General features: G+C 36.0%; 2 protein-coding genes and 1 pseudogene across 3 annotated transcripts in view; 2 read left to right on the top strand and 1 right to left on the bottom strand.

Annotated features, from left to right (window-relative positions):
• The first annotated feature begins 22,670 nt into the window (after positions 1–22,670).
• Positions 22,671–28,434, top strand: LOC143632977 (MLO-like protein 4). The gene is made up of 15 exons (XM_077101370.1): positions 22,671–22,793; positions 22,943–23,000; positions 23,101–23,309; positions 24,449–24,565; positions 24,730–24,790; positions 25,013–25,089; positions 25,219–25,293; positions 25,647–25,732; positions 26,843–26,892; positions 26,989–27,029; positions 27,124–27,288; positions 27,355–27,390; positions 27,732–27,799; positions 27,885–27,945; positions 28,069–28,434. The coding sequence occupies exons 1-15, from the start codon at positions 22,671–22,673 to the stop codon at positions 28,414–28,416; spliced, it is 1,575 nt and encodes a 524-aa protein (XP_076957485.1). The 3' UTR covers positions 28,417–28,434.
• Positions 28,435–32,047: 3,613 nt separating this feature from the next.
• LOC143632985 (alpha-mannosidase-like) lies at positions 32,048–65,477 on the top strand (annotated as a pseudogene). Its single transcript, XR_013153606.1, has 27 exons — positions 32,048–32,242; positions 32,321–32,403; positions 33,002–33,090; positions 33,168–33,342; positions 33,426–33,629; positions 33,919–33,990; positions 34,193–34,306; positions 34,389–34,489; positions 35,301–35,394; positions 35,839–36,006; positions 36,077–36,145; positions 36,254–36,316; positions 36,396–36,452; positions 36,520–36,739; positions 37,211–37,335; positions 37,408–37,464; positions 37,557–37,616; positions 57,869–57,940; positions 58,022–58,069; positions 62,001–62,120; positions 62,200–62,265; positions 62,823–62,935; positions 63,015–63,099; positions 63,167–63,277; positions 64,826–64,921; positions 64,983–65,099; positions 65,180–65,477. The product of XR_013153606.1 is annotated as an alpha-mannosidase-like (transcript).
• Positions 65,478–70,121: 4,644 nt separating this feature from the next.
• Positions 70,122–72,089, bottom strand: part of LOC143632984 (cell cycle checkpoint protein RAD17-like) — a 5,267-nt gene continuing 3,299 nt past the window's right edge. The window contains exons 9-12 of the mRNA XM_077101376.1: positions 72,008–72,089; positions 71,693–71,891; positions 71,041–71,101; positions 70,122–70,310 (exon numbers count right to left, since the gene is read on the bottom strand). The exon at positions 72,008–72,089 is cut by the window's right edge and continues 44 nt beyond it. Of these exons, the coding sequence (XP_076957491.1) occupies positions 70,122–70,310; positions 71,041–71,101; positions 71,693–71,891; positions 72,008–72,089 (531 nt within the window). The remainder of the gene's footprint in view (positions 70,311–71,040; positions 71,102–71,692; positions 71,892–72,007) is intronic.

The raw sequence follows: 72,089 nt of genomic DNA, 5'->3' as shown, positions 1-72,089 counted from the left end.
ACCGAACTTGGCTCAGTTTCTCCGTTTTCCTAGCGGGGCCAAGTTGTTCGTTTATGCTTTCAGAAAACAGTTATGGGGATGTAAGCTTGGGTAAATGTGTTGGTCGATAAATGATTAAGTTATAAAGAAAGACCACACATTAGGGTTCTGGATTCGCTACGGGGCTCGTTTCCGTTTATTCAGTTTGATTTTAGAAAAACGCGCACAATCTATCCAAATTGTCCAGGTTTCTCATAAAAAGTTCGTTTTTACTTAATTAATCCAAAAATATGATTTTTGATCACTCTTGGTGTTCTGATATTCCAACAGATTCGTTAATCGCGAACTTGTCGGTTTTTATTAGAATTTAAATTGTTTAATCTTTGAATTAGCGTAATTAATAATCCGTTTATCATTAAATTATGAAAATTTTGTCAGTTATCAATTAAAATATGTATATTTTTATAAAAATATTTCTGAAATTATTTAATGATATATTAATTTAAAAACAATTCAATTTATCTGCTATATTTAGCCCGAAAATCGTCCGTTTATACTAAACGATCTCAAAAACTTCCACCAAAATTTCTGAGTAATTATAATCTATCCTAAAACAACTTGGAAAAATATCAAACTCTAACAATCTTGCCAAATATCATTTCCGAGCCAAAACCGACAATGAAAATTCAAATAAACGCAAACGAACAAAACCTACTTAGGCTTCTCCAAATGCTCCCAAATTTCATATGTGATCAAAATATGACAAATCTGAGTTCCCCAAAAAATTTCATAATTTTTTAAGAATCTTAACTATTTTTCCCAAATAAACGTCCTAATTCGGTAATAAATTCGTCAAATATTCTCGGATGGTCAAACAATTCAATGATATGGTCCCTGATGTCCCTGAAAATTTTCAAGACCTAAAAATATGCACATCACAATCGAATCCTAAACAGCCGTAAACGAGTGATTCGGCATTACCTTAGCGGTTTTGGTTCCTTTTCACCCTTCTAATCGAGTTTTCGGGTTCTTGTGCTTCTATGCAAGCTAGATACAGGTCCTATGTCACAAACCAAGAAATTTTCATAAATATAACTGCCCCTTAACTTAGGGTTTCGGTTAGGGTATAAAACCGAACTTTTGAACCGTAAAAACACCGTTTAAACCCAATAATCCGTGTTTATGGCCAAAAAAACTATAAAACCAAGTTCCTAACCAACATGTTTTTGGGCCACTTTTAGGATTTTTGCATGGTTAGGAATGATTTTTGGCAATTAAACTATGTTTATATGGTATTAAACCTAATTAAAACATGTTAAAAAATAAAAACACCTAAAGTCTCTTGGATTTGGGCTGAAGAACAAGATGGAGATCCAGGTTTTTGCAAAGTTTGATGCACAAAAATATCTAGTGCTTTGTTAATAAAAAAGAAAAAGAAAGAAACCCAGGGGGGTTTACCCCTTTAACGTACGGAAGCCATAAATCCAAATTTATTCTGGGTTCGGTTTTTGGCCCAAAAATATATCGGGCTTGTCAAACAGTGCGAAAACGAGTGTTTTTCGGCTATTTTTGTGTGAATTTATAAAAACATAGTACACGTTTGTAAAATTCGAAAATATTTTCACGAATAGCTTAAAAATTTTCAAATAAGTGTTTGGTAAGTCTTTTCGGCTTAACGGATGATACAATGTTTGGTTTGTAACTATCTTTCGCGTTTAAATCTATAGCGGGTAATCAAACGAGCATGTTTTCGTTTAACTTGTTTGCTATCGAACTAAGTCCATATAACTAATATATTAGCTTATATTAAACGTAAATCACTTATAGACGGGCCCCCCAGGATATCTGGGTCATAACCAGACCCGTTCGGTTAATCGTTCAATCGTTACGTAATAAGCGTTTATTTGTTTAGTCGGTAAATACGTACTGAGGTATACCTAGTTTTGGCTCAAATGTCACAATATATATATATATATATATATATATATATATATATATTTATATATATATATATATTTATATATATATATATAAATATATATATATATATTTATATATATATATATATATATATATATATATATATTTATATATATATATATATTTATATATATATATATTTATATATATATATATAATAGAGGAGAGGAGGGCAAATTAAGACACTTCACATTAAGGGATTTACAAGTAAACTTGCACATGGTACAAACTTGAATGAGGACAAAAGAGTAATAGCCACATTAAAACTCATGCGTTATACAATTTTGTATACTTACAATATTGCCCCCTCAACTATAATTAACAATTGTAAATTTAAAGAATATTTACAACAATTACCCTTAATCTTTTACCTATATTCTATTTTAATTTTCACTTTTAACACAATTACCCCCATGATTTTTTAACATTAATAACTTTTTTCATATTTTAATTATTTTTTTAAAAAATTACACCATAAAACGAGCATATTTTTATCTTTCATTTGAGTATGATATTGTTATAGTTTTTTATTCAGTTAAAAAATTACATTTTACATACGTAGGGGTGTTTGTGGTCTGCTTCTGATGGTTTTAAATTAAATTGTGGGCCAAATCAGTAGTAACGGTTTTCTGTCATCGAAAACCAAAACATAACCTTTGAAAATTGAAAGCAATCAGCCAAAAGTTATAAGAAAAAAAATTAATTGTGAAATCAAACCGAAGACTGGCTTGAACGATTTTACGGTTTCAAACCGAACAATGAACACCCATAAACTTATTACGTGATTATCAAGGTCTACGTTTCACGCTGCATGGCGCGGGCACCCGTCTAGTATATTTATATATACTAGTAAAGTTCCCGCGTGATGCGGCGACGACGGCAATTTACAACACTGTAGTTGTTTATGTTGGTTCATAAGTCAACTCGTGAGATAGTGTTATACTAACACTTTAGTTCGTTAGTTTTGTTATTCGTATAATATTTTACAAAATTTTATTATAGAAAACTATTTTTACTGTTTCAAGTTAGCAATATCAATATGGTATATCATTTTCATAACTGTTACACATGTTAAATAAAAAATAAATTGACATTAAATTATTGTCTAATTCAGTAAACTATAATAATAATATAATAAACTAAAACAAGAATAATAAATTTTAGTCATACTTCTCCCATATCCTAATTGTCTCATCTTAATTTTTCAATCACCATTCATCATCGACGAACATATTATTTAAAGATTCACAAAGAGGTTGATGCCCAGATTTCATTGATACATTTGGTGGGGGCTGAGATTCTTTTTTTGGCTAGCTATTTGCATTGCCACAACTTCTATAGCAGGTTTCGATACTAAAAAAAAGTAAAAGAAAATAATATTTAGTCTCTTATATATGTTTTTAACAAAGTAATAATGTAATATGTAGTTAGTATAAGTACCAATGCTTTAAACTTTTTCTACGCTTCGTCCATTACAAATTCATAGTTTATGTAATACAAAAATGATTAACTTAGTATGATGGAAAACATGAGGAAAAAACAGGTAAAATCAAACACTTGTGCCATTACATAAACTACGTGATGGATCGATATTCCGTATCCACGTCATTGGACATCCAATCTTCAATAGAAGTTTATGAGGTGACAAACCACTAACATTTAGTGAGTTTAGGAACTTGGTTGGATAAAAGTTGTGGTTATCTTCCTCAACTTCGTCGAAACTATATAATAAACCTTTTCCTTACCTTGAAAATTATCGATCGTTTGTTATTAATAAATTTTTTATATATATTAATAATTGGATTATTTTGTGATTCCACAACTAAATAGAAGTTTATGTGTATATTGAGTTGATTTTATTCTAATGGTTTTGTAATTTGAATTGTATAATTGGGAGGGCTGGTTTTATAATTTCATAGTTGATAACGTAAAATAGAATGAGGGGTGTTTATAAACATTTTATAGGTGTTTAGTTGCATATCTATGTAATACTTTAATGCTTTATTGACTTGTACATTATAATTTACAAATCGGTTTTGAATTTTTTTTATATCGAAACGTCGACAAAAATAAGACGTCGTAATGGTTGGTTCAGTTATTTTTAAAGAACAATATATATATAAAAATATAGACAAAAGCAAAAAAAAATGGTAAGTATGTCAATTTTTTTGATAAATATGAGGGGTAAAATGTGTAAACATTTCTAGATATTACAAAAATTAACTAAAGTTTAAGGGTATATATTGTAAGTTTTAATGGGTATATATTGTAAATATAAAATAAGAATTAGAAGATACGGTTAGTGAATTGTGTAAAGTCAAAAATGCCCCTAATTTATTTAAATTTTATGCTTTGAAACTTGTACATGCTGCATTATATATTGGACCTCTTAAAAATTAAGAGGTTCTTGGAATTCTCTTTATATATATATCGATGTATTTTGATATTGAGTTGTAAATAAATAAGTGAAGATGATTTTCTACGTTGTTTATTATACCCATTGAATATAAGGGGCAAATTTCAGTTTAAAAACAGACATCCTAGCACCCCTAAGGTCTTTTAACCTTTGTTTTGTTGAAATGATTACATAGATAGATATAAAGTATTTATAATAATTAATTAATTATTAAACAGGTTTAGCCGGAGATTGAGTTAAAACCTTATAGGGATGGTGGTTTTGTTGCGGTTGAGATCTTTTTTACGCCTCGAGCTAAATGCATTTGGAACTCTTGTTGGAGGAAGCCGGTCTACTTGGTAACTTCTACTTTCTATATAACGTTTTTGGTCAATTTTTCTTTAAAAGCAGTTGTTTAATGTTGTTATTTTGTTAATTACATTTATTAATATGTTATTATTATTTAGTAGGGTTAAGTATACATATTTTAAAAGTGTTTAGATAAAGATATGAAATCCATCATAAACTTCGGTACACTAATGAAGCAGTAGATGCTGCTGCAGAGCTATCTCATTAATATATATAAGGTATTTAATATTTACATCTAAATTTTAAGATTGGTTTTTCAATGTTTTATGAGTTAATAATTTATACGGTGCAGCAATCGGTTTCTACCGGTAAAACAATCGATTTGATTAATAAACTCAGATGTTGTGTTAGACTTTGCCATGCATAGGTACATTTATTTATTTAACATGTCCGTTGTATTATTGAGAATAACAAAATTAATAGTTATTTTATGTGCAGATTTTAAGAGACTTAAACGTGCTTTCTGGACATTGTAACTTGACCAGAGGACAAGTCCATTTCTAAGAGCAGCAGGGTGTCACATATCAAACGCTACTGGTAAGCTTGTTTTAAGAAAATACTACTTTTGTTATTGTTGTTTGTCTATTTTATATTATCTAATTACATTTAGTTTGCAAAAAAGTTAAATTAAATATCAAATAACTACAGTATAATATAAACGTCTAATAAAATACAATCTATCAAACAAAGTGAAACACATAAACAGATATAACTAAAGATCGAACATATAAAACAAAATAATGTAGCTTATTTTACAAAATGTATATAAAAAGTAAGAGCAATTATAAACCAAATAAATTGCATACCTTTGTATGTATTTTGAGAGTTGATGCAAAATTCTTCAAGCTTTCACGGAGAACTTAAACAATCTAAGAATGTAAAGAATTCAATGACGATAAAATTCATTAAGATTTAAATAAGGATTTTTAGGGGATGAAACCAAAGAATTCAATCACGATAAAAAAAACTTAAACCGTAAAAGTATACATCGCATACCTATAAAGAGAAAACGCTTGTTGAAATTGGAGTGATAATTCAACAACTGATAGAAGAAGAATAAAAAGGAGGTTACACTGAGTGAGAAACCAGACACCACTCCCACCTAAAAACAAGGTACCCATGTTACTATTTAATTAGCTGTTTACGAATAATTATATATTTATATTATTAAAATTCAATTAAGAAATACAAGTTTGTTATTTAAATATTTTCATTAATTTATTAACTTATATACTTATATATAAAAAATTATTGGTTTTAGTTAAGTATGTTTAATTAAAACATAAGTTTTAAATAAATTTTAAAGTTGACATATTTTGTAATTAATAAGTACTCTTCGTTCATGCTTGCTTAAAACCTGGATATTAAGTTAAAACACAATGGTCACGTGCTATTCAATTTATCAAATAAAGTTACAATATTGATCTCTAATCTTTACAAAACTTTTGTTAATTTAAAGAAGAATTATCAAGTTAGGGACCTCTAATTTAACCTCATTTTTGTAGAGATAAAAGAAAATTTCAACTGTTGAATTAACTTATCTCACTCCTAACTAATTATCTAAAAAATTTCTATTGCTCATTCTTCTTTTATAAATTCAAAGAACTGCTACTATTTTATTTGCCCAAAGATTTAATTTTATCTATTAATTGCAATTAACTTATTCATCTATAATATCATCACTAATCGAACCATTTAAAAATAATAATAAAAAAACTGAAATATTAGTAATAGGCTTGGTTTTAACTTATAGTCATGCTTACCATTGTAAAAATAATGGTCACGTGTTATTCAACTTATCAAATAAAGTTCAATATTGATCCTTAATCTTTACAAAACTTTTTTTAATTTAAAGAAGAATTATCAACTTTGCCCCTTCTTATTTAACCTCATTTTTGTAGAGACAAAGGAAAATTTCAAAATTGTTGAATTGACTTATCTCACTCCTAACTAATTATCTAAAAACTTATTGACTTATCTCACAATTAACTGAAATCAGAACTAATCAAACCATTTAAAAATAACAATAAAAAAACTAAAATATTAGTAATAGGCTTGGTTTTAACTAAAATTTTATTTTTCTAACAACAAAACCAGCATCATTACAAACATAATCAAAGTACAAAAGTGTGTAGGTGCCAACAGCAAAAAAACAATAAACCTATATCATTAGCTCCTAATTAGAAAGGATGAACCAACCGTAATGCCATAATCTTGTTAAAAAAACATAAGGACACAAAGCAAGGAATAAGATTATATTAGATGGAATCCATTTCGCTCCTGAACAGAGACTCGCGGTATCTTGATCTTAAAGTTTGTCTTTGGGCTAGAATTAGATGTAGCACGCAACTTTTGTTGATCCTCATTTTCATCAGAACTGTAAACCTCAATAATTTCATTCCACTTCCATTCTTCAAGATTTTTTAACCTTTTGGTCTTCATTGCAAACTTATGATCCTTAGCAGCAAATTCACGATCCTTAAAAAAAGTAGATGTTTAATTAAGAAAATAGGTAAAACATATGTAAATAGTATTACCTCATCAGTAAATTCACGTTGAAGTTGCGATTTGTAGGGACTAAATTCAGACCCATACGAAATGATCTCAACACTATCAGAATCATCCTACAAAGGGTGAGAAATTTAATACTTGCATATATATATGATATATTAGTTACAAAATTTTATACTTTAAAACATGTCAACTTTAAAGGAGAATCATTAAAATTTATCTGCTGAAGCACGTGAAATTATCCAAAGGATACATGAAGCATAAGAAAATTTTAAAAAATAACATTAATCAAATAAGTTACCTTACCAGATTAAAGATCTAGCTTGTCTTCAAACTGGTAGTTGGTGTGATGTAAAGAATCATATTTCAACTTATTATGTTTGATGATTTCAGCAGGATGATCCATGAGACTAAGTGAGAACGGAAATCATGTGTAATTTGAACAATTAGTGCTTAATATCTTTATATAGAGGGTTAATTTTGAAAAAAAAAATTGCATTACCCACTTTCTTGTTAATCGATGAAATATAGGAGCAGTTATAGGTGAAATGAAAATTTCAAATTTCCTATCTGAAGGATGTTTATTTGTTTCCTGCAAGTTTTTTTAATGGTATAATAATTAACTATAAAACTTGAAATTATATGTTATATATATTTTGTTAATATATTTTTCTTCCTTTATAAAAATATAAGATATGTAGATATGCCATTGTAAAACAATTTATTAATTTTCATTGTTGGTTTTTTGATTATCCATGCAGCTTAATTTTTGTTATATTGCTAGGAAGTTTGAGACGGTTGTGAGTGTGCTCGTCCGACTAGTCGCTTCTAAACAATTTTGGTACTCGTATCTCCTCATCCGACTTCTCAACCTAATCTTTACCAAATGGCATATACGGATTATGAGGCATGCGCAATTGTTTTCATGTTTGGTATTAGATGTGGTTTACTTTTGTTATGAATATGCATGTTAGTTGAATAATTATTCAAAAGACAGCACACATGTTATGCAATATTTCATGTAAACCGTTCATGCATTCAAAACGGGTTGTGTAAACCAGTCTAGAAATCCCATTTAAAACCCGGTTTTTGGTCGTCTATAACAAAATTGTGAAAACCACTAACCAGTTCTGTAGAACACGTTTCAAAACCCGGATCGATTCTAAAGAAAGCGTTAGATTGATATTAATAATTTTTTTGTATTTACTAATGTGTGGATAATTTTGTGATTTCATATTTGAATAGAAGTTTTAATAAATTTGTTTTATTAAGCACGTGTTGTATTATATTAATTGGTGTATAAAATGTAATTTGAGTTTTTCTAGGGAGGACGTATTTTGTAATTTTAGTTTTTATTAAACTAACAAAGAACATGAAATTTTTACGTGTTTGAACATTTTATAGGTGTATTTACAGTTGCATTTTTTTAGTTGTACCTTCATGCTTCAGTGACTTGTACGCTTTAAAAAACACATCTGTTTTGAATTTTTTTTGTACTAAAACGTCAACAAAAATAATAACAATATTGCAATGGTGTGTTTGATTTTTTTTAGAAATAATATACCTGAAGCTATAAAGAAAATAGTAAGAAAAATAAATTTGAGAAATATGTGCATAAAGATGATGCGCTTGAAATGTAAGTATTAGTAAAATTTATGAAAAAAAAACAAAGATAAAGGGTAATTAATGTAAATATATCATGCTGCTTCATTTTGTTAATATATATTTTCTTCCTTTATAAAAATATAAGATATGTAGACATGCCATTGTAAAACAATTTTTTAATTTAATTGTTTGTTTTTTGATTATCCATGCAGCTTAATTCTGTTATACTGCTAGGCGGTTTGAGACGGTTGTGAATGTTCTCATCCAACTAATCGCTTTTATACAATTTTGGTACTCGTATCTCCTCATCCGACTTCTCAACCTAATCTTTATCTAATGGCAGATACAGATTATGAGGTATGTGCAATTGTTTTCATGTATGGTATTAGATGCGGTAAGTTTTGTTATGAATATGCATGTTAGTTGAATAATGATTCAAAAGACAACACACATGTTATGCAATATTCATATAAACCATTCATGGATTAAAAACGGGCTGTGTAAACCGGTCCAGGAATCCCATTTAAAACCCGGTTTTTGGTCGTCTATAAAAACTCGTGAAAACCGCTAACCCGTCCCATAGAACCCGTTTCAAAACCCGGACCGATTCTAAATAAACCGTTAGATTGATATTAATTAATATGTTTTTTGTATTTATTGATGAGTGGATAATTTTGTGATTTCATAATTAAATAGAAGAAAAATAAGTTTTTTTTATTGAGCTTGTGGTGTATAATATTAATTGGTGTATAAAATGTAATTTGAGTTTTTTAGGGAGGACTTATTTTGTAATTTCAGATTTTAATAAACTAACACTACAGTGAGAATTTTTATGTGTTTGTACATTTTATTGGTTTATTTATAGTTGCATTTTTTAGTTTTACCTTCATGCTTCAGTCACTTGTACGTTTTTAAAAACACATCTATTTTGAAAGGTTTTTATTCTGAAACGTCGACAAAAATAAAAACATTGCAATGGTATATTTGATTTTTTTAGAAATCATAATATACTTGAAGATATAAAGAAAATAGTAAAAATAATAGATTGAGGAATATGTGGATAAAGATGATGGGTTTGAAATGTAAATATTGGTTAAATTTACAAAAAAAAAAGATAAAGGGTAACTAACGTAAATGTATCATACGAAATAATTTCTTTCGTAATATTGATTGATGAAATGACAAATAAAACCCTTGAAATTCAAAAATTAATGTTATATAAGTTGTACTTGAAGCATCAAGTTAGGTATGTCTTAAAATTTAAGAGGTTCTTGACTGTGCTTTATATATATTAGATATATGGAATATGAATGCGAGACTAGCTAAGGGGTTATTGATTTATTAAATTAATAACTACTGGAACATCAAAATATGGATATTAGAATTTTTAACAAAATATTAAACATCTATTTTATAAATTCGATGCACAGAGATTCCAACGTTTTGAAGGAACTGAGTTCCACTGGTCTTTCACCCAATCCTGTAAGTTAGAAATTTCTGGAAACGGGGATATCTATCGGAAAGGTTCGAGATAGCATATGGGAATGTGGTAGTGACAAAGCACGGGTCCTGATGGACTCTCATATGCTTTTATAAAGAAACTATTTGGTAACGTTTGGCTGTGTAGGAAAGATAAGGAGAATGAAATGACTCATCACCATCACCTCCACTTGACCACCGCCACCATGTCCGCCTCCACCACCACCATCACCATTGTCGCCTCCACCACCTCCACCACCACCAGCACCTCCACTTGACCGCCGCCACCACCATTGTCACCACCACTACCATCGCCACCACCAGATGACCATTGGCGCTACCACCTCCGCCACCATCATTGTCGTAGCCACCACAACCATTATCACCCTCACCATCTGATCACCACCGCCACCACAACCGCTTGACCACCGCCACCCAACCCCACCTCCATATCCACCGCAACCACCGCTCCTGCAGCCTAACCGCCACAACCACCACCACCGTCGCCACCGGAGCTACCACTGTTGCCATTGCAATTCTTTTATTTTTGTATAAAAAAATTAATTTGATATTTTAGTATTTTTATCATTTCTATTTCATTTCTACATATTTGTGAAAACCAAACAACATAAAGTAATATTCCATATCATTCACGTAGGTTAACCAAACAAGACAGGCGAATGGTAATGACCCATTTAATTATCTTATCTATTCCCACTTGTACAGAAAATGACCATTTTAAAACGATTATTTAGGGTATTTGAAACGGTCTGAAACCGTTATATAGGTTGTGTCGCAAAAGTTGAAATCTGATATTTAAAACGGTTCAACAACCAGTGTGTTGTATCTAAATGGTAGTTAAAACATAACAGTGGTACTACAATTTTACAACGAGTCTCTAACCGGTGCATATATTTGTAAATTACAACGTTAAAAAAAACCATTGTATAGTAACTAAATAAAACGGAACTGACGTTGGAGAGAAAGATTTAGAACGGGCAACTAACCGGTGTTATAACTTTAACAATGGGCTACAATCGCTCTTAATACCGTTTTACAGCGGGCAACAAAACCGTTGTTTAAAAGTGTTTACAACCTAATGCAACTGGCCCAAAATCGGTGTTTATAATTATTTACACAACAGGTTGTGAGCCGTTTTGTTTTCAATGAACTAAATACAACCGGCTCATTATATACAACGGGTACTTACACTCATAGTATAATAAAAATATTTATTCATCCATTAGAATATACACTTTAATATACATATTCCAGTTACATACAAACCTAATACAATCATATTGATATACACCAACTATAAAGTAGGTTTACAAAATCTTGAATTGATGAAAGGGAATGGGCTTTAAGTTCATCACCTATAATAGATAATAATGAGATAATGTTATAACAAATTCATAAACTATAATACAATCAAAAGAATATAATACTTATCTGATTTCTTAGTGTTTCATATAATAGCGATGATGCTTGTTCACTCATCAAAATCCATCTGTTGAAAAAGAATAATATTTTCTATATCAAAAATAATAATTAAAAACAAACATGTATAAGTAATGAATACATATAGCATATAGAAACTTGTAGAGATGCTTCATCATAATTTAAAACCTATACATAAAAAAAATAATTATATTGGTAAATAAACTAAGTATCTAGTAATTTAGTATATATACCTCAAACTCGTTTGGATGTAACTCTTGTCTTCAAATCATTCCATTGAAACAAGCTAGTCTTCGCAAATCTTTAGATACCTGTAGTTTATAGAAACTCATGAAAATGTTTCATCATCATTTAAAACATGCAATCCTTCTCACTAAGTCTTTACTTTATCAACCCTAAATTTCTTTATCAAACCCTAAATTTATTTGTGATAACCATATCATGAATGCGTAGCATTACTTAATACCCACAAGATGTAGTAAGATTGTAGAACAAGATATCCAAAATCCTCGTTAGTCAGTCATATCCTAATGAGTGAGTTCACTCTCTATAATCTTTCAAATGCGTATAAATCTCGTCTCCATACGGCCTGGCCAATATATTGAAAACATATATTCCTTGGTTATGGTTCACACCCGCAATGAGATCGTTTCAACTATTAAGAGTACCATCTATTGATCGCAATGATTGATTTTATTATGCTATCTTTTCTATGCAATGGATGCCTTATATATTCGCATGAAAATCTATTCGCCTACATATCGTTGAGCTAGGCGATTTGCTAGAAATATCAACTTAAATATAATTTTGTACAAGATAGAGGTTTGAAAGTGGTAGCACACTTCTTTTCAGTACATGACTTACTTTTCCATTATTTGTGCCTTGCCATTCCAAATTATTGTAATCTTGACAACTAATAACCAAAATATGTAATAAAACTCCACTGATAGTCAAATAAAGATTTACTCAATCCTCTAGCAAACTATTTCACCTTATCCTCTTATGACTGGAAAAATCCATTCAACCATATCCTGTAGGATATCCTAGATATGCAAATCATGCATACCATATTACATTAATAAAACCATACTCCATGTAATATGAAAGGAGTTTTGAGTTACCCACAACCACGTATTCAAGTAACACCCTCCATTTACAAAAAAACTCACTCAAACGAACCCGAATCTTAGAGCGTTGTGAGCTAATATTTTCAAATCTATCTTTACATATGTTTATAAAGAGTGTTTATGCTAGCTCAAACACCCAACGATCAACAAACTAACTAATATGTATAACGATGCTAATACTTAGGTTAAAACTTTATAAGTATGAGTTTGGTTAAGGATTTGAAAAGGTTTGCAAAACTTGAGTTAAAAACCTGTTAAAAATGATCAGGGTGCTTATATACTAGTTAAAAGGGTTCTTTTGAATATAAATGATGATTAGGAAATATTAACTTTGTTTTTACAAAGTCCTAATAATATTATACAATCTCATGTTAAAAAGATGAACCTTTGTATAAAATATTTATATGCAAGTAGGTTATTTGAAAGACGGAAAATGAACTTCTAAAAATATATAAAGTTTGGATACTAAAGGATAAACGAGTAAAACACGAGTTATTGGTTTAATAAAGCGGTTATTTGGAAAACTATGTGAAATTTGTGACTTTAAGTACAAATAATAGAAAATATGTTCAAACGTGTGCATGCGACTTTTGATAAAAAAAAAAGAAAAAAAAAAAACATATATATCTTTAAAAGTCAAAACGTGTTTTGAAAATTTGAGTAAACAACACATAAGCTTTTATAGATTTTTATGTTGTGATTGCGATTATATAGCTTTATTAAGCCTAATATGATTTTGAATAAAATGAATTTTATAATTTAAAACGATAAAATATAGACATTATTAGCGACAAAGTAATGAACAAAGAAACTTACGAAAGTACACGTGGAATGGAGAAAAATGACTTTTTGTCTCAGAACGGTGAATTTTACTTAAATATATATTTTGACAAACATATATATAAGTTAGTAGTAAAAATAATAATTTTTACGAGGTAAATGGGCAAAACGGGATATAAAGTTGATTTGGAAAGTTATGAACGAAGATATATTTACACTAAAATATTGGTCGAAACTTAAAGAAATAAATGTATACTTTTAATATACATACATATATATATATATACACACACACTACTCGACCAAACGAATCGGTTATATTTAAATGAAACCGACACTAATGAGTTGCGTTCTTAATAATTATGCAAGCATATAAATATTTATACAAAATTATCACCAACAAGTCATCCAAAACTTAAACGAAACGTTAGGTTGGGGAAAGTAACCTGAACAAACATAATAAATGAAACGTTCGGTTGGTGAAAGCGACCGACACAACTATAATAAACGATACAGCTAGTTGGGTGAAAGCGACTAGCATAAAACGACTTGCGGATCGATAACGAACTAACTGACCTTAAACGTTTAGGACTTGTGAAGGCAGCGGAACCCGGTTTAATCTAAAATTGCTAGCGAACCAACACTGAACTCATGAGGTAAGTTTCACGACCCCTTTTTACTGTTTTTATTGTTTTCTAAGCAGAGGGAGAAACATAAACAACTACTTTTATATAAGTTAATTAGAAACAAAACAATCAATCCTTTTACGAACTTGTTTTGAACTATGTAGTGATAAGTCCCTTGCCTGCATAATATAACTATTATCTAACAGAGTTAGCCACAGGAATATACGAATAATACTATTGACAATGACATTTCCTCATACTGTTAGGTTAGTCACGCTAAGTTTCGATATTGCATCGAACTAGGGTGCGTATATTCCATATTTGAGATTTGAACATGGCAAAAGGATATAAGTCGTGGTTTGGTTATAGGCTCAAGGTTCATCATATTAATTCATAGATTTAGCTAGTCTACAGAGGATCATTATATTTGTTTCAACATATTATCGTATAATTGTTTGCGAACTAATTCAATGATATATGAGTAACATGATTTCATATTGAGTCTCAAAACCTATGAACTCACCAACCATTGTGTTGAATTTTTAAAACGTATGTTTTTCAGGGAATTAACAACGCACATAAGGAATCATGAAGCCCGGACCTCAATGCATAATTAGGATACCTTTTTGGAGGGATTTCGTTTGTATAACCCTATCGATGATTCCGGTCATATACGAGAAATCTCCTTTTTGTCTTTAACTAATTTTTCTTGGAAACATTATGGTCTGTCATCGTTTTCAAAAAAACTATTGGTATCTTAATACATGTATGTTGGCGATAATCATATGCCTACGGTATAAATGACATCATGCGCCCGTGCTTCCGCTTTAGCAAGGGTTGACAGAATGCCCTCTATTCTCTAAACACCCTTAGCGAATGGACAATACTTTAATGAATAAGCTTTTATTCGTTACACTGTAGTAACTAATGCGCCCACTTATGTAATGAATAACCCACATACGCTAATTCTGAGCGTATGTGCTCCTAGGCTAATGTCACACCCCATTAAGCGATTTGCGGAAGCGTAAAACGGTAATGTAACAGACACACCAAGTATCAAATACATTGTTCATAAAAAACATTACTAACTAATTTACAATATATTACATTGTTCTAACAACTTTTACAAACTAAGTGATACAATCAAAACTAGTCTTCAACTACTTCATTTCTAACTCGAATCAGTTTACATGGCCTCGATCACAATCCAAACACGTAGCACATACTCAATCTACTTCACTTTTCTGATTACATGAAAAGCATGTTAAAAACAGGTCAACAACGAATAGTTGATGAGTTTCATAAGTTTTAACGAAATCGATTCTGCATACCACATAACCATAGTTTGTATGTACGCGCGTATGTAAAATTTTATTTACGATTATATATCTGTACATATGCATGTTTGTATGTACATATATATGTGTATATGTTTATGATATAAATTTGAAATAAATATGGAATCGCGACTGTTCGTTCATACTACTTGCCTTCATTTTCCACAAAAATCAACCACTATGGCCCCCCTTCCGCCCACAACGGTTCCGCGTGACATCAACCACTGTAGCCTCCCTTCTGCCCACAACGGTTCCACATAAAATCAAGCATTGCAAAGTGTATATATATATATAGCTAGTATTTCCTATGCTATAGTATTTCCTATGCCTACCACATAGTATGTGTTTGTGTGTGTGTATATATATATGTATATATACACATATAGTATTTCCCATGTACCATCAATCACTGTGGCCCCCTTTCGCCCACAATAACCTCGTGACCTCCACTATCCATGTTGTTCTCATGATCGTCACAGACCACGTTATCCCCATGACCATTACAGACCACGTTATTCCATGGCCATTACAAACCACGTTATTCCCATGGCCTTTATAGACCACGTTATTCCCATGGCCATCACAGACCACGTTATTCCCATGGCCATTACAGACCACGTTATTCCTCAACCTGTTGTGCTTAACATTGCATAGCGTATTTGTATGAACAGGTTGTCATGTATAATTTCATTATGTTTTGGCATTCGTAGTAACTCCATTTAATTTAACAATCAACAGTACTATTCACCTTTCATTAGCACGTATTTGATTATTAAGTTTGTAGGGACTTTTCGTAAATGAGTGTTCAGATAATTTATATCCTGAACCGTTTTCAGATAGGTAACATACATAAACATGCTTCTCACCCCAAAAGTTCGTAAACAGTTTGAAAAGAAGGATTATGAAACTCACGGTTTTGTAGGTACTCAGGGTAATGGCAGCTCAGGGTTCGTTTCCCTTCCTATCTCTTAGTCCCTTAGTAAATATTATAATAATATTAATATTTTAATATTATTATAGTCTTCATATTAGACTGGGCTGTATATCTAGTCTGGGTATAGCTGTCACGCCCAGAAAGTGTCAGTAGGCTTAGATTGTGATGATTTCAATGTATAATATTTAAAATTGTACTTGGCTCAGTTTCCCCGTTTCACCAGCTGAGCCAAGTTGCTCGTTTATACGTTTGGAAAATAGTTATGAGTATGTAAACTTGGGTAATCGTGTTAGTTCATAAAATGATTAAGTTATAAAGAAAGATCACAGTTTAGGGGTCTGGATTCGCTACGGGGCTCATTTCCGTTTATTCAAATTGGTTTGGAGAAAAGCGCGCACAATCTATCCAAACTGTCCGGATTTCCCAAAAAAAGTTAGTTTTTAGTTAATTAACCTGAAAATATGCTTTTTGATCACTCTTGATGTTCTGATATTCTAACAGGTTCATTAATCGCAAACCTGTCGGTTTTTATCAAAATTGAATTTGCTTAACATTCAAATTAGCACAATTAATTATCCATTAATCATTAAACTATGAAAATTTAGCCACTTATCAAATAAAATATTTAGATATTTATAGAAATATTTCTGGAATTATTTACTGGTTTATTAATTTATAAAAATTCATTTTATGTGCTATATTTAGCCCGAAAATTGTTCGTTTATACCAAATGATTTCTGAAAAATCCGGAAAAATTCTTGAGTGATTAAAATACTTCCCAAAATAACCCTTAAATTTTCTAGAAGCTGAAAACCTTTCCAAATTTCCTTTTCGAGCCAAAAACGACTATGAAAATCCAAATAAACGCGAATCCAAAAGCATAGTTACATTTTTCCAAATGACCCCAAATTTCATATATGATTATATTATATTAAATCTGAGTTCCCCACAAAATTTCATAATTTTTCAAGCATTTTTAGTATTTTTCCCAAATAAACGTCTCAATCCGGTATTAAATTCGCCAAATATTCGCGGATGGTCGAAAAATTACCAAATTTGGACAAGGACTCATTCATATGGTCCATGATGTCTCTACAAAATTTTACAATCTAACAATATGCACATCACGATCTAACAATAAGCAGCCCGTAATCAAGTAATTCGGTATTACCTTTGCGGTTTTGGTTCGTTTTCGCTCTCTTAATCAAATTTCCAGGTCCTTGGGCTTCTAAGTAAGGTGGATACAGGTCTTATATCACAAAATCAAGCATGTATCATCAAAACACCAGCCTTGAAAGTTAGGGTTTAGGTTAGGGATTTAAACCGAACTTTTGAACCGTAAAAACACGATTTAAACCCCTTAATCCGTGTTTGTGGCCAAAAAACTTATCAAACCAGGTCTCTAACTATGTGAAGGATCAAAACATGTTTTTGGACCATTTTTAGGGTTTTTGCATGGTTAGAAACAATTTTTAGTAATCAAGATGCAATATTTATGCTAAAACCATGTTTAAACAAGTTTTAAAATGATCAAAAGGTGGTGTTTACCTTAGGGTTTGGCTGGAACTTAAGGAGAAGCAAGCTAGCAGGTGTGAAACTTGAATGAATGTGAAATGGTTGTAAAAGTCTTATGTTTTAACTTATATGTAAAGAAAAAACAAAAGTCCACTTTGGCGAGCTGCATTTTTGGGCTCCATTTGGGCCCATTTTTGGCCCATTAGTGTCGTTTTGCATGCCGAACGTGAAATACCGAGCCCAAGTTTACTTAGGGTTCGGTTTTTGGCGCGAATAATATATCGGGTACGACAAACAGTGCGAAAGCAATCGTTTTTCGGCCATTTTTGTATAAATTTATAAAAACATACTTTTTGTTTGTAAAAATCGAAAATATTTTCAGGATCGCTTAAAACATTTCAAATAAGTGTTGTGTAAGTCATTTTCGGCTTAACGGATGATACAATCCTTGTTTCGGAACTATCTTTCGTGTTTAAATTCATAGCGAGTAGTTAAACGAGCATGTTTTCGTTTAACTGGTTTGCTATCGTATTAAAGCCATAATATCAATATATTGGCTTATAATAGACGTATATCACTTATAGATGGCCCCTCGGGATATCTAGGTCATAACAAGACCCGTTCGGTTAATCGTTTGTTCGTTACGTAATAAGCGGTTAATCGCTTATTCGATACATAGATACTAAGGCATACTCGATTTTGTCATGAATGTCACAGCTAACGAATGAGCTTAGTCTATAATGAATGGGCCTCATTCGCTATACAATCCATAGCAGTGAGCCATTTTACATTAAAGATAAAGACTAAACTACCCCTAGCCTATTCGATCAGCCGCGGACAACAAATCATGCACTAACAAATTTAAGCGAGCTGGTTAGTTCCGTGAGGATTCCTGACTATTTGGCCTTTAATTAAATTTATAAACAATATAAATAACCTAAAGAGTATAAACGAACAAAATAATAAAGAGAAACACGACCTAACGGATTTGAGATCGATAAGGTTTTAATTAAAATGTTAAAGAAGTCCTCGATATTGGTAGAATTCAGTGGAGAAGTCAAGAACATAGTTAAAGAAATCAAGTTACCTTTTTTTTACATAGGAGTGAATTCAATTCAAAAATTTTGTGTCATTGATTCACTATTGTTAGAGCATAACATCTATAGCTCGGGTCATGTATTATTTTTTTTGATGTATTATATTGTATTTTGTAAAGCTATCGCATAAGTACCTAAAGGACCGTCTAAGTTATGCAGAGCATAACTTACACGTGCATAACCTTATGCGCCCCATAGGTTGATAAGCCACGTCTATAAATAGTGTGATCTTATGTGCTGGAGATTATAGATCAGAACTTAGAGAGAGAGTTTGTGAGAGAGTTTAAGCCTTTATATTGTCGTTTTACTTATTCTTTGAAGTTAATGAAATGGAGAGTGTTGAGCCTCATAGATGTTATAACATTTTCAAAGGGGCAAATTAATTTCTTCCCAACTAGTTGTAAAAGGAGAGTGTTGAAGAGCACTGATGGGAAGAGGAAAAATATTGATTAAATATTGAATACATATAACATTATTAATTTGATAAAACATATACAAGAAACTAAACAATAGTTTTTTCAGTATCAAAACCTGCTACAGGAAATGTAGCAATGCAAGAGGCCAGCACAAAAGAAATTGAACCTACACCAAATGTATCAACGAAACCTGAACAACCTCCTTGTGAATCTTTTGATAACATGTTCGCCGATGATGATGGTGGCTGAAAAATCAAAATGAGATAATTAGGATATGCGAGAAATATAACTAAAATTTATTATTCTTGTTTTTGTTTATTGCATTGTAATAATAGTTTACCGAAGTAGACAATAATTTTAATGTCAATTTATTATTTACTTAACATGTTTAACGCTTATGAAAAAGATATATACCATATTGATGCTACTAACTAGAAACGGTAATAACAGTAAAAACAATTATATAATTAAGTTTTGTGAAATATCATACAAACAACCAAACTAACTAACTAACTAAAATACTATTATACAATATCTCACGAGTTGACTTATGAACCAACATAAACGGCTACAACATTGCAAATGTCCGCCTTCACATCGCGCGGGTACCCTATTAGTGTTGTTAGCAGTCGTGATAATTTGATAACTACATCACACAAACAACTATTATATATATTCATGAGATCTATGACAACTTGTGTCAGCGACATTTTTTTTATCAGTCTTACTAGCTTTTGAACCCGTGTATTACATGGACTTTGTCAAATAATAAGAATAAATAAGGTCCATTATTTGAAAGAGACGAACAAAATCAAAGGGTACAAAGAAAATAAAAATATATAGTACAAACAATAAAAAGTTTAGAACCTCAAATTTACAAATTCGAACAAATATCTTTATATACAACATTTGCCATAATTGTTTTGACTCATTACCCATGGATAGCCATGATAAATGAGATGGGAGATTAGAGAATTAGAAAAGAAATTATAACCCATTTGCCAAAATTATTTTGACACATGCCCCATGGATATCTAGGATAAATGACATGAAAGATTAGAGAATCATAAAAGAAATTATAATCCAGTTGTCAAAATAAATATAAGATTGACACATTATCCTTATTATTTTCTTTTATTAGTATAGTTGGATTGGATAGTTGGATTAGATTAGAATTTGAAAATCATGTGAATATTTGTCCGAGATTCTAATTGGAGATCCATATCACCAAGTATATCCAACACTCCTTAAAAGTACCACCATAAATTTTGGATTTGATTGCCTAAATGGTTTTAGAAAGTGGTTATTTATTTATCAAATGTCCAAATATGATTTAACAAAGATAAAATAAAAATAGAACAAACTCACATGGGCAAATCAATATCTGTCCTTTTTTCAGTGTGCAAGGGTAATATAAAAACTATTAATGGGATTACTGGACATTTTCTATATCGATATCTATTTTTGACGATTTTTGGTATTACTATTTTCCGTATCAAAAGTATCGGTATCCATATTGAGCTCACCACTAAAAGAAAATGACCAAGCTAAATTAATTGACAAACTCGTACTGAAATAACCACTCCAAAGTAAATATTGATGATTCGATTAAAATTTTTTATTGTAAACCAAAAGTTATGCTCAATTTTTGTTTTACCTTATTCCAAAACTGAAGCGCACCAAACCTCAAACCCGAACCATAACAAACTTGTTTGAATGTTTGTTATTGAATTTATAGCTTAAATTCATTAGTTTAACTAAAAGTGTTAAAACAAAAGTTCATTAATAAGCCAATAACAAAAATTTTAGGCAAAAAGTTTTAAACACAAATTTATTATCTTGGACCGCTTTTTTCAGCCCCAAACATTTAAAGTTCAAATGCAACACAAAAAACCGACACGTAATAGATTCGAACTCATACATAAAATCAAAAAACTGAAATTGATTAGCTTCATAGAATCAAAAATGCCAAAATTTCGATTGACCCTTTAACACTGAGACAACACCCTATTAGCAAGGTGTCGAGAAATAGTTTATGTATTTTATTTTTAGAAAAATCTAAAACATGAAAAGACAAAATCCATTTCTAACCAACTTCAAACTAAGTTAGTGAAGCTCAGACTTTGGCTGGTTTATTAAATAAACGTATCTTGAGCTTGAGCTTGGGCATGAGTTTGTTTATTTAATCTCGGTTGAGTTTGAGCTTTAGCGTACTAATTTCGAGTATCTTACGAACAGCTTGACTAACTTGTTTACACCTCAATTTAAAACTAACTCTTGTTATTTCAGGAAAATCAAATCAGTTTTTAAAAAAGGTTTTGGATCAACTAACACAAACCATTTAAAAAGGGGCCGGGTCCGAATTGACCCATTTAAAAAAATAGGTTGGATTCGTATTGATCCTTTAACCCATTTAAGTATATTAAAAAAATCTTTACATTAATTTTTTTTCTATTCTTCATTTTTCTAAGATATATCTGTAATTTTCAATCCATTTTAAAATTTTTTAAATATTTTTTAAAAGTGTTATTCAAATTACTCATTTATTCTAGAGACTCTAGATTAGATCCATGTTCTTGTCGAACCAAATTAATGGGTTCAGGCAAAACTTTTAGCATAATAATACAACTAGCATCCCTTAAGTCACAATAAAGATTTCCAACTAACTTCTAACTATCTCCATATTTCAAAAAAAAAAAAAAAGAAGAAAAGAAAAAAAAAAGGTCAATTCTTTACATGGTCCACATCTGCTCTAAATTATTGAACAAAAATTAATGACAAGAAAAACTATCAATATTTGCAACTATCCATAAACCCATGTCTCCCAACGCCCTTAAACTATTTAATTGGTGGCCATCAATGACCCCATTGATTTTAATAGTACATTGAACTACCCAAATATATACATTACACTGAACTACCAAAAGATATACACTAAGATTAAAGTTTAATCCCATCTTGATGCTGCACCATTGATCTCATCAGATAGCAAAACCCATCATCAAAAGCTTGACTAATTTTCACAAGATTGGTTCATAGATTTAATTTGTCAAATTTTGATGAAAATGGAGACAGAAGGAAAATCATTGGTGGAAACACCAACATGGGCTGTTGCTAGTGTTGTATCAGTCATGGTTCTTCTTGGATTCTTCATTAATGCAGCTCTTGGACACACTGAGAAGGTAAAAACATAGCAAACTTTCGAATCTTTTTTGTTGAAAAGTTTCAAATATTTTTGCATAGTCATGTTTTTCCTTGTTAATTATGTATTAGGTGTGTTCAAATCCACAATTTGTTAAACAATTCTGATTTGATTTGGTTTGGCATATAGTGGTTGTATAGAACAAAGAGGAAAGCTCTTAGTGCTGCTCTAGACAAGATCAAAGAAGGTAATGAGCTGTGGTTAGAAACATTTCTTGTTTCTTTACTTTATTAATTAACTTGTAAAAGTTTCTTGTGATTCTATTCGGTTGTGTTGTTTATGAACAGAACTAATGCTATTTGCTGTGCTCTCATTGCTAATGGGTCATTGGATCGTTTATGCTGCGAAGATTTGTGTTAAATCATCTGCGATTAGCAGCCAATTTTATCCTTGTTCAGTTGAGCCACCTAAGCATCATTTATCTTTCAGTAATTATTCCAATTATGCGGTTTCCAGACAGCTTTTGAGCCATAAACACAGTGAAATATGCCCCAAGGTGGAAGGTTCTTCTCTTTATTACTCAAATGTTTTAAGTTTTGTTCAAAGTACGCATGAACTTCAGTCAAATACTAGTTGCAGCATATCCCTTTCACCCACTTGCCTTTACTATAAGTTGGTCCACAAGAAAGGGTTGTTTAGACATTTCATTAAACTATGTGCATCGGAGGCTACAAAATGGGGAGATTTTCGACACGTGGCGTCACGTCAGCAGAGAGACGATTTTTATTTTAGGGGTGTAGTAATTTTGTCGACAAGCCCCCCTTTTTAATTTTTTATTATTATTTTCCAACATCTACCAGTGACAAATATATGGTGCCCCCCCCCCCCCCCTATTGCCTCACATATTGCCACCAGGGGGGGCTGCAGAGTTGTTTTCTTGAATCTTTGGCATCAAGTTGTAGGTAAAGATCAAAACATATGTACTAATTGTGAGGTATCTTTCTTTTCTAGACAATCTTGTTTTCTTGTCCTTAAGGGTTATGGACATAAGATGGTGCTTGCCATCCATAAGAGAGTTAGTTTAGATTCAATGATGCTTGTGGAGTGGGTTGTAAACCCTATAAGAACCCACATAATCTTTAATTACCCAATATGAGTATGATAAGTATTCATAGGGTGTGATTTTGTAACATCAAATCCGACCTTGATCGTACCACCCAATTTTATTTGTTTTGTCTACATATACTAGGAACTTGCGGATTTGTTTTTGGTCGCCACGATTGAAAATTTCCCAATCAAGCATGATCATTAACCGTGAATTTCTCCTTCTATCCATGCCCATGGTGTGTTGGTGATATAATATGGACAAAGCATAATGATGTGGAATATGTATAATGTGTCACATGTGTTTTGTACCGTCCACTCTTTTTTAAACGTTACATAGATGATTTGTGAAAGTCTTTGATGGTATTCCAAAGCTGCAACCTTTATTCCTCGTGAACTTTAGTCCGGGTCAAAACAAGATGGCTTGGGTTGGGTTTGGTACAAACATTTATTTTCTTTATAATTAGATGTTAGATAAAGCACGGCCCTAGTCATGAATAATACAAAAGAAAACTAACCCTGTAATTTATTACTGACCATACACGTGTTCTCTTTTTGGAATTTATTACTGCACCACCGGCCAATTTCCAGGGAAGTTCATCTTTTGTTTCAAAAGAAAGTCTGGAGCAGCTTCATCGCTTCTTGCTTGTTTTGGGTGTTACACATGTCTCTTACAGCTTCTTTGCGATTGCCCTCGCCATGATCAAGGTCTCCGCTATCCATCTTTTTTTGAGAAAAAACAACTATTCCGAATGTTTAATCTATACCTTCAGCTCTCATCTAAAAAATCATTATTTTACGATATATTTATTATTCTTTTAGATTCTTCTTCTTCGGCCTAAAATAACATTCTTTTTCACTATCATGATCAGATCTACAGCTGGAAAATATGGGAAAACCAAGCCAAGTCTCTGGCCCACCCTACACCGCAAGGTATAGGAAAATCACTAAAATGGTCGTCTTGACCTGATGAGTCTCGAATTTTTTAAGTTTTGAATCAAAAAACACTTGCATGCATCCCTCGTCGCAATAGATTCTTGACCACCTTTATGAAATCGACTATATTAATAGTGATTCCTTGTGTTACAATTGTGAAGGCTCTACCATTTAAATTTTGATATTTAATGATTATCATTACATCACCCCTTGTGATAGGAATGACACGGTTGTCGACTTTTATTTATCGCAACGCTGCTCATCCATGGACCCAACATAATATCCTTGTTTGGCTGGTAAGAACTAATAAGGCAGAAGTTTATATTAGTATTTTAAGCTTCATATATAGTTCTGTTAATGGCATATCCAATGCAATGCCTTTTTATAAATAGAAAGTTTTTCTGAGGAATGATTTCTCCATTCAGCTTTGTTTCAGCAGACAGATTTGGAGTTCTATAAATAGAGCAGATTACAAGGCTTTGCGATTGGGGTTTATAACAGTACGTAACTACACTATCCTTCGATTTCTTGATTTACAATTAGCTTGGGCTGGTCAACAAAATGTCAAAACTGATCGAGTTGAGTATACAAGCCGGTTCACTTTGGAACCAATTTTGATTTTGTGATCGGTTTCTTGACTGGTTTGGATGGTAAACTGCCGGTTTTTAACCAGTTCGGTTTCACTGGTTCTGAACCTGTTTTAATGGAGAGGATTACAGACCGGTGCCGAACCTAAGACCTTCCAAACCGACTCGGGATGCTAGTTCAATTTAGAAACTGGTTTTTTGTGCACCTCTACTTACAAGTAACATGTGAATATATAAGTATATTTTTCATGAACTCACTGTTTCAGACTCATAACCTGCCATTATCATATGACTTTCATAACTACATGCTTCGAAGCATGGAAGAAGAGTTTCGAGATATAGTTGGAATAAGGTATAAACTACCAATGTTGCCCTTTACTTTCAAATACCGCTCTCTTTAATCATAAATTTGGACTTTTAGGTGGTTTAGAGATGTCGAAAGTAATTTTAGGAACTTTTTGAGTTATTCTATAAATAAGCAAATTCGCTACACTTTAAGAATGAACTCAAGGGAAATGTGAGAAGTTTTTTTGAGTTTGTTAGGCGTGACTAGCGGATTTGGATAAGGACAAAATCTAGAGTTCATTCCTTTGACCAACAAACTCAAAACAATAGTAACTCTATATGGAAACGAAGTCGGTGTGGAATTCGCTCGTTTGACCAGCAAACTTAAGCCAAGATTGCATGTCACATCAGCAAACTCTTAAAATCTTTGTTAGGGTTTGCATGAATTCAATGTCATAGTGTTCCTATTTTTACAAATTTAGGGTTTGCATAGAAGTACTTACCACATCTATTAATGGCCCATTTTTGTGTAGGAAATGTCCCGCTTTTCAGTAGTGTTCCTATTTGCTAAAATTATTCTGGAATCTTGAAGATGATGGTTATGAACATAGAAAAAAAGGGTTTATAGCTTTTAGGTTGTTCTAAAGATTCACTTTCTTTATAGTTTTTTCTTATTAAAAAAAATTGAATTCTAATTTTGCCTCGGATTGAATGTTATATTAGGTATTTTGGTAAAAGCATATTAATTATTAATTATATATATATATATATATATATATATATATTGTATTAGTGTTTGTTTTATTAGTATATGACCCATGGAACAGATGACTTCCCTATGTGATGTTGTATGTATCATGAAGTGTTAAGTCACTCATCATCAAAGTATAACGGTTATTATGTAAATAGTCAAACTATGTTTATGTTGTATTTAAAGTGTCTAAGCGTATCGTGTCATAAATCAAACTTGGTACGTAACCACCAAGTTTCGATTGTTTAGGGTTATTAACCGTCCGGTGCGACGTTTCAAACACATCAGTTTGTTGTGTATATTTAGTTCGATCAAGTGTCAAGAACGCGTACAATGCTACAACATCAGATTATTTAATAAAGTTCTTGTTGATTTTAATTCTATTTCTACTCAATTCTTATTCAATGAACTGTTCATTGCTTGCAGCATCCCTCTATGGATTTTCGCCATTTCATGCATTCTTCTTGGTTTTCATGGTAATATTTCTGTTTACAAGACACGACACTTTCTTCATGCATAATTTACAACATTTTCATTCAATAGGTGAATCTGCATTGCTATTATATATGCAGGTACAAATATTTACTTCTGGTTGTCATTCCTTCCAGCAATTGTATGTAAATACTCTGTTGTTAAACCTTTCTCATTTTACACTCAAGCATTAAAAATACTAACGTTTTCTCTTCGTTTTAAACTATGAACAAAAGTTCATTGTCCTTGTGGGTACTAAACTGCATCGGATAGTAATAAAACTTGCTGTTGAAACCAAAAATACGAGTCAAAATCAGAGTCAGATTAACTTGAGAGATGAGCTTTTCTGGTTTGGAAGGCCTAGGATTCTGTTACGATTCATACAGTTCATATCATTCCAGGTAATACAAATATAAAGTTCCATACTTCCTGCCCAAATTTGAATTGCTAACTAACACTGTTTGCAGAATGCTTTTGAAATGGCTACCTGTCTTTGGTCCCTGGTAAGACCATTTTCTTAATTTTCCTATTCCATTTTCTGTTTTAAGCTACACATCTCATGCTCATCTAATTGTCGATCTTAAGAAGAATATTAGCAAGAAATCTCTAGATATATTTATGAGTTTTATCTCTATTAGGGTACAACATATAAGTCTTATATTTTTGCTTGTTTTATGAATACTATCTTGTTGTATTATCTCTTATATACGTGCTGAATAGAATTAACACAAAAGCATTTAACATTAATATTGTTTTTTGTTTTCTTCTTTCAATTCTTCCACATGTGATATTGGGTTTCAATTTAAAATAACACATATTAAATCTTGATCTCTCTTATTTATAGTGGGAGGTGAATGAAACTTCTTGTTTTACAAAAAGCCATAGCTTTCTAGTGATTCGCTTGACATTTGGGTAAATTTACAACTAGAAAGCTAGATTTTGGTTATAGTAAGCCTTAAAATAATGTTTTTACACTTCAATCTCGTGGTTTTTTCAGGATTATCTCACAAATTTGGTGTAGTTTCATCACATTTCCTCTCTATGTCATTGTTACTCAGGCATGACCAAACCGCAGTCCTATTTTCTAGTTTGTTTGTTGGTTTGTAGTTAAGAATATCTTTCTTTATACAATATGTGTTTATCCATGCATGGTTTCTTAGAGTTTCTGTTAAGTTTTGCAGATGGGCTCTCGGTTTAAGAAAACCATAGTCTCTGAAAACATAAGAGAATCATTGCATACATGGCGTAGGAGGGTAAAGGCTAAACACAAACATGATTCCACTTTCACCCTTCTTCCAACAACATCATCAACCATGTCTTTGGACTCCATGGTGGATGATGATCACGATGAGGCGATCTCACCTCTACATGCCTTCTTGGACAAAAGCCAAAGTAGTAAAGCTCTCGAAGTTCCAACGGATGATGACAGCATCTATTTAGATCCAGTTAGGCATGAAAATGAAGATTGTGATGAGATATATAGTTCATCTGAATCACAAAGATTTGAACCTGTAACCGAGAGATTATAGATTTCCAGTAGTACCAAGTGATGGCATTAATGTTTGCACGCATTCATGAATCATTTTGAATGTTGATTAGAAATGCATGAATTGGATGAGAAAACACATAAGGATTACGAAACTCAAAAACGTAATAGGCCCGAAACCAACTAATTTTGGTTTGGTTCTTAGCCCTTGATTGTTTAAAACATAGAGCAACTCACACAATAGTATTCAAGATTGTCATCCATTTTTTTCTTCCTTTAAGGTCAATTCATTTTATTTAGATGTAATCTTGTGAACTATTTTATACATTTTAAAATGTATTAAAACTGAATGAGCTAAATGTAACATATGTAAAATAATAGAAGCCAATTAGAGAAGGCTAATATCCCAAGAATTATAGAATAGAGATGATACTTGCAATAGCTTTCTGGTCAATTCATTTCTATCCAAAACTTAGAACTTAGCATAATTCACCTATTTAAACTTAAGTTTTTTTTTCCACAACCGCGACGGGTGTAGATACTAGTTATAAATAAATACCAACTTCTTAAACACACACATTTTTACTGTTTCTTTAGAAGAAATGCTTTAACAATTATATTATGTGTAATAGGATTTGTACTAATTCCATTCAATTCTTTTGCTTGCGCTGTGTAACTCTCTACCTTCCATTATCTGTCCTTTGTGATTTTTTGTTTGTAGAAACTTTCTCTCTCCGTCTTCATGCATACTATTCTCTTCCCAGTTCCGATCACCAATTGTTTCCATCTTCCATTTCGGAATCCTTGGTAACGGCGGTATAACGTCTGCTTTCTCGTCCGATCTCCTCCGTCGTTGCCGGCTTCCATTTTGGAACCCCCCAAGGCGGCGACGGGTTGCCTGTATTTGCATGTGATGTTCTATTATCTGTTTGATTTGGGTTACGATTGTGGCATTTGTTTCACTGAAGTTGAGACGATCATCATTGTCTCTACTTTAGAAGATGATTATAGCCCCCGTTTGGCCGTATGACGGTCTTCTGAGCTCGACTGGCATGTTCTGTTATTATGTTATTATTGACTGAATCTGGGTTGTTTGTGCTTGCATTCAAGGGTCTGTGATCAGATTCTAATTGTGATTTTAAAATGACTTCTTTGTGGCTATGTTCACCGTAACGTTTCTTGGCTATGATGATTAATCGGGGTTTGGCGTGGCAACTTTTGTTGCCGCCATAATACGGTTCCGATCCTTCGTTCAAGTTTGGTTGTCACTCACGTTTGCACTGCTCCTTTACAATGGTGCTTAAACAGTTGTATATATGGAGTGCATTGTACTTTGTACTTATTTCGTTGTATTCTTTGGGTTACATGTGCATTTACACATACAACAACGTTGGTGAGAATGTGATTGTGATGATGATCTTAGTCTGGAATTGTTTGATAAAAGGTTATGATGATGATGTCCTCATCTAAACCTCCATAGCTTCCGTATGTCTTTATTATTTTACATCGTGAATATCAGTTTTATCCTTGAATGTGACTCTGATGATGATCAGCTCTATTTGATAGAGGTTACAATGATGATCCAACATTCCTAACCTCATCTAAACCTCCATAGCTTTCGTATGTTTCGATTGTTTTTTACTCTTGAAAGTCAATAGACTATGATGACAGGTTACTTTATTCTTCTCGAGTTGTCGTTTAAATATCCAATATAGGCTATGATGGCACTGCTAATTGGCGTGGAAACCTATATTGCAGCCATGGCAGAGATCTGAGCCTCGAGTAATTTCTCTACTTACTAAACTTTGATCTTTTTGTGATATGTTGTTTGATTTCTTACTGATCTGTAGGATTTCGGTTTCAGGTAAAGATTTTTGTCCTTCTGTTTGTTTAATAATTAATGTTAAATATGATATGTATTTTGTCATTTTGTCTTTGGTTGTATCTCACAGTATATTTCTCTACTTGAGGAAGCTGTATAAGGCAAGTGTGGAAATGTGGGAATCTGGTCATATGCAAGTACCTTAATTTATGTGTTTTATTATTTGTGTAATGTGCAATTTCTACACTTGAGGAAGCTTGCTTTGAGGTAAATAAATGTCTAATTGTGTGTGTTTAGCACCTAATGGTATTATGATATATAGCTAATAGTTTTCATTTTGAGATAGTGTAATGTAACTTTGCTTTTGTTGTGTTGGTAGAACAACGTTACTGCATAAGCAAGCAAGGGTGAAAAACGAACCAAAAGGAAAGAGACGACTATGGTAATAGGAACTTTTGCTAATGGAAGATCAATATTATGCAAAAGATAAACAACTAAAAAAAGAAACACGTAAGCAATCAAATCAAAACGAAACTAAGAGCAATCAAAATAAAAAAAGAAAAATTGATGAACATATCTTATATTTCAAAATAAAAACAAGAATCTGAAATCCAATAAGAAAAATCTAACGATATATATCTGATCAGATGTGAAACCTTTTTGTTTCTCGCTCCCGTATAACTCGCAGATTTCAAATTTTCAATTTATGATGTGATTAGACAATTAAGCAATTTGGGCTTATTGTTATTTTCAAAACAAAATTAAATTTAGGTTTGGAAAGTTAAGCTCAAAAGTTAGGTTTAGGGCACTAAAAAATGAAAATAAGATGGGACACATGGGTTGTGTTGCTTAATATATTAAAAGTTTATAACGTAAACTAAAAATTTGAGGGGAAGCCTACTCTTTCCGCCCCTGATCCACAACTTACCCATGTGAGTGGTGTTAAAGGGTTTTTCTTTTCTTTCTTTTTTTTTCTTTTCCTTTTTTTAGGGGGGGGGGACTTACTAATTGTAACCAACAAATTGTTACACCTCATACTTTACCAAAAGTACTCGAAAGTTTATCGAATCATAAATGAGTGTGTTCCCAAGTTTACTGATTCACTTTTCTACACCCATCAATATTAACTTTTCACATTTGGGTTTGCATACCCAATTTCCTTCCTTGATTCCTTGGATGAGTTTGCTTAATCATAAGGAGCTGAGTTGAAGAACTACCTTGAACAAAATTGGTTCGTTGATGACGCACTTATAGAAAAAAAATGTCATGATTTAGATTCTTAAAATCCAGATAATTAATAATAACTACACATTATATTGTTTTACCAGTATGCGACCAAGAATAAAATCAAAACAAATATTAGCATTAAAAAACACACACACACACACTGATTGTAAAACAAAAACATGGTCCAACATGATATATATGATAACTTTACCTTAAAATTGACACAATTAGTAACCCCTTTCCACTTCCACCTACGTTTCTCATACAAAGTTACATCACGTGGTCCCATGAAACAAAGCAATGCACATGTTTTTCCCACTTCCGTCTTCACACACACTCACTGTAAATCTTGATAAGATAAAAGCATATATCTGGACAAACGTCAAAATAAGAATACAAACACAAAATCTTTAATATATAACTGGAGTAAATCCGCCGGCTGAGAGAAAACCAATGTGTGTTTTTGTTTGTACCCCACTAAATTAATGCCTTTTAATATTCACATTATTAATAATTTATCTGTATTGCTTTGTACATGTGGATTGCATTTGCATTATATATATATATATATATATGATCATCATCATATAGTAGTTGGGTTCTTTGAATTTGGGTAATTAAGAACATGTCTATTTCTGTTTTGTTGAATTTTTTGTGGGTTTATGTTAATCTTTGTTGTGGATTGATTGGTGGGTATGAAACTGGAGGTGGCGTTGTTGAGGGTAAGTTGAATGTACATTTGGTTCCACATTCACATGATGATGTGGGTTGGTTGAAGACAGTTGATCAGTACTTTGTTGGATCAAATAATAGCATACAGGTTTATTTATTTGTTATTTGATTTAAAGTTTGAATTTCTTTTTTTGCTTCAAGATTTTGATTATTTGTTTGTGTATAGGGTGCTTGTGTTGAAAATGTGCTCGATTCGGTTGTCATGTCCTGCTTCGTGATCCACACAGGAAATTCATATTTGCTGAAATGGTATTATTGATTGCTGACCTTGTTGATCTGTTTTATATTGGTTTTAGTTTTTTATTCAAAATGTGAGTAAAACTTGTTCGGAGTGTTTGGATTTGCGTTATGGAATTGGAATTGACTATTTTAACATCAAGTAATCATGAGGTCATAATCAGAATCCAAACACTAAAACCCACATAAACAAACCCATCCCAGCCTAAATCCGATGGTTTAGTTTTATGCCTTTTCAAAAACCAAATTTGCTGTTCGGTTTTGGTTTTGGTTTTGCTTGTACCGAAAATCCAAAAAACCAAACCGAATACGTAAAAACGACTTTTGTTATTGAATTTATGGTTATAATTTTTATGTTGGAATGTTAAGCAACCAATAAAAGTGTAATAAATGGTTTAGCCAAAATAGTTTAGGCTCAAATGTGTAATAATCACCTTAATCATTAATTAAGAAAAAGTTTGAGGCTCAAGGCCTTCTTTCTCGGCCCAAAATATTCAAGCCTGAATGGGAAAACCGAAACTAAACCGAACCCATTGTGACAACCAAAACTAAAGGGTTTTCAAAAACGGGTCAGCCCGTCTGTCTTACATTTTATTAATGTACACAACAGGCCTTTTTCCGAAGATGGTGGCTAATACAAAGCATGGAGATGCAAGCTCAAGTAAAAAAGCTCGTTTCTTCAGGGCAATTAGAATTCGTGTATGCAAATAAACTCATCTTCTATTTATTATTTTCCCAATTACTAAAAATAATATTTGCAACAATCACAATATCAGAAATGGAGGTTGGTGTATGCATGATGAAGCAGCAACACATTATATAGACATGATTGATCAAACAACTTTGGGCCATACTTTAATAAAGTCTAACTTCAACGTACCTCCTCGGGCTGGATGGCAGATCGACCCGTTCGGGCATTCTGCGGTTCAAGCTTATCTTTTAGGAGCCGAGGTAACATTAGTATTATTGTTGTTATTATCATTATTTTAAGATTCTTGATTACATACGCATGAATGGTTCTGGTGTTGATCTAGCTCGGGTTTGATTCGATACATTTTGCACGGATTGATTATCAAGATAGAGAAAAGAGAAAGGTTGATAAGAGTCTTGAAGTCGTATGGCGTGGGTCCAATACGTTTGGTTCGTCTTCACAAATATTTGCCAATGCATTTCCTAGGCATTATAGTGCCCCAGATGGTTTCAATTTTGAAGTTAGTGGGGATTTTGAGCCCATTCAGGTTCGATTATTATCTGCAAATAACGAAGTGGAACCTTAAGGTTCAATCAGGTTGGGTTAATGGGTTGGCGGGTTGCATTGTTGAAACCGAACATTGTTGAATATTTATTTGTGTGAAAGACATTAACCTCAACATAGACAAGCTTGAATACGTATAACCCGACCATGACCCGTTTATGTAAACAAGTGAAAAGTGACCCGAACACCACTTGTTCATTAAAATACGACAACCCAGAACCTGATTGTTTCTTAAGCGTAATCTTTAATTTTCCTTGATGCTGACATTGCAGGACAACCCTCTTCTCTTTGACATGAATGTTCAGAAACGAGTCAATGATTTCATCGATGCTGCTTTGACTCAAGTAAGCATTTTGTTTCAACAATTTTAGTTTTTAACTTTTGTGCATATATTAAAAAATGAAAATAATGATAAAGATAGAAATAAAAAAAAAACTTGTTAGATTATGTGACCTTTATTAAAATAAAAAGATCTTCAAACACAGAAAAACACAAATTTTATTTTAATTTTACAAACTTCAGTTTGATTTTATTTTGATTTGAAAGGCAAACGTGACAAGGACAAACCATATTATGTGGACAATGGGAGATGACTTCCAATACCAATATGCAGAGTCTTGGTTCAAGCAGATGGACAAACTAATCCACTATGTTAACAAGGTACAAGTCCATTTAATTTCTTTTAATATATCAGTTTTTTTTTTTTTGTCATGTATTGTTTTAAGCATGATTATCATTGCAGGATGGTCGAGTGAAAGCATTGTATTCCTCTCCATCTATTTACACAGATGCCAAATTTGCTTCAAATATGTCTTGGCCAATCAAAACCGATGACTATTTCCCGTGAGAATTTTCTAAAACCTTCACTAAAGTTTGCTTAATATGTTTAGAGTGAATCATACTTTTCATCCTTTATGTTTAAACTTTGTCACAGTCTTCGTCATTTCCACTAACGGGCGTTAAATTTGTCTGTCAAGTCCAGTCATGTGCCTTGCACATGAGGCCGGCCAAATTGTGACAAATTGAAATCACGTTGGTGTAAAGGACGAAAATTGTGGCCAAGCTTAAGTATAAAGAACAGTTCCTGTTGTTGCCTTGGTTTAAGGACAAAACCTGAAATTTGCAATACAGCTAAAGGACAAAGGTAAGTTGTGTCAAGCTAGAGAGCGTTTCACAAGTGATAATCAAACCGGAAACGAGAACACGTAGTAGCAATTCTTTAATCCTTCTTCAGGAACAGAAAGAAAATAAGCAAACTCCTTTGGTTGCAAGCTACTGATTGATTGGCCAAAAAATATAACCCGACACACAAATTCTGTTTTTACGAACAAAATGAACTTTATTAAACTTGAGGAAAAAAACCAATAATAAACAAAAGGGAATTGGGGTTGATATAATACCCATACAAAAGTCTCCTACTCCAATATGTAATAGTGATTTGAAAGACAAACTAACTCAAATTCAAATTAAAACAAATATAAACGATATACTAAATATTTAAAGATAATGATAATAATTATTTTAATTATTATCTTGATCTCCTCCAACCAACCCTGTGAGACCAAAACCGAACCGCCCTTATCCACAAATGTTGAACACGTTTAACAACATGTACTTTAATTTAAAAATTAATTTGATTATTTATTTTGTGCAGATATGCAGATGGTGGTGATTCTTACTGGACGGGTTACTTTACAAGCCGTCCAGCTCTAAAAGGATACATACGTTCATTGAGCGGATATTATTTGGTAAGAATGTAATGGATTGCATTATATAACCACATATACATTATACATGAAGATTTTCTTTATGTTTATTAACCTTTCTGGTAAAACTGTATAAAGTTATTATTATACTTTTGTTATAAATATTTAGACATGTTGGGTGATCTATAAGCGGCTTGATTTAGGTTAAACTTTATTATATTAAGATGTTTAGCTAAAAATAAATCTTCAAAAACTCCCAAAGTGTGCAATTTTAGAAGAATTAGATAATTTATTAATAATCTGGATTCTATAATTATATATAACACATTAACCATTTAAAAATTTGAATTTAAGCTCGAGCTCGGCTCTTTTCATACTTTAAGCAAACTGATCTCAAATACCTGGCTCCCCTCATTTACATCCCTAATTACAACTTCACGGAATAAAACATATAAATTTCATATTACAATTTCCATGACCAATTAGGCATCAAGGCAGCTAGAGTACCTTGCAGGAAGGCAAAGTAAAGGTCCAAGCACCTTTAGTCTTGGAGACGCTTTAGGAATCGCACAACACCACGATGCGGTCACAGGTACCGCCAAACAACACACAACAGACGACTACCAAAAACGGTTAGCAATTGGAGCCCACAAGGTACAACTTTAATACATATTTTTAATTAGTTTCATCAAGTTTTATACTATTCGTTGGTTATTTCTCATAGGCTGAGGCTGTTGTCAATTCAGCTTTATCATTCTTAACCAGCAATACATCCCAATCCACATTTACACAGGTAATGCCTCAAATTTAGACTTACTTTTTACTTTAACATTGTAATATCACTAGTTTATTATTTTGGTTTGTTTAAAGATTCATTTGACGGTAGTATCGCACGTGACAGTGTCCGCTACTAAATATAAGTTTTTGTCCGCCGGCTGAAAACATTACTTCTGGGAAGAGTTTGGTAAATTATCTTCCTGAATGTAGATATTTAAAGTTCGTTGTGTTTATTCTGTTAAGGATATTTTTTTTTCTCTTTTTAGGTTATTGTAGCATATAACCCTCTTGGATGGAACCGCACGGATATTATCAGGATACCGGTGTGTCTATATAACATGATTTAACTAGTTTCACACATTTGTTGTATTTCTTGAACCATTTTTACAGGTGAAAGATGCTAACTTAATTGTCCAAGACAACAAAGGCAATACGATTGAATCACAATTCATAGAATTTGATGAAGTGATAAGCAACCTAAGAAGCTTCTACACGGAGGCTTATTTGGGAATTTCACCGCAAGATGTTCCAAAATATTGGCTTTTGTTTCAAGCGTCGGTGCCGCCTTTGGGTTGGAACACTTACTTCGTTACCCAAACACCCACAAAAGGTGCTTTTATGCCTCTTTTTTTGCCTTGTGTAAATGAGCCCGTGAGGTACCGGAGATCGGCTCGCAAAAACCACGGATCCCGTTGAACTGAAACGCCTTAGAAAATAATTAGCATGTATATTAACGAAATTAGGATGAACAAACTAAATAGTTATATATTTTAGTATACGGGCAAAATCATGATATAAACTTATATAAAAACGGTTATATATCTGTATAAATGCAAATATGCAATAATAAATAATAAACGTGTCGAGCCTGATCGTAGCACGAGTTTGAAAAATTATTAACTAGGCTAGCTCGAGTTTTCTTAAATCAGAAGCTGCACCCCCATCTGCCATAATTATTTTCTAAGCATAAGTATATATTTGTTTTGACCCGGTCAACAATAACTTTTTCCTTACAAATGGGAAAATAGTTTAAACAAGTTTATGATCTATCTTCTAATATACAATTATTTTGAATATTCAGGAGGATATGTTTCCATGGTAGACACTCCACGAAATGATACCGTTGAAATTGGACAGGGAAGCTTGAAGTTGTCGTTTTCACTAAAATCCGGACAACTAAAACGTATTACAAATTCTAGAACCGTGGCAAGTTCGGTTTTTAACCATTAAAATTAATGTACATTTTTTGGTTTTGTAACCAATTTTGTGATTTTGCAGATTGATTTACCAGTACAACAAACCTATCTTTGGTATGGTAGTGGAGATGGTAACCAGGTACAAATACAACAAAGTATCTTGGTTTTCATTTTGTGGGTCCCGCTAAATGTTTAAAATTTTGAACTTATTTATATTATATTTTCTGATAGCCTTCTGGAGCATACATTTTCCACCCCAGTGGATCACCCCCGGTTATTGTTTCAAGATCAGTATGTGTTCTTCTCTTTAAAATAAAATAATAATTTTTTTCTTTGAAAAATTCGAGATGTTACAATCCATTAAAAAACAACCACCGATTTATAACGAAGTGACAGGTAAGCGGGCAACAAGCTGGGCCACAACCCCCCTTTTGGATAGCAAATCCAATTATACTAAAAACAAAGTTTTGGCTCTCATGGGCCGATAAATTACTATGCTCGACTTTTTGAACTCTATTCAGAAGGTCCACGGTGAAGAAACGTGGATCGGCTCACTGGTAGACGATCAACTTTCCTCGGGTATGAGTATGCTATATCACCGATGGTTCTCCGGAGTATGAATTCTTCCACCAACAAAACGAGCAGCACCGTGAACTTACCCCTCAGAAAGGGACAGAGGGGTCCTCTTTGGGGTAACCCTCCGGTGTGAGAATAAGAGATTGTAGGAGAAGATAATAATAATCTGAGAGTGAGTAAGGATTTAGAATGTATTTTTTTGCTTACCTCCCCTTGTGGAGGTGGTGTGGTATTTATAGTGTTAGGGTTTCCAATGATTGGGCTCAGATCCCATTAGGGCCTTTTTGGCCTCCTCCTATTGCTTCGCGCCACTTGTCCTTAGGACACCTGGTGCTTTTTCATTGATTATTCTCTGACCAAGGTATTTCACCTGACCCATGTGCAATCACGTGGTAGCACATGGGTTTTGCTGAGTTGTCCACCTTTCATTGGCAGCTGTCAACATCAGCATATTCTTTATTCCTTAAAGGATACCTTCTGGAAGGTTGTCTGATGAGCACAATCAGGGTTGTCCTTATCCTGATTTGGATAAGGACGAGGTTGATTATGTGCATGTGTGATATGCGCCTATCCTGGGGATGCGCGGGGTCTTCTCTTTATTCTCACGCGCAGATATTTCATTCGCAGATGTGATATGCGCAAGCATATGTAATATGCGTGAGCATATGTGATATGCGCCACGCGCAGATGCGCCACGCGCAGATGTGATATGCGTGAACATATATGATGCGTGAGCATGTGGTATGCGCCACGCGCAGATGCGCCACGCGCAGATGTGATATGCGTGAGCATATATGATGCGTGAGCATATGTGATATGCGTGAGCATATGTGATATGCGCCATGCGCATAGGTTTTGGCTTTGTGTCTTCATGACATCCTGATTTCAAGCCTCTTGTCTATATCTTGTGGGTTGACCCGCCCCGCTCGATGTTAAGGCGGGTGCATACCTCTTCAAGCCCCCCCAGTCTAATGTGTGTCTTGTCTCGCGCGAGCGAGGTAAGATAGATATTAGACTTAATAGTTTGCTCTTTTAATAGGGTTTGTCTTTTCTTTTTTGGTTCTCATATGTGCGTTGTGCGAAATTCTATCCTTTTGGTTGAAATGAATCGTCCATGTACGTGGTTCGTTGGTGCTGACATGCGTCAGAGATGGAGACATGTGTCAGACTTTTCGTGTGCTCGAGGTGCTACAGTTGCCTTTCATGTCTCCTTACACAGTGTCAGGAACACGTGTCGCGCTCATGTTGGCCTGCACCTGCGAGTGGGGGCGCGTGAACTCTGATCAGTACCTGTTTCTTTCTCTCTCCTGGGCCTATAAAAGCAAGCCTTTTGAGTTGTTTTTTCTTCATCTTCATTGTTATTTCAGAGCTTTTTCTTTCCTTCGATTTTCATTCCGATTAAGAGTCTTTATCTTTTGCTTCCAGATTTCCGTGCTTAAAGTAACCGCTCTTTGATTCACCATTGTATGTCTGATAACCCAGACACCACAATCTCCCCCAGCAAACGCCGTGTAAAATCATTAGTTATGTCCACTTTGAAGAAGACCGGCAAGGGAAAACGAGCTGCCGAGGCCTCGTCGGAGGAGGTGGGGAAGAGCAAAACAGTGAAGAGATGGGATGAGATTCCCTGCAAACTGAAACAGTCTGATTTCGACAATCTCATCGCCTCTCAGGGTTTTCTCTCTGAGTACGGCGGTCTGCTCCCGGCGGCCGGGCAAACGGCGGCAGATCCGCCCACCGGCTATATCTCCTTATACTGTCACTTTTTCACTCACTGTAACCTTCGTCTCCCGATGACAAGGTTTATGGGTGCGCTGCTTCAGTTTTATGGGATTCACATATCCCAAGTCCATCCTTGTGGACTAGTGCGCATGACTCATTTTGAGTTCATGTGCAAAGCTCAGCGCGAGGAGCCCACCCCTCGGCGCTTTCAATATTTTTACAAGCCAAAAATCCAAGATTCTTGGTTCTCATTCATACCTCGCAGTCAGAAGGTTAAGTGATGCACTGTTTCCTTCAAAATCCTTCATGACTGGTCTGAGAAATTTTTTTATATTAAGGCTGGTGTGATTCCCATCCGCATGACCATGCGCGCGATCACTTCTGCGCCCGCGGATGAGAATGTTCTTAAGAACCCCACGGGCACGTGGGTTAACAAGTTAATTGCTGAACCATCCCCCGCCAAGAATATTTGCGAGGAGGCGCTGGTGGGGGTTGGTATGAGCAAGAGGTGGACCGACAGCGCGACTGAGCCTGTCATTCAAGTTGATGGCTTAGGTGAGTTATTAGCTCATTGCATTATTTCTGCGCGAATACAATTCGTTTTGCTGATATCATTTGTCTTGTATTATGCAGTAAGCAAGGAGTACGTCCACGCCGCCTATGATGAGCATATGGAGGGTCGCTCTGTCGCGCTGGGCGCTGGAGAAGTTGCTTTCCCCGATCGCTTCGATGATATGTTCATCCCTGCTGATTTGGGATTTTGCTTTGACAGCGATGCGCCAGGTAAGTCTTTGTACTTATGCTTATGCCTTTAGAATACCAAATTTGGTTAACATTTCTGTTGCACGTATTGTAGATGCGCTCGAGAACTATGAGCTGGAGCTCGCAGAAGAAGAGGTGGAGGAAGAAGCTGAGGCGCCACAACTCAAGCGCAAAGCTAAAGGCAAAACTGGCGCAGGGGCCAGTAAAAAACAGAAGAAAAATGATGCCCCTGTTGCTCAGGATCCTCCTACTCAAGCGAAGGGACTTGAGAAAACCAAGGGGTTTACCTTCAAGTTTTCCTCGTCTTCTTTGCCTCGAGGTGTAGGCAGTCCTCCTGTCCACACGAGGTATGGTGCTGCCACCTCATCTCTTCGCGCGGCGGACAAGGGAAGCGGCGCTGCGCCTGCTGTTTCCTCTTCTCCAACAGGTATACTTTGTTTATATTTTGTGGTTTTATGAGCGTGATTCCGATAGAGTTATTAATGAATCTTTGCTCACTCAAATGTTTGTAGAGCCGGCGCCTCTGGTGGCTCAACCTCAGGCGCAGCAAGGTACCGAGGCTGCGCCGAAGGTTGCTTTGAAGTCCCCTGTTTTACCCTCGAAAAGGGGGAAAATGGACTTCATGGCGATGCTCAATTCGCGGACGGCGGTGCGCCAAGGTATATATTGCGCTTTGATTTTCTGACTTTTTCCTTTAGATCAAGTCATGATCATTTCTCTTTGGTTTTTTCATAGGAATTATAGCTGGCACACAAGCTGCTGGCGGCACTGCTGGCGCCGGTGCCGGCGCCGTTAGTTCTGCTCCTGCTCCTACAAGCACTGAATCTCCTCTCATTGGGATTACTAAGGAGCAGGAGACCATTTTACGCGCTGATCTAACGGCGTCGAGACCTCCCTCACCTCCTCCTGCGCGCAGCCCTCCTCGCGAGACTGTTTTTGATTTTTCCAAGTCGCAGGAGAAAAGACATGTTACAGAGGATGATGAGGAGGTCCATTTTGAAGATTCCGATGGCGGCCGCGCAAGCCCTGTAGCGCCACGAGATATCGTGGCGCAGCCTTCTGCTGGTGCTGACTTTTCTGCTGGCTCTCCGCAGGTATAAGTTTGTTTTGCTCCGCTGTATGGACTTCCATATTAGTGTTTCGATGACTAAAATGTTGCTTTTGCGTTGCTTTGTGTTTGTAGGAAGCCGATCACATATACCGCCCGAGATGGAATATTATTGAGGATAGCTCATTTCAATCCATGGGCGTGTGTGAAGACTTCTGGGCTCACTCTGTGCCTCCGGCTGAAAGGAGGTTTCAGGAGGACCGCGCCCGCGTGGACTTGCTCAACGACCATCTTTTTGCTGGGTCTGCGTTCTTTGCTGCCTCCCAAGAGCTTCGCAATGATTATATAAAAGTGTGTGATGCTCTTGTGGAGGCCAAGCAAGAGGCTAAGGTTTCTGCTTGGAATCTTTCTGACGCTCGAGAGAGAGCTGAGAAACTCCAAGCAGAACTTAGCGAGAACCGAGCAAGTGCCAACGCTGCCTTTGTGAAGCGCGGGCATGAGTGTGACATCTGCCCAATCCGACCCGACCCAGGTACCCGTTTTCGAATCCGATTCTTTTTATGATTTAAAATTTGATTATTAATCTTTGTAAATTTAACATTAAATAAATTATATATATATACATATTATTTTTATATTACTTACTAATAATAATAATTTCTTTCCGCCGTCCCGCCTCTTTCTCTCTCTTGTCGCCGTCCCGCCTCTTTCTCTCTTTCGTCGCCGTCCCGCCTCCTTCTCTTTCTTGCCGCCGTCCCGCCCCTCTGCTTAACCCATTAGCCTGAACCCCTTTTTCTCTTAACTCTTTGCTTGTCCTTTGGTTCTTCCCGCCTAAGGATGTCTGCGCAGCTCCACGCGCCAGACTCTTTACAAGGAAGCCTGCGTGAAGACCGACTGTCCCTGCGTTACGCGAGACGAATTCTTCTCGCAGCGCGCTAAGAATTTTAATTCTTCTCGCAGCGCGCTAAGAATTGTAGTTCTTCTCGCAGCGCGCTAAGAATTGTAGTTCTTCTCGCAGCGCGCTAAGAATTGTAGTTCTTCTCGCAGCGCGCTAAGAACGATAGTTCTTCCCGCGACGCGCTAAGAATTGTAGTTCTTCTCGCAGCGCGCTAAGAATGGTAGTTCTTCCCGCGACGCGCTAAGAATTGTAGTTCTTCTCGCAGCGCGCTAAGAATGGTAGTTCTTCCCGCGACGCGCTAAGGATTTTAGTCCTTCCCGCGGCGCGCTAAGGATTGTCCTCTGTCTGCCTTCGCCCTCGCGCGTGCGTTCGAGTCTTCTCGCGCTAGACCTTAAGTCTTTTCTTCTGTTTAGGTCAGCCTGTATTCTTTTGTGATATCTTATCTTCTGTCTGAATAGTCACTTTCGGCGCAGCATGCGCACCAACCCCATTGGTTGGTAGAAAAAGTGACTGACATAATCCTTTAAAATCTGCTTTTCCCATGCCTTGACCAGTACCTTTATCTGACTCCTCCCATGCTTTATTCTGTAACCTGTCAGCCCTTTTTCCTGTTCCCCGGCTGCCATATCTTTTGGTATCTTTTGCTTTTGGAATCTTTTGCCTTTTGATATATTTTGCTTGATTTGATAAGATCTTTCCCTCTTTTTAAGGGATTGTGTTCCCTAGGGTTTCCCTATATATTATACTATTTTCTTGTTATTTAACACTACACACACAAACACTTAAACTCTCCTATGCTCTCTTCTCCTTGCCCACTGCCGTTGTTCCTCAGCCGCCTCCTCTCCCTGCCTTCGTCTTTTCCAGATTTCCGGTAATATATAATATATAATAATTTGTTAAAGATACATATTACTATGCTAAAATATATTCAAGGCATAAAACAAATCATTAAACCAATAATCTCTATTTATAGGTTAACTTCGCTTGTTGAAAGTTTGGTTCTTGCGTTACCTTTCAACGCACCGTTTACATGTGAGTAATCTCGTACCTAATCCCTTTTTATTTTTAATGTTTTGGGATGTTCATGTGTTCGTACAAACTTGAGTCTTAAACTTGTTTATAAACTTTTGTCGCGCAAAACCCCATGTGTTATGGACGTAGACTTGGCTGTTTATTTGTATGTGTGGATCATTAACCGTCTTGTCGGCCTATTCCGCAGTTTTCATGGATCCATTAGATGAACACGGGAGAACTATCGTTTATGATTTCTCTTTTGTTTACACTTGCACAGTTTTCTTGTTTTTGTGCTCAATTGGGAGCACGGGTTGAACTATGAGCTATGATCTATTAGGCCTGATCACAATCTGATTACACCCTTGTTGAACACCAGTTATACACATGATGCGCGCAGATATTGTTATCTATTTATATCTATTAAACTTGATTTCTCACCGACACGCAAGTGTTGACGTTTTATTTTAACACATGTTCAGGTTTGCTGTAGCAGCTTTTGGGAATCTCTTGGACGCGTAGGATGTTTTCTTTTTGTTTGGACCTAGATTAAAATGTAACAAGACATATTATGTTATTTGAATATTTTAAGTTATGATATGATTTATGTTAATTTATGATTCATGTTCTGCGCTCGCGCAATGAAAATGTATTTATTAAATATTGACACCCAATAGTGTCGCGAGTAATGAAACAATACGTGGCGCCCCGATGTATAATCCGCCTTCGGTCGGGGTGTTACAGATTGGTATCAGAGCTCCGTGACTTTAGGATAGGTGGTTAGACGTAACGACCTAGAATACCTAAGAGTCCCTTCTCGCGCATGAGAAATATCTCATGTTTGCGCGCAAATTGTTAATTACTCGATATTTATAAAATATGCTTGCGTATATGCAGCACATGATTTCATGTTTTATTCGCGATCTTTCGATTTTAATGTTAAATTTCAATTTATTACTTACTTACATATTCGTTTGTTGTGGGGATTGAAAATCCGAGAAGTCATGGTGGTACATGAATAGTTGATTTTCAATTACCATTAACTTTATGTTTTAATTTGAAGATTTGAAAAGTCATGGTGATACATGAATTGTCAACCTTCAATGCTCGCTTACTCTATATTTTAAATTGAGAATTCGAAAAGTCATGGTGATACATGAATTGTCGATTTTCAATTCGAATTCTTTACCTGTGTTAAATTTGCATTTAAATTCATATTTTACTCCAAGATTTGATAGCATTTAACTCCGCGAAACAAGCTTTACGACGATATACTTTGCGCTAAAACGATTTCCCATATCAAGATATTAACAAAAATTAAAACTTTTATAGAATGCCTCCGCTATCTCGCCGTCATCAGAGGAGAGAAGCCTCGCGCAGACGTAGGCAGCAACGTTCCCAGGAAATGGCCGCCGCAATAGCCCAAGCCTTAAACCAAACTAATACCACCCCTCCGGATACAATATTAAATCCTTCAATGCGGGTAACCCTCCGAAATTCACCGGACTTGAAGGAGCCACCGTGATGCTCCAGTGGCTCGAGAAAATTGAAAACACTTTCCTCCATACCCAATGCCCTCCAGACAAACGAACCTTATATGCCTCTAGTGTCCTGGAATCAAGGGCGCTTACTTGGTGGAACGGAGTAGCTCATGCGCGTGGCGCAGAGGCTGCTTCTAGCATGCTCTGGGGGGAATTCAAGGAAATCTTGACGCGAGAGTTCTGCCCTCCCAACGAAGTAAAGCGCCTGGAGGAAGAGTTTTGGAACCTGAAACAGTACAGTGGCGAAGCGCGCGAGTACGCGACGCGCTTCCATGAATTAAGCTTGCTTGTCCCGCACCTAGTTACCCCTTCCCGCCGAGCCATCGAGAAGTTCCTTGGGGGTCTCCCCATGGAAATCCAAGATTCTGTATGGGCCAGGAACCCACTAACCCTCTCTGACGCCATCGAGTTGGCCGCTGTGCTCAGCGACAACCATGTCAGGGCAGGAACCCTGTTCCTGCGGGGAGCTGAGAAGACCAAACCCACCAAGACTGTCCCAGAACCAACAGAAACCAAGCCAGAACCCTCAAACCGTAACAACCTCAAGCGCAGGCGCAAAGCCTACGCGCTTACCAACCCGCTTGTTGTCCAGCAACCCGCCTACCAACCTCCAGTACACGCTCCTAACCCACTGTCAACTTACCCAACACCCCCTGTAGTCCATAGCTATGCCTTAACCAATCCCGCACTCCCTGCCCCGCCAACTAAGAAACCCTACACAGGAAACCAACCCTTTTGCCCAACCTGTAGACTTCACCACCCACCTCAAGTCCCGTGCCGACTTTGTCACCGATGTGGCCGCGCTGGTCACAATGCGGAAAACTGTAGAGTCCTTTCCTCCAACCCAATTGCGCAAACACCACCAACCTACCTGCAGAACCCACAACCAACATACCCTAATCCACGACCCAGGTCGTGCTATAACTGCGGTGATCCCAGTCATTTCCGGAACGCGTGCCCGAGACTACAAGTTCAGATTACACAAGCGAACCCAGTTAACCAAATTTCGAACCAAGTGACGTGCGGACTAGCTTTTAATATAACCGCGCACCAAGCGCAAGCGAATAATGACGTGGTTAATGGTACATTTTTACTTAACGGACAATATGCATCCATACTTTTTGATACTGGCGCCGATAGAAGTTTTATTTCTCGCGCATTTGAGCAAAAACTTGCGCGACCGCGAGTAAACTTAAACGAAAACTTTTCAGTTGAATTGGCTAATGGTGAAACTATTTTAATAAACTCCGTAATCAAAGATTGCGCGCTTAACCTTAACGAAAACGATTTTCTAATCGACCTCATTCCTATGCCGCTTGGAAGCTTTGATGTTATTATCGGTATGGACTGGCTCTCGCAAAATCGCGCCGAAGTTATTTGCGCCAAAAAGATGATTCGCATTCCTCGAGAAAATGGTGATCTGCATATCTACGGCGAGAAACCATCTAACGGTCTTAAACTTATGTCATGCTCTGAAGCCCGGAGACTTTTGCGGAAGAATTGTGTCGCGTTCTTAGCTCATGTGGTCAAACCCGATGAAGGAAAGAAGAAACTTCGCGAAATCCCTATCGTGCGTGACTTCCCTGAAGTCTTTCCCGATGATCTTTCTGGTCTACCTCCTGCTCGGGAAGTCGAGTTTCGTATTGATCTGGTCCCTGGTGCTTCCCCCATAGCCAAATCTCCTTATCGTCTTGCGCCCGCTGAAATGCAAGAATTAGCAAGTCAACTCCAAGATTTGACCGCTAAAGGATTCATTCGCCCTAGCTCTTCGCCCTGGGGTGCTCCGGTGTTGTTCGTTAAAAAGAAAGATGGTACGTTTCGCATGTGTATTGATTACCGCGAGCTGAACAAGCTCACCATTAAGAACCGGTATCCCTTACCGCGTATTGACGACCTCTTTGACCAACTCCAAGGTGCCTCTTGTTTCTCCAAAATCGATCTCCGTTCTGGCTATCACCAGTTGCGTATCCGCAAAGAGGATATTCCCAAGACTGCTTTTCGAACCCGCTATGGCCATTTTGAATTCTTGGTCATGTCCTTCGGTTTAACCAACGCACCCGCTGTTTTCATGGATCTAATGAATCGGGTGTGTAGGCCTTTCTTGGACCGATTCGTGATCGTGTTTATCGATGATGTTCTGGTGTATTCTAAAACCAAGGCCGAGCATGAGCAACATCTTCGGTTGGTGTTGCAAAAGCTTCGAACCGAGCAACTCTTTGCCAAACTCTCCAAGTGTGAGTTTTGGTCGGATGAAGTACAGTTTCTTGGTCATGTTGTAAACAAGATGGGTATTCATGTCGACCCATCCAAGATTGAAGCAATCAAGAACTGGATTACGCCATCCACTCCTACCGAAATCCGTTCCTTTTTGGGCTTAGCTGGTTACTACCGGCGATTTATTTCGAACTTCTCAAAGATCGCTTTGCCTTTAACAGCTTTAACGCACAAAGGCAAACCGTATATTTGGGGCTCGAAGCAAGAAGAAGCCTTTCTGAAGCTCAAGCGATTGTTGTGCGAAGCTCCTGTTCTAACTTTACCAGAGGGTAATGATGATTTTGTCGTGTATTGTGATGCCTCCAACCAAGGTCTCTGTTGTGTACTTATGCAACGAGGCAAGGTTATCGCTTACGCGTCAAGGCAACTCAAAATTCACGAAAAGAATTATACGACTCACGATCTCGAACTTGGTGCAGTTGTATTTGCCTTGAAAATCTGGAGACACTACCTCTATGGGACTAAGTGCATCATCTACACCGACCATAAAAGCCTTCAGCATATTTTTGATCAAAAGGAACTTAACATGAGACAACGTCGATGGAACGAACTCATCAGCGATTACGATTGTGAGATCCGATATCACCCTGGAAAGGCTAATGTGGTAGCTGATGCGCTCAGCCGCAAACCCTGCCAGCTTAAATGTATCTTGTCGCGCACGCAGCTTCACTTCGCGCCGATTCAAAGCAATCTTGGATCACGCATTCGTGACGCGCAGCACGCATCCATCAGCAATGGCAACCTTCGCGCCGAGTTAGCGTGTGGCGCGGAAGCGCATTTTGTCCCTAATCTGAGTGGAATTCTCTGCTATCTCAATCGCATCTGGATTCCCAATGATGAGAATCTTCGCACTGTCCTACTATGTGAAGCGCACAAATCTCGGTATTCCGTTCATCCTGGTGCTGACAAAATGTACAAAGATTTGCGCCTTTCTTATTGGTGGCCTGGTATGAAAAAGGATATTGCTGTGTTCGTAGCTAAATGCCTAACTTGTTCTAAGGTAAAAGCTGAACATCAACGCCCATCTGGTTTGCTCGAACAACCTGAAATTCCTACGTGGAAATGGGAAAGTATAGCAATGGACTTTATCACCAAGTTACCCTTGACCGCAAGCAAACATGATAGCATTTGGGTAATAGTGGATCGATTGACCAAGTCTGCCCACTTTCTGCCCATTCGTGAAACCTACCGTGTTGAACAACTTGCGCATCTATATGTCAAGGAAATTGTCTGCCGTCATGGTACTCCTTTGAGCATCATATCCGATCGCGATGGCCGTTTTATATCTCGCTTTTGGAAATCTCTCCAATCTGCGTTAGGAACTCGTTTGGACATGAGTACTGCATATCATCCTCAGACTGACGGACAGTCTGAGCGAACCATCCAAACCCTTGAAGATATGCTTCGATCTTGCGTTCTTGATTTTGGAGGTAATTGGGATTCACACCTACCTCTGATCGAGTTCTCTTATAATAACAGCTATCATTCCAGTATCGGTATGGCCCCATTTGAAGCACTTTACGGTCGAAAGTGCCGTTCACCAATTTGTTGGAACGAAGTGGGTGAAGTTCAAATCACAGGACCCGAATTAGTTCAAGAGACAACCGATAAAATCGCCAAGATCCGTGATCATCTGCTGACTGCCAGAAGCCGACAGAAGAGTTACGCAGATCGCAGGCGGAAGCCTCTCGAATTTCTAGTTGGTGACCTTGTTCTCCTCAAAGTGTCGCCCTGGAAGGGTGTTGTCCGCTTTGGGAAGAAAGGTAAGCTTGCACCTCGTTATGTTGGTCCATTCAAGATTCTTGCGAGGGTGGGAAAAGTTGCCTACAAGCTTGACCTGCCGCCCGCGCTCAGCAATGTGCATCCAACTTTCCATGTATCCAATCTCAAGAAATGTTTAGCTGACAAGAACCTCCACATACCACTTGATGAAGTTCAAGTTGATGAGTCTATGCATTTCGTTGAGAAGCCTGTTGAGATTATGGATCGCGAGGTAAAGCAAACCAAGCGCAGTCGCATCCCTATTGTCAAAGTTCGTTGGCAGTCCAAGCGCGGAGCCGAGTTCACTTGGGAAAGGGAAGATCAGATGAAGATCAAGTACCCGTACCTTTTCTCTGCGCAACCTACTTCGAGATAAATTTCGGGACGAAATTTCTTAAAGTAGGGGAGACTGTGACATCTGCCCAATCCGACCCGACCCAGGTACCCGTTTTCGAATCCAATTCTTTTTATGATTTAAAATTTGATTATTAATCTTTGTAAATTTAACATTAAATAAATTATATATATATACATATTATTTTTATATTACTTACTAATAATAATAATTTCTTTCCGCCGTCCCTCCTCTTTCTCTCTCTTGTCGCCGTCCCGCCTCTTTCTCTCTTTCGTCGCCGTCCCGCCTCCTTCTCTTTCTTGCCGCCGTCCCGCCCCTCTGCTTAACCCTTTAGCCTGAACCCCTTTTTCTTAACTCTTTGCTTGTCCTTTGGTTCTTCCCGCCTAAGGATGTCTGCGCAGCTCCACGCGCCAGACTCTTTACAAGGAAGCCTGCGTGAAGACCGGCTGTCCCTGCGTTACGCGAGACGAATTCTTCTCGCAGCGCGCTAAGAATTGTAGTTCTTCTCGCAGCGCGCTAAGAATTGTAGTTCTTCTCGCAGCGCGCTAAGAATTGTAGTTCTTCTCGCAGCGCGCTAAGAACGGTAGTTCTTCCCGCGACGCGCTAAGAATTGTAGTTCTTCTCGCAGCGCGCTAAGAATGGTAGTTCTTCCCGCGACGCGCTAAGAATTGTAGTTCTTCTCGCAGCGCGCTAAGAATGGTAGTTCTTCCCGCGACGCGCTAAGGATTTTAGTCCTTCCCGCGGCGCGCTAAGGATTGTCCTCTGTCTGCCTTCGCCCTCGCGCGTGCGTTCGAGTCTTCTCGCGCTAGACCTTAAGTCTTTTCTTCTGTTTAGGTCAGCCTGTATTCTTTTGTGATATCTTATCTTCTGTCTGAATAGTCACTTTCGGCGCAGCATGCGCACCAACCCCATTGGTTGGCAGAAAAAGTGACTGACATAATCCTTTGAAATCTGCTTTTCCCATGCCTTGACCAGTACCTTTATCTGACTCCTCCCATGCTTTATTCTGTAACCTGTCAGCCCTTTTTCCTGTTCCCCGGCTGCCATATCTTTTGGTATCTTTTGCTTTTGGAATCTTTTGCCTTTTGATATCTTTTGCTTGATTTGATAAGATCTTTCCCTCTTTTTAAGGGATTGTGTTCCCTAGGGTTTCCCTATATATAATACTATTTTCTTGTTATTTAACACTACACACACAAACACTTAAACTCTCCTCTGCTCTCTTCTCCTTGCCCACTGCCGTTGTTCCTCAGCCGCCTCCTCTCCCTGCCTTCGTCTTTTCCAGATTTCCGGTAATATATAATATATAATAATTTGTTAAAGATACATATTACTATGCTAACATATATTCCAGGCATAAAACAAATCATTAAACCAATAATCTCTATTTATAGGTTAACTTCGCTTGTTGAAAGTTTGGTTCTTGCGTTACCTTTCAACGCACCGTTTACATGTGAGTAATCTCGTACCTAATCCCTTTTTATTTTTAATGTTTTGGGATGTTCATGTGTTCGTACAAACTTGAGTCTTAAACTTGTTTATAAACTTTTGTCGCGCAAAACCCCATGTGTTATGGACGTAGACTTGGCTGTTTATTTGTATGTGTGGATCATTAACCGTCTTGTCGGCCTATTCCGCAGTTTTCATGGATCCATTAGATGAACACGGGAGAACTATCGTTTATGATTTCTCTTTTGTTTACACTTGCACAGTTTTCTTGTTTTTGTGCTCAATTGGGAGCACGGGTTGAACTATGAGCTATGATCTATTAGGCCTGATCACAATCTGATTACACCCTTGTTGAACACCAGTTATACACATGATGCGCGCAGATATTGTTATCTATTTATATCTATTAAACTTGATTTCTCACCGACACGCAAGTGTTGACGTTTTATTTTAACACATGTTCAGGTTTGCTGTAGCAGCTTTTGGGAATCTCTTGGACGCGTAGGATGTTTTCTTTTTGTTTGGACCTAGATTAAAATGTAACAAGACATATTATGTTATTTGAATATTTTAAGTTATGATATGATTTATGTTAATTTATGATTCATGTTCTGCGCTCGCGCAATGAAAATGTATTTATTAAATATTGACACCCAATAGTGTCGCGAGTAATGAAACAATACGTGGCGCCCCGATGTATAATCCGCCTTCGGTCGGGGTGTTACAATGAGCTGCAGGCTGCGCGGGAGAAGCTGCAGGCGGCAGAGGCGGATGCGGCCAGGTACGCGCGGCGAGCGCGTGATTTGGAGTTAGAGGCAGAGGCGCGTGATCAAACTCATGTGCAAGCTATCACTGACAAATCTTTATTAGAGAGTGAGGTTGCGCGCCTGAAGAAAGAGCTCGAAGCTGCGCGGGCAGAAAAGGATGAAGCCCTGGCGGCAGCAGCGTCTGGCCAAGAAGAACACGATGCTGCGCGAGAGGAAAGGAATGAGGCCTTGGCGGCAGCAGCGTCCGACAGAGAAGAGCTAAAACAGACCAAGGAAACTGTTGAGTTGTTAAACTCTCAGATTCCTGCTCTTGAGACGTCTGTTTCTTCCCTCGCGCAGGATCGCCAATGGCTAGTTTCACAGGGTATGACTCGTTGCGCTTATGCGATGAAATACTCAGACGAGTTTCAGTCCCTTGTGATGGATTGCAACGATGCGTCGCGCTTGGTGGGTCGAGCTGAAGGGTTTAAGGATGGCTGTGAATATAGCATGCTGAAGAAGAACCCATCCGACTACCCTTATCAGCTCGACGTTGTCTGCGCTGATATGGCCGAAGTAGGGGAGAAGTATTTGAATACTCTCATTCCCATCCTTGAGCAGGTATTTTAACCTTAATGAGTTTACCTTGACTTATTTTCCTAGTCTTTTGTACTCATACTTTTCCTTGTGACTTGCAGATAGCCGCGCTTGCTGACCAGCCCCATCTCGGCGCGCTAAAGAAATTACTTGACGAGTGTGAAGGGACTGGTGGCAGCGATGATGGCGCGGGCAATGCTGCCTCTGCTAGCGGCTCTGGCGTGGCCAAAGGACCTACTCCTGACACTATCGTGATAGAAGACGACTCCGAACAGCTTGATTATGGTAAGTTTGGAGATGACGAGGAGCGGGCTGCGCCAGATGCTGAGGGAGGGGGCAATGATGAGGACGGTGAAGAGGCTGATGTTGATATAGAGACCTGAGAAGCCCTTCATGTTTTTTTTTTTTTTTTTTTGTTTGTAGTTTTTATCTCATCATTTTGTAAATTTGTAAACTTCTGTGTTTTGGAATGAAATTTTGTTTTCCCCTTATTCGCATCTTGTGCATTCCCAATTCATCTCTTTATATTGCATGTGTTTGCTTGTTGAATATAAGATATGCTTGCACGTTGAAACTTGAACAAGGTTGTAAGGAAATTATTTTACTTAATCCTTGTCATATTTCAAGTTATTTTGCAATATTCTGAATATGCTGACACGTGCCTTGGCATTTCATTATTCATCTTTTGCGCGACATTATCGCGCATTTATTATAGGGAATTATGACTGAGTTTTTTAGCCTTTACGTGTCAGTATGTGTTACTCTGATATCCATTACAATCCCATGCGCGACCTCGACCTGAGACCTTAACAACTATGTTTTGGCATGTGCTTTGCCTTAGCTGTGCTTAGGTATTTTTATGGTCTAGCTGCGCAGCATGTATGATGGATGTTGTGAGTAATTTGAGCTAAGGCTCGTATTATTGGGCAAAGGCCCTGAGCTAAGGCTCATATTATTGGGCTAAGGCCCTGATGTTTTAGAGTTAAAACTCGTTAAAGCGTTTGAGCTTGAAGCTCGCGCATGTATGTTTTACTTCGTTTTATTTTTAGTTTTGATGTCAATACAATGTTGTCATATTGCTCAAAATTAATAAAGGGAAGTGTGAAACATGTATGCAAAAGGTAATAGAACACACATTAAGAGAAAATAGCGCGTATCGTTATTCATAATGGCTTAAAAAGCCTTGATTACAAACTTGACAATTTTTACATGAAACATTTTCTAAGTTGCGCTGCGTTCCATTTGCGCGGGATGTTCTTTCCATTCAAATCTTTTAAAGCGTATGCGCCTTTTCCCAATTCTTCCGAGACTTGATAAGGTCCCTCCCAGTTGGGGGACATCTTTCCCGGGGGTACCGCGCGACTAGCTTTATTGTTCCGAAGGACGAAATCATTCTTCTTGAAGTGGCATTCTTTCACGCGCTGATTGTAATATTTTTCTAGTTTTTTCTTGTATTTGGCTTCACTGATGATAGCCGCCTCTCTGCGCCCTTCAAGTAAGTTGAGATCCAACCTCTTTTCGCGCTCGTTATCCATCTTACTCATCATGAGCACTCTATGGGATGGGCATCCAATTTCTGCTGGAATCATAGCCTCCGTTCCATAGGTTAGGCTGAACGGGGATTCGCCATTGCTGGTTTTGCTTAATGTCCTGTGCGCCCACAGGACATTAGGTAGCTTCTCGACCCATGAATGGGATTCTCCCTCCAACCTTTTCTTCAGCCCATTCAGCAAGCTTTGGTTCGCGCGCTCCACTTGGCCATTCCCTTGAGGGTGGTATACTGAAGTGAAGACTTGGTTGATGCGCAATTCCTTGAGCCAACTGGATATCTTCCTGTCAGTGAATTGTTTGCCATTGTCGCTCACAATTTCCATTGGCAGGCCAAAACGGCATATGATGTGGCTCCAAATAAATTACTTCATTGCCTCGGCTGTGATCTTTGCTAGTGGCTTGGCTTCAACCCATTTTGTGAAATAGTCTACTGCCACTACCAAAAACTTTACTCGCCCTTGCGCTTGTGGTAAGGGACCCACAATATCGATTGCCCATTTGTGGAAAGGCCATGCGGAGGTCACTGGAATCAGGTTGTTCTTTGGCCGCATGGTGTTTGGCGCGTAGCTCTGACACGCTTTGCATTTTTGGATCTCTTTTAACGCGTCCAAGTACATGCCTGGCCAATAGTAACCTGCGTTCATTGCCTTGGCAACCACCATGCGCGGACCAACATGTATTCCACAGATTCCTTCGTGTATCTCTCTGATCACATAGCTTGCTTCCTCGGCATCCAGGCATTTCATGAGCGGTCCAAGATAAGAGCGTCGATATAACGTACCATCAAGCAGTTCGTAGTTCTGCGACTTGTGTCTTATCTTCCTCGCCTGTGCGCGATCGTCCGGTACCTTTCCCTCCTTCAAGAATTCCATTAATGGAGTTATCCATGATGAAGGTGTTGTATGAATTACAAGGACAGACTTCGCTCCCACCGACGGATTGCTCATTACTTCCACCCTGACATCTTTGCCAAAGTGATCGAAGCTGGTTGATGCCATCTTGTTCAGGGCGTCGGCAGACTTGTTTTCACTGCGCGGAATATGTATGATTCTAAAGAAGTCAAATTGCTCGGTGAGTTTCTTCGCCTGCTCTAAATACAGAGGCATAGTGTTCTCCTTGGCGTCATAAAGGCCATTGACCTGTGCTGCTACCAAGTATGAATCGACATGAGCCTCTAGCTTTTTAACTCCGAACTTGTGCGCGATGCGCAGACCAGCCAGCAGGGCTTCATACTCAGCTTCATTGTTGGTGCTCTTGAAATCCAACCTGATTGCGTAAGTATACTCATGACTTTCTGGATCCACCAGTTTGAGGCCTGCGCCGGACCCTTCGTTGTTTGAAGCTCCATCAGTGAATAATCTCCAAACATTTTCTTCATTATTGGCTTGCGGAGGGTCTACCTCGCGCTGAGCCTCTTCAATTTTTCCTTCAGGGATTTCTGCGATGAAATCAGCTAAGACTTGTCCCTTTATTGCTGGACGGGGCTTATAGGCGATCGTGTGCTCTCCTAATTCCAGCGCCCATTTTGTCAGCCTTCCTGAGAGCGCGGGACGCCGCAAGACTTGCTGGATGTTGTAACCAGTCAGGACTTCAATAGGATGACCATTGAAATATCTGTGAAGCTTGCGTGACGCATGCGTTAGTGATAAAACTAACTTTTCCATGATGGAGTAGCGCGTCTCAGGATCTGTCAGCACCCGACTTACATAATAGATTGGTGTTTGGATTCCCTTGCGATCCACCAACAACACTGCGCCGATGGCGCGCTCTCCTGTTGACAGGTACAACGTTAGAGTTTCGCCAGGTAGTGGAGCTGTGAGCGCAGGCAGATTTATCAGACATTCTTTTATCTCATTGAAAGCTTGCTCGGCCTCAGGCGTCCACTTGAATTGGCTTTTCTTTAAGCAATTTCTCAATGTGTTAACGAATGGGGTAGATTTGCTTGCATGGTTCGTTAGGAACCTGTTAATTGATACCAATCTACCATTCAACTTTTGAACTTCCTTCATGGTGGATGGTGAGGGCATGTCAAGGATAGCCTCCACCTTCTCTGGGTTCACCTTGAGACCATCCTTGGTGACCATTACACCTAGAAATTTCCCTTCTTCTACGCCGAATGTGCATTTGCTCGAGTTGAGCTTCATGTTTACTTCCTTTAGGCGCCAAAGGGTTTCTTCGATGTCTTTGAGCATTTGTTTTTCCTCCCTGCTTTTAATCACCAAATCATCCACGTAGACTTCTAAGTTTCTTCCAATTTGCTCGTTGAAAACCGCATCCATGAGTCTTTGGTAAGTGGCTCCTGCATTCTTCAAACCAAAGGGCATTTTTGTGTAACAGAAAACACCCTTGTCAGTTCTGAAGGCAGTCTTGTCCTCATCTTGTGGTGCCATTTGAATTTGGTGATAGCCCTTATAGGCGTCCAGGAAACATTTGAGCTTAAATGGCGCCACAGAGTCCACCTTCGCGTCAATGTTTGGGAGGGGGTAACAATCTTTTAGACATGCTTTGTTGAGGTCCTTGAAATCAATGCACATCCTCCATGACCCGTTGCTCTTCTTTACCATCACAGGATTGGCTACCCATGTTTGGTATCGTATTGGGCGGATGATATTTGCGCGCAGTAGATCTTCTACTTGCTCATTCATGGCCTTTGCCTTCTCATCCCCCATGACTCTCTTCTTTTGAGCAATTGGCTCTACAGACTTGAACGTGTTGAGAGAATGTTGCGCCAGGTCTCGCGGAACCCCATTCATATCAGAATGTTGCCACGCGAAGACCGACATATACGTTGTGAGCAATCTTTTCATTCTCAACCTTGTGTCGTCTGATATCGTAGCTCCAATTGTGATTGTTTGCTCTGGGAACTTTGGGTTGAGAATCCATTCCTCTGGCGCGTTGTTTGCCATTGGAAGTTTCATTCTCCCTTCCCGCGGTATACTTGTCACTGCGCACAAATGATCTCGGTATACAAATGTTACACCTCTTGGTGTTGGGAACCCCAACGCGCCGTGCGCTGGTGACGGTATGGCGTTGAATTGGGCAATCGTTCCTCTACCCAAGATCATATTATGGCATGAAATGGTGGGCAAGACCAAGAAGTTGACAATTTCAGCTCGCTTGTGTTTCTCATCCCCCATAGTTAGTTCAAATTGTATCTGACCTAGGGGGTGAATAATTTCATTTGAGACAATGAAGAAACGTGGATCGACTCACTGGTAGACGATCAACTTTCCTCGGGTATGAGTATGCTATATCACCGATGGTTCTCCGGAGTATGAATTCTTCCACCTACAAAACGAGCAGCACCGTGAACTTACCCCTCAGAAAGGGACAGAGGGGTCCTCTTTGGGGTAACCCTCCGGTGTGAGAATAAGAGATTGTAGGAGAAGATAATAATAATCTGAGAGTGAGTAAGGATTTAGAATGTATTTTTTTGCTTACCTCCCCTTGGGGAGGTGGTGTGGTATTTATAGTGTTAGGGTTTCCAATGATTGGGCTCAGATCCCATTAGGGCCTTTTTGGCCTCCTCCTATTGCTTCGCGCCACGTGTCCTTAGGACACCTGGTGCTTTTTCATTGATTATTCTCTGACCAAGGTGTTTCACCTGACCCATGTGCAATCACGTGGTAGCACATGGGTTTTGCTGAGTTGTCCACCTTTCATTGGCAGCTGTCAACATCAGCATATTCTTTATTCCTTAAAGGATACCTTCTGGAAGGTTGTCTGATGAGCACAATCAGGGTTGTCCTTATCCTGATTTGGATAAGGACGAGGTTGATTATGTGCATGTGTGATATGCGCCTATCCTGGGGATGCGCGGGGTCTTCTCTTTATTCTCACGCGCAGATATTTCATGCGCAGATGTGATATGCGCAAGCATATGTAATATGCGTGAGCATATGTGATATGCGCCACGCGCAGATGCGCCACGCGCAGATGTGATATGCGTGAGCATATATGATGCGTGAGCATATGTGATATGCGTGAGCATATGTGATATGCGCCATGCGCATAGGTTTTGGCTTTGTGTCTTCATGACATCCTGATTTCAAGCCTCTTGTCTATATCTTGTGGGTTGACCCGCCCCGCTCGATGTTAAGGCGGGTGCATACCTCTTCACACGGCATCCGGAGCTAAGAAACCAAACCAAATCATAATTAAAAGAAAAAAAGATTAATCCTTTTTCAGCCTGATTAAATGGGCCCGGACTGGGCCATGTTTTTGCTAAGTAATGTAATTACTTCGTTTTCAGGTACCGATGAAAGTCATTCGTGGTCCGCTTGTAGATGAAGTTCATCAGCAATTCAACTCATGGATCTATCAAGTAAGGATCGTAATTCTACATAGTAAAAGACTTATTTCTTAATATTTTTTTTTTCAAGTTCTTGTGTTTATTTGTTTACAGGTGACTAGAGTTTACAAAGACAAAGAGCATGCTGAATTTGAGTTCATTGTAAGTTTACCCTTTTGTTATACGGTAACAGGTTATAATGGGCCCCATTCTTTTTAGGCCGGAGTGAGTTGGCTTGTTACGACACACTTTTTTTATTCTATAGGTTTATAATGAAAGGTTAGGTTATAATAGGAAGTATAGTTTTTGTAAGAAGGATAAGAAGATTTCTTGTTAATTGATTTTGAACATGGAGGGTTGAGATTAGTTTAGAAGTAAATCAAGTGTGAACACAAGGGAAAGGGCATAAAAGGAATAACACATTTATTGACTTTCTCTCTCCACAAGCAAGGCACATGCCAAATCCCCCCATCATTTTAAAACGTCCATAACTTGACGTTTTTATTGAAAAACAAATTCACCATAATAACGAGTGTCTTTTTATCTTTTATATAAGTACCATATTGTTATATAAAAATTAAAAAAAAATAGTGGGGTTTTTACAAATTGTGTTTTACCAAAACTGTGTTTTACAAAATTGTGTTATACAATAGTATTTTTCATTGTGTTTTTTTTTATAGTGTTTTTTCATTGTGTCATACAATTGTGTTTTTTATTGTATTTTTTTTTCATTGTGTTTTTTTTCCATTGTGTTTTTGATATTGTTTTCCATTGTGTCTTTTCCGGCGAGGTGGTGGCGGTGGGTGACGGTTGTGGTGGTGGTGGGCGGTGGAGTGGTGGTGGTTGTAGAAGATGAGTGAAGATGTAAGTGAGTTTTTGAAATTAATGTAAGTGGGTTTTGAGATTAAAGTAGGTGGGTTTTGATATAAAAGTGTTAGACAAAAATACCCTCCTTCCTAGCCTTCTTAGGAAAATCAAACTTCTTATTTGAACCTAACCCTTATAATAAATACTCAAAAGGTTTATAATGAATACTCAGTGTGTCAAATACTATTACACTAGTTTTAGAGCCCGTGTCACACACGGGATGATTCAAATTATAAAAATTACAAGTAAAGCAAATAATTACATAACATATATAAAAAATGTATTACATCTATGTTTGTATTTATAGTATGTGCACATAAATTGATTTTATTTATATCACAAAATGATTTTTTTAAATGAACTTAATAAAAAAATGCACGTCTAAAAACATACCGAGGAACACTTTTTTTATTGAAAATTTCATTTTCAGTGTCATATATGTATAATTGAAAGAATTTTGGTTCTCAACCAATTTCAGGAATAAGACTTCTCATACAATAGTAATTTTAACCACTCAGCCTAAATGCAGAAGGAGCGTTACCTTTATTAATATATTTATCAATTACCGCCTATCGAAGGAAAGGAGAACATTAAATTGTAACGACGGATCTTATTCAAGAACTATATTTTTCTGAGCTACACCATGAAAAGGATTTTGATAAGTTTCATGAGGCTTTTCGACTTTGTCATGATGACAACATAAAAAATAACATGTTAACCCATTCAATTTTGTGAATATTCTGCTTCATTTGAGCATAGATTTCATTACATACTTCCCATACAACGTTCTGATCACCCTAAACCCTAAATGCAGAAGGAGCGTTACCTTTATTAATATATTTATCAATTACCACCTATCGAAGGAAAGGAGAACATTAAATTGTAACGACGGATCTTATTCAAGAACTATATTTTTCTGAGCTACACCATGAAAAGGATTTTGATAAGTTTCATAGGGCTTTTCGACTTTGTCATGATGACAACATAAAAAATAACATGTTAACCCATTCAATTTTGTGAATATTCTGCTTCATTTGAGCATAGATTTCATTACATACTTCTCATACAACGTTCTGATCACCATTGAAGGAAAAGTTAATGCTTACACAAATATTTCAAATTTGATAAAAGTTAGAAGCATTGATAGGTCTAGGGGTGACATATCAAAAGTGTTCGCAATCTTTTCTTAAATTTTAATAGTGGAGGAAAAAATAGTCAATTTGCCAAATCCCAAACCTTTTGATTATTTCTAAAAACGCCATTGAAAATAAATTTGAAACCCAAATCATGTTTAAAATTCTAGCTTCATTTGAGCAAAGATTTCATTACATGTTTCCCATACAACGTTCTGATCACCATTGAAGGAAAAGTTAATGCTTACACAAATATTTTAAATTTGATAAAAGTTAAAAGCATTGATAGGTCTAGGGGTGGCATATTAAAAGTGTTCGTAATCTTTTCTTAAATTTTAATAGTCGAGGGAAAAATAGTCAATTTGTCAAATCCCGAACCTTTTGATTATTTCTAAAAATTCCCTTGAAAATAAATTTGAAACCCGAATCATGTTTAAAATTCTATCTTCATTTGAGCATAGATTTCATTACATGATTCCCATACAACGTTCTGATCACCATTGAAGGAAAAGTTAATGCTTACACAAATATTTCAAATTTGATAAAAGTTAGAAGCACTGATAGGTTTAGGGGTGACATATCAAAAATGTTTGCAATCTTTTCTTAAATTTTAATAGTCGAGGGAAAAATAGTCAATTATCCAAATCCCGAACCTTTTGATTATTTCTAAAAATGCCCTTGAAAAAAATTTTGAACCCGAATCATGTTTAAAATTCTAACTTTCATCCATTTGACATTTTCAAGTCAATACTTTGAACCCGTAACAAATTTGACGATAAATCTATTTGCATTCACAAACTTTTAAAAATACTCATATTTTTCATTTTTGATCCGTAACAAATTTTGATCTAAATGTAGTTAACTTTTACCAACTTACCAACTTTTGACCCATAAAAATCAAATTTAAGTTCCACAAAAACCCGAAACAACCTTTGATAAAAAAAGCTAATAAATTAAATATGACAAACTTTGTTATGTCTGAAAGTGATTGGTATATATTATCCTTACATTTTAACATATATATAGTTTACTAAATTTACCGAAAAATAAATGGATAGATTTAAAACATATATTAATAATTTATAAATTTATATGACAATTTACAATAATAATAATAATAATAATAATAGATAAATGGATTGATTTTTAAAAAAAATGGATCGACTTTTAACTTTTTAAGCATATATTTATAATTTAATGATTAAAAAATAACTTTGTAAAATGAAAGCATATTCGAGTTTTGTTTTTCTTTACAATCTTCTATAATATACATAGTACAATATGTTAATGATAACATTATTCTTTTCAATCTTTGACAAACATTGTTTGTTGTTAATTTTTGGATTTCACCAAGTATTTTGGAATATATAGTAAAATAATATGTTAATATTTATTTTTATAAAAATATAATATAAATGTAAAAGGAAAGTGAATAATTATTGATCTAGTGCCAATTAAGATTATAGTTTTGGAGGGAAAAAAATTGTGAGAATTAACCAAAATATGACAAGTGTCTATAATTATTTTACTTTATTAGAATAGGTAGATTACAAAAATTATATTATTAGAATACTAATATAAGTTTTTGAATAAAATGATTTCAATGATTTTGTTAAAATGCACTTTGGGCCAATTTTGACCTATTCAGCCCGATTCCTTTAAGCCAATCTTTTTCTTTCTAATTTTACCGTATAGACCTGTTAGTTTGAACGAGCGGCCTCGGGCTCAACTTGTGAGTAGTTTTTCAAGATTAAACTTGTCTCATTTATCATTTATTAATTAATTAATCTACATTTTTTAATTATCTTTATGTAACTTTTAATTATGATTTTTATATTTAACATAGTACATTTTATTTTATTACTTTTGTCATGTTTTATATATAATAACTATGGTATGAATATATATCTAATATATTAAATAAAACATATATTAATTAATAGGTTCGAGCCAACTCAACCTCGATAAGTGAAGCTTCGGCTTGGGCTTGTTAAACAAGTTATTTACAAGCTTGGATCGTTTACACTTTACACCCTACTTGAATCAACCCGTTCATAAGTAAACGGGGTTTTATACAAATATATTTTGTTTAGATCGGTGAAATTCCAACGGATGATGGCGTTGGAAAAGAAGTGATTACAAGAATAACAGCTGATATGGTCACCAACAAGGTGTTCTATACGGATTCTAATGGAAGGGATTTTCTCAAAAGGGTGATGCCTGTTATACATTTTTATTATTTCTTTTGGTTATTTTTATTACTATGGCAAGTAATGCTTGATTTATTATTAGGTACGGGATTATAGAGAAGACTGGCCTCTTCAAGTTACACAGCCAGTAGCTGGGAATTATTATCCGGTAAAAATTTGATGTTTGCGTGTTTGGTAAATTCTGAATGTTTTAGAAGTTAAAGAAAAATGACAAAAAGAGAATCAACGATAATGGATTGGGGCTATTTAAGAAGCTTGCTTGAAAAAATCTCATTTGTAAATGAGTTGAGACGGAGCCTGAGTCGGCTCATAGCTCTCTCATGAGCTGGCTTGTCGCTTGTTCGGCTCGTTTAAATTAAACCCGAAATTATATATATATATATATATATATATATAATTTTGAAAAAAACAAGAATAATATATAATACTGTAATTTAATAATTCATGTAGCTTATAAGTTTTGTATTACGTGCACGTTTATTTTATTATTTATTTATTTGTCAATATGTGTAAAAGACATTTAGAAAAAAATTATAAAAAATTAACAATTGGCCAGAGCATTTAACAAGCTAAGCTTGAGCTCGACTTTTCAACTTGTAAAAATAAACAAGCCAAGCGAGATCGTTTAACTTTGAGCTTGAACCTGAGCCCAACCTGGCTTGGGTAGTTTACAACTTTAACATGCATAGGATAATTCATCATCAGCTTAATCTTGGAATATTCACAAGAGACAACAGGACCGAGATGTCGGTGCTCGTTGATCGTGCTACCGGTGGAGGTAGCATCTATGACGGACAAATGGAGATAATGCTTCATCGGTAATCCTCGTAATGCACTTTTTCTTAGCACACGCATATAAACACGGCTAAATATTTCTTTTTCTTTTATTTTTTAAAGGCGGATGTTGTATGATGACGGTAGAGGGGTAGGCGAAGCCCTTGACGAGACCGTGTGTAACAAGACCACATGTCAAGGACTTGCGGTACGGTAGCTTAACATTGATATTTTTGTTGGACCCATAAAACCTTTTTATACAATTTGGTTTTTAGATTCACGGAAAGTACTATTTGAGCGTTGACAACGTTGGTAGCGGATCACGTTGGCGCAGAACAACGGGCCAAGAGATTTATTCGTCACTTCTGTTAGCCTTTACACATGAGGTAAGTTTCGATAAGAAAAAAACACTTTTTGAAATTATATTAGTTTAAGTGTTTTCAAAAGGCTTAGGTTATTCATACACCAAGTAGGTTATTCACATACCAGGAGGGCCTATACGACTCGTATAGGGCCTATACGACTCGTATAGGTGTAGTGTCAAGTCATTTTCGGTCAGGGGTGTCAGTTTTCATTTATTTGCATCGTATAGCCCCTATACAAGCCGTATAGGGCTATACGACTCGTATAGAGTCTGTTTGACTAGTATAGTATTTTTTTAAAATTAGAAAATATTAAAAATAACATCCGAATTGTTTACAAAATAGAAACACGTAATTTAAAAGTAAATATTTTGCTATATACATAAAAACATACGAAGAACATGAGTGTTTTTGGGTAACGACTTTTTATATGTGGTCATGCAATCCATTTTGGTTGACGCCCATGTGAGTTGTCTAAGCTTATGAAATATAACTGCCCTAAAAGTAATTACGTTTGGAGCAAGAAAAATTGATATCTGGCCTGTACGAGTCGTATACCATCTATACAGCTCGTATAGACCATAAAATAATTTTAAATATCTGGCCAAAGTACAGTTGACATGCTGTCTATATGAGTCGTATAGACCCTATACGGCTCGTATATGTCTCTATGGCTCGTATAGGGTCTATACGAACAATAATATCCATACGACTCGTATAGGGTCTATACGGCTCGTATAGACTGCGAAAAGCTGCCACACTGTCACATCCTTACGCATGTTAATAAGTTAGCCCTATACGACTCGTATAAGCCATATATGAGACGTATAGCCTTATTCACAAATCATGGGGATTGTGTTTGTATATAACAACCCTTTCAAAAATTCAAATTCTTATTAAAATAATATAACTTTTGTAAACATGTTTTGCATTAGACCACGTGGAGACTAGTGGTAACTAAGCGCAGCTGAGCATTTCTGACACGTGGCAGGCATCCTAGTCAGTAATTGCTAGTTTTGCAAAAAGTGACATAGTGGTAACATGCACCATAATCATTACACAATTATTCCTTTTTTTGTTTTATAATAGAAATAAATAATATAAATTAAAATGCAAAAAACCTTGATTGGACAACCATCCCCGCCACCTCCGTACACAGCGAACCAGGCCAAAACGGACCTCGCAATGGGGGGGGGGGGATTATGTGCCTCGTTTTGGCCTCCATTACGACGCCAATACATCTGGTCTTAGTTATTTGAAAAGAAAAGAATACAGACAAAAAGTGTTTTTTGGTCTAGTCAAAATTATTATGATTTGAAAATAGTAATGTATAAATCATAATAATTTTGGGCTAACAAAAACACATTTTTGTCTATTTTCTTTTAAATAGTTAATATCAAATACGATTACAAAAATCATATTATAACAGTAAGAATATGAATTTTTTAAGAGTAACTTTTTTTCTACTTACGAGGCTTTATGCTTTAAAAATACGACCGCTTTTAATCTGTTTTGACCCGTTTGATTTGTTAGAATTAAAACAATACTTGAATCAACCAATTTACTTGACAGAATCAAGAAGATTATAAAGCATCACGTTCAACAAGATCAACAACAATGGATACTAACTACACTTTACCCCCTAATGTCGCGTTAATTACACTTCAGGTAACATATTGGGTCACTAAACAACAATTACCAAATGATTATCTAACCTTCATTTATGTAGGAACTTGAAGACGGAAGTGTGCTTCTTCGTTTAGCCCACCTATACGAGGCGGGTGAAGACGTTGACTTTTCAAACTTGGTCAAAGTCGAGCTGCAGAAAGTGTTTGGTCAAAAAACGGTACATCGCCACGCCAATCGTTTTATCATTGGCAAATTTTGTTGCTGTATATAACCATATGAATTTATGCATTTTTGTAGATCAAGACAATAAGAGAAACAAGCTTATCTACAAACCAATATAAGTCAGCGATAAAGAGGATGCCATGGAAGGTTGAAGGTGGAAGTGGGACTGAACCGCCAACGATTAGAGGTGGGACCGTTGACCCGGCAGCTCTTGTTGTCGAGTTGGGCCCGATGGAGATTCGGACTTTCATAATACAAATTTGAACGGTTCCATGTAATTCTTGTAACGAAAAGAAGTGTTGTAACGCCTTTTAGAACATGTAGAGAACATTTTTAACATCCTAAATGCTAAGAATAAAGTATTATACTTCATTTTAGAGAACAATGTTAAGATCTTAAATGTTACATAAATGTGGGGATGAGATGTTTTATACCTGCAAAATTGCCATATTTGAGATCTATGTGTTGCATTATTCCTATCATCATTCATTTGACCAACTCCAGCACCTGTGTTGGTAAGTTGAGTGTGATGACCTGAATCAGCTGCTGACATTGCTATGTTCCAAACTCGAAAACCCTACCCGTTTAAAACTTTGGGTTTCATTTTTTTGATGTTTTATATTAGTTTATATTTAAGAATTATTAATTTATGATTTTAACCAAGCTACAAACTAAATTTCATGTATCTTGGTGTTTGGTGTTTAATATTGTATTCTAGCAAGTCAAGGGACCGGTTTTGTCAAAAAAAAATAAAGTTTGCATGAATCGCTGAGGGCCTCGCCATGCGTGGGACTTACCCCCACCGGGCGCGCCGTGCGGTGGACCCATCTGCACACCCATTTTTCTTTTTTGATTGATTTCATGTCGGTTTTGCTTAATTTGGTAACCCGTTTTCGTGTTTAATCTTGGTAGAACAATTGGAATATGCCTTGGCATCACGCCAAAGCATATTCCCTTGATTCCTTAGAGTAAGGAACAAGAATTAAATTATTTTTATGTTATATTTTTTTTAGTCTCAAACAATAACATTACGTCGCACAAAAGCATGTAAAACTAACTTATTTAATTCTTCCAACAAACTCAATTTTTGTAATTGAGATCTATGTGTATCTTTATTGGGAATAGATTAACTTCGATTTGAAAAATGTAGTCCAATTAGCGAAACTTCATAAAATAGCATCCAATTTTAATTAGGTCGCTCATTCTTTTTTTGTTCTGATTAGGTAAGTCAAGTTTCATTTAATGGTTTAATCCTATGTTTTTTTTACCTGTAGCCTAACTTGTATGTAAAAGGAAAATGGATATATATGCTTGAGGATTATACTTCGTGCAAAACAGACAAAACATGTAAAAAGGGACGTAAAACAGAACGAGAACATCAAAATGTCAAAGGAAAGTTCAAACTGGATAATATTAAAAAGCCAGTATTTGTGACTTTTAAAAAACAACTTTTAACCCTTTTAAAAACTAAAATAAGAAAGATTTTAGTGATTGCCAAACGTTTTTTTAACTTATTGTTTTTTGAAAAAAACCAATAAGCCAATAAGTTGTTTTAAACTCAATCCCGACTAGTTGTAACTATTAGCTATTTATTGAGTGGGCCCATATGACCCGGGCCTAATGTTTTAGTTATCAATATATACATGGGGTTATGCATGAGACTTAATGTAATTCAGTTTTTGAGTTATTGTGTGTTTGCTAATTGAACAATGACAATCAATGTGTCAATTTATTTATGAACGAAAATCAAATATGAGTGTTGTTTCTGGCTTCATAGAAGTAGCTGAGGATGACCACTGTAACAGCAACAGCAACAGCAACCCCTATAGCAGTGTGTGCCAACAAGGCTGTTGCAGTGTTTGATTTTAGAAAAGATGGTGGGGTGAATCCCAGCTCTTAAAGCTTCTTGTGTGACTCAGCATAGTCTTTGAAGAATGCATCTTCCATCATTCCAACAAATGGATATATGAAAAACCACAACCCATTATGACCTTTCACCAATGGTGAGATGACACATAGCAACATAAATGTCAAATTTTAAGCCCAATACGGCACCAATGGTGGCATCCATGCCTGGCATCTTTTGACTGAGTTATACTTTCATGTAATCATTTGTAAATGTTTAATGGTTCTATGTTTATAAATTTGGTCAAATGGCAATTTAGGTAAAATGTCAAGTCAAATGGTCATTCGCATCACTTTCAAGGGGTGTGTATGGGTTGGTTTTGGGCTCAAATCGAACCAAAAACCGCGTCTTTTTAGAATTGTTAAGTTTATTCGTTCTTCATTGTAACGATGGGTTTGTTCCAGTTTTGGTTTTTTTCGATTTTGCTACTTGGCAATTTGCGCATGATTTTTGGACTGAAAAAGATGGCCCAAAATATGACGAACTTCGGCCTAAAAGTTTTTGTTAGTTAATTATTAACAATCTTGGGTTTTGCTCGGGTTTGAAACATGTTCTTTACAAGGTTGTGGCTAGAGGTGCACAAATCGGTTAACCGGTTAATTTCCTAACCGGTTTTTTTTTTTCGCGGGAAATAACCTGTTAGACCGGTTAATCCGGTCGGGTACTAACCGGTTTTGATAAATTAATAAAATAAAAATCGGTTAACCGGTCGGTTAAAAACCGGTTTTTAATAAAATATTGATTTAAAAATTGGTTAACTGGTTAGTAACCGGTTTTGAGATCAATAATATAAACCGGTTACTAACCGGCGGTTAGGATAGGTTAGTAACCGGTTAGGATCCGACTGGTTAGCTTTTCGGTTAGAAACCAGTTAACCGGTTTCTGTGTGCACCTCTAGTTGTGGCTGTCTAAACATTTGTTAATTTCTTATACAGTTCTTAACATTTAAAAATAAAAATTTTATCCATAAATTCAATAACAAACATTAAAAAACAATTTTTTAGGGTTTTTGGTTTACAGAAAATACAAAACCGAAAATGAACTATAAAATTCGATTTTCGAAAAATACAAAACCGAACTGTCGTTTTCTTTGTATGGTTCGGTTATTCAGTTCCCTTACGTCGCTTAATTTAGTTTTGGTTCGGTTTTTCAGTTTTCTGTCATTTTCCCTCGAATATGAGAAACAACTTAATAAAACTGAATGCATCTTCATACCTTCGCATCAAGTTCAACATAGCTTCGAAACTTTGGGTCCTCGACTAACGCTTTATCAGTATGAAGTTTCAACAGTCCATCAGTATCTCCCTTTAAAAGCTCCCTGATTTATCATCATATAATTAAACACAACTCTCAGTTTTATAAAAACAGTTTTATAAAAAGAAAAAATGTGAACAAAAAAATTAAACGTCTTACAAAAAGTGTGAGTTGTCAAGCTTCAAAGGATCTTTGGTCCAAGGTTTTTCATCAAATCCTGACCTCTCAGTATGTGCCTTCCCCTACAGTCAAGATCAAACAAGCTTTGCTATTCTTAAATATATATTAGATTATTAGTATTAGTGTTTAATTGTGTTTAGATTATTAGTAACAACAAAAACAGCAACCGTACCCAGTAAATCCCACAAATAGCAATAGCTATCGGCAGGGTGTGGGGATACATTAGATTATTAGTATTACGGTTTAATCGTGTTTAGTCCACGAGCTTAAGTTAGGTTTATCTAAAATTTGTCTTTCCAATAAATGAAACATAGAGTTCAGATGCATTATTATTCCTGTTTCTTTTACAGTTATTATACTAGTTGAGAAACAACTTTATTTAGGGCTGTAAATGAAACAAACAAACACGAACGAAGCATGCTCATGTTTGTCGTTCAATTTTAACCGAACAAACAATCAAACTCGAATAGTTAGACGAACAAGGTTTTCTTGTTTGTTAAGAAAATGAATGTGTAATGTTTGTTTGTTAAGAAAATGAATGTGTAAGAAAACAATCAAACTCGAATGTTAAGAAAACGAACATAAGTGAACATAGATGTGTGAACATAACTAAGCTAAAACCAATTAAATCTAAATGTAAACAACAATATGTTGGGCCTAAAAACTTATTAAAACTTAAATGAGTAAAGTGCTAAAATCGTCCTTGTGGTATGGCCAATAATGCGACTTTCGTCCAAAAATATTCTTTTGTGCAACTGGACCATTGATGTTTCCCACTTCTTGTCAATTACCTCCAAATGAAAGCATATCGGTTTAGACTTCTAAAATTAGTCATTTAGAAAAAATATATATCAAAACCGGTTCACCCAAAGCATTGTGGCACTGTGTACAGCAACAAGATAGTGTAAGGGGTGGCTGGACGGATGGAAGCGCAATGATGGTGGCCAGGACGAAGGCGACAATCGTGGTGGTGGTGACACTGGGAAATAATAGGTTGTGGAGACAAACAATATTTATGGTAATGCTAACATATTTTAAGTTAGAAAAGTTAGCAGGCTTAGTTGGTCACTTGGTCACACGTCTCATTGACTCATGTCTAACTTTAGTTAACCCGAATAATGAACCAATTTACATTTTCTTTTCTTTCTTATCTAATTTTATTTAATCTAAGATCATATCATTTTTCTGAAGAACGGAAAAACATAATATCTTACACGATATATTTATCATTGTTTTTAAGACTGGACCGAACCAAACCAAACCGATAGGCGTTTCTGTCTCCCATATTGATAACCAACTATTAAAACCTGTTAATCAAACATAATTTGACTCGTGTAATTAAAGATACATTATCCAGTAACAAAACATTTAAAAAATGCTATACAACCTCAGATGTTTGATTAACAAAACTAATGTGGAAGGTCTGCATTATCCTTAAGAACTAGTTCAGAGTTAGAATCCCATCAAGACATGATAAAACCAGTAAACCTCATCGCATCGCATGATTGTTGAGTGGATCACAATATGCCTCTAAAAATACCATCAAATACAGAGTTTTAAGAAAAACCAACATAAATTTACACCATTTACATAAAGCTAAAACAAGTTTGCTTCCCCAAAATATCACCATCTACAAAACCTACCAATATAATAATATTTCATCATCATTACCATCTTCTACCAATCTTCTATTTCATCATCAATCTCCATGCCATCATCAACCATTGATCCCGTGTATCGTTTGTCATTATCAAAACCTCTAAACCCTAGCCACCTCATAACAGGATTCCACTCGGTTGCAATAACGGAAACATCAGACACATTCACACCGTTATAAGCTGCAGTTCTTTGACCGACCATATCCTTCTGCATCATGACATCATTTATGATGCTTGGATGTTAATCTTGAAATCAATAAATTAGAAATGCCAGAAATGGGCTAGTCAATTTGACATGATACCAATTAGTTGTTCATAATCCATTCGTTAAAAGTAAAAACTGTTCATGAGCTACTTGAGATTGGCTCGCTAAATGCTCGAAGCAAGCACAGCTTAAAAGAGCTCAAGACTGAGCCTAAAAATAAGTTAGTTTAATAAACGAGCCCGAGTCTGAGCTGGCTTGCAAGCTTCAACGGGCCTATTATTTTATAAACTTTATTTAATATATTATATAAATATGTGTATAAGAACTGTTATGTATAAAGCTACGATAAAAATAACTAAATAATATATATTTGTTGTACATAAAAGTTAATGAAAAAATATATATAATTAAATATTAAATAATAAACGAGCCGAGCTTGACCTTGAAAAACTACTCGCAAGCTGAGCTCAAGCTTTGAAAACAGAGCTTGAAAGAAGCAGAGTTCGAGTCTTGTAAGTTAAGCGAGCCTAGCGGAGCTCAAGCTCAGTTCGGCTCGTTTACACCCCAAATCATGTGAACTGAGTCTGATGATAAGTTAGGAAAAAAAAAAGAGAGAGAGACAAAAACTATTAACTTTGGATATACCAAAGCAACCAAAATTGTTTTCAATGCATAAAACCTTTAAATTTTAAAAGCAATTTATTATCGTATTTGTAATTGAAGAATGCCAAACCTTATTGTGCCGTAGTGATTGGTCAACCTGCCACAGCACTGGACGACGGATGGCATGCCACCTATAACAGAAAGAACATATGACAACCGTCAATTTTTAGTTCAAAAAAACTCTTTTGTAATCATAACATGAGGTGATGTTTTCAACATAGTAAGTCGAATGGGTAAAATATGAAAAATAAATAAATAAATGGGTCATATAAATTTTTTAACCAAATTTTAAGCATTATTTTTTTGTAGAAAAAAAAATAAAAACCGTTCCCACTCCAAGCCATTTTGACCCATTAGCTAACCTGACTGCGCCACCCAATTTGCCACCGACAAAATTATAGACGTTGAAGATGTGACATGATAGGAATCATGTTCTAGTTCTAGTCTAAATGCCATTTGTCTATTTTGGGAGGAGGTCAAGTGCAACTTATATTTCTATAAATAGGTATCAATAGCTAATAGGGAGGGGAGAGTATGTTTACGTTTAAGATGGTATTGCCATGGCTCCTGCATATGCAGTGAGAGAGGGTTAGGCATTGGATTATCCTTGTAACTTTTCCTTTACGTTTTCTTAATACAATTGTTCGGATATTTTTTTTACTCATTCTCTTCTCTAAACTCAATCAATCACAATCAGAACATATCAAACCCTATCATGATACCTTGAGGATAGGGGATGACGGTTGCCAAACATCACGCCACGCACCGCCACTGATGCAGCAGTTGACTGGATAATATTTTCAGCCACATAATTATTATATTGCAATCCAGTAAGTGAAGCAAGAAGTATGTCAGCGTCACTTAGATACGAAGTTGCAACCCACGCATCGTCCATAGCTTCATCGTGCACAAAATCTAAAACTGAAAAAATAATAACAATTGGAAACCTCGTGTATAAACACCATTGAGTAGCAAATATAATATTAATAGCAACAATATAATAATAAGTAATCCTAAAAGGTAGATAAGGCGCGTACAGTTTTCGTGTAAGAAATCAGCAATGTGTCTTGCTTGACCGTGCGCTTGACCAAGAACCCTCTCTGGTGGGTCCATTTTCAT

The sequence above is a fragment of the Bidens hawaiensis genome, unplaced genomic scaffold, assembly GCF_021521415.1.
Source record: "Bidens hawaiensis isolate Kalapana, Puna unplaced genomic scaffold, B.hawaiensis_p1.1 tig00006556_1, whole genome shotgun sequence".
Lineage (NCBI taxonomy): Eukaryota > Viridiplantae > Streptophyta > Magnoliopsida > Asterales > Asteraceae > Bidens > Bidens hawaiensis.
This window is presented reverse-complemented; position numbering and strand designations above follow the sequence as displayed.

Excerpts from the sequence above, each read along its gene's own strand:
- LOC143632977 (XM_077101370.1), top strand. The coding sequence starts at position 22,671 with ATGAAAATGGAGACAGAAGGAAAATCATTGGTGGAAACACCAACATGG. Across the intron at positions 23,001-23,100 it reads TCTAGACAAGATCAAAGAAG|AACTAATGCTATTTGCTGTG; the intron begins GTAATGAGCTGT and ends GTTTATGAACAG. Across the intron at positions 25,733-26,842 it reads CGAGATATAGTTGGAATAAG|CATCCCTCTATGGATTTTCG; the intron begins GTATAAACTACC and ends CATTGCTTGCAG.